The sequence below is a fragment of the Sylvia atricapilla genome, chromosome 3, assembly GCF_009819655.1.
Source record: "Sylvia atricapilla isolate bSylAtr1 chromosome 3, bSylAtr1.pri, whole genome shotgun sequence".
Taxonomy (NCBI): domain Eukaryota; kingdom Metazoa; phylum Chordata; class Aves; order Passeriformes; family Sylviidae; genus Sylvia; species Sylvia atricapilla.
The window spans coordinates 32,689,037-32,760,027 of record NC_089142.1 but is presented as its reverse complement, the minus strand read 5'-3'; the positions used below and the strand labels follow the sequence as shown (position 1 = coordinate 32,760,027).

The 70,991-nt window shown below is 39.6% G+C and overlaps 1 protein-coding gene across 1 annotated transcript; it reads left to right on the top strand.

Moving 5' to 3' along the window:
- Positions 1 to 21,574: 21,574 nt before the first annotated feature.
- Positions 21,575 to 55,075, top strand: ELOVL4 (ELOVL fatty acid elongase 4). The gene is made up of 6 exons (XM_066315063.1): positions 21,575 to 21,878; positions 40,970 to 41,157; positions 44,392 to 44,472; positions 51,163 to 51,334; positions 53,529 to 53,656; positions 54,168 to 55,075. The coding sequence occupies exons 1-6, from the start codon at positions 21,779 to 21,781 to the stop codon at positions 54,447 to 54,449; spliced, it is 951 nt and encodes a 316-aa protein (XP_066171160.1). The 5' UTR covers positions 21,575 to 21,778; the 3' UTR covers positions 54,450 to 55,075.
- Positions 55,076 to 70,991: the final 15,916 nt, after the last annotated feature.

Here is a 70,991-nt window from a genome sequence, read left to right as displayed (position 1 = left end):
ACAGAGAGCAACATAGGTTCCCATGCAGTGCTGAGAACTGTTGAGCTGAGAAGCCATGCACTATTCTGCACAGTTCTCCATGCTGTCACTGTTGCTTCTGGTACACATATAGCATTTTCTTAAGGAATACCTATAATATATAGCACAATAGTGACCACTGCCTGATAGAAAGTGTTGCTTTCTCCATAAGAATATGACTAATTTAAGAGATGGTGATAATTTTGTGCAGAGCCATCTCTCCTATTCTGTCCTGACAGGTTTGCAACAAAGGTAATAATGAAAAATCATGAGATTTCCCTGAGAATAAGATGTTGCAGGTTGACTGCACACTTCCCTTATTGATGGGGTATGAAAGCAGCAAAAAATTAGGAGAGGAACCATAGTTTCAGTAGCAAACTGTGCTTGTGTTAACTCACTGCAGCAACACCTCCTCCCAAGGTTTCTTAAGGAAAGAGGTTACTCAAAAAGTAACCCATAGATAATGGTATGATGGAACCAATCACCAAGAGTGAATGAATTCAAGGTATGAGAGTTGAAATTAGCAATTAGCAAATGTCCAGACACACAATACCAATAAAAGACAAGATTAGAAGTCTTTGTCCACCCTGTTTCTACTACACATGTGAGCAGCATGAGGAGACATGCACAAGCTGGTTAATCCAGTAAGCAGAGGTACACCAGCAGTCAAAATGTGGCAGTACAGTGTAGGTCAGTCAGGAATGTATTCGATATTCACTGGATAGCCCTGGCAACTGCTGATTATCAGCACTGTGGTTATTTGAGCTACCCAGAGCACAGCCCACATAGTGGTTCTTACCAGTGCTGCTGCTGTCCATCCCCTTTGTGGGTGAGCACAGGGAGAGGCCAGTGGAGGCAGTGGGTTATGCTATGCAGAGCATTACTCTTGGTTGCCTGCCAAGGTAACTCCAGGCTCATTGGAAGGGCTGACCTACATGTGGTAGTCTTGCAGCAACACTTGTTTACATTGTGCATGGAATAGATACCCAGAGGTAAGACAAGACAAAACAAAACTTCTTTTTAAAAGTAAGTTAACAGTTTAACAGTTATCCCATAACTAGACTGCATCACAAGAGGATTTATCCCCAGGGAGAAAAATACAAGGGTAATCAAAGGGGGATCCCCATAGCAGTGTACATTTCTGATGCTGTGTAGCAGAGAAATCCCATCAATTGACAAGTTTATTACCTTATGCCCTGGGAAAGTTGAAATTCCAGATTATGACACTATAGAAAACCTTAAAACAATTGTCTTCAGCAAACAAATGTTCTTAACATTGCTGATATTAAATCCTTCAAAACTGGAGTAACAGTCACATGTAGGCAAGATTGCTGACATTTTGACCCTGCCTGGTATGTATTCCATATATACTAGGAAAACTTGATTATTGGCTACAGTAATTACTTGGTAGGACATTGGCACTTAACCTCATTCTCAGTAAGGAGGTTCTGTAGCCATGTGGTGCTCCAGTGTATGAGCATGGAAACTGGTTTGAAAAACCTGTGCCTGTTTGCAGTGGTGAGAAGGGAATTTAATTACGATCAAATTAAATACCTTGATTGTCAAGGAAAATCTGTAACACCAAGATGTGAATGCAAGGGCTGTCTTCCAAATAGAGAAACCTGCCAGGAACCCTTCAAGCATAACACTGTTTGAAGGATTATGTCGGAAACTTTAGGCTATTAGTGTCTTAAATCTCAGTGGATGTTTAGAAAATACTGAGCCCATTGAAGATGGCCTGAGTTTTGAACAAGGTAGCAGCAAAGATCAAGGACTGAGCTAGCATAAAGAAAAAGTGTGCAAAGGAGATGACTGGAATATGTTAGAATTAGCAATTCATATGAACTGTCAATGAGCGATGTAAGGGAAATCTACTGTACAGTTGTTGAAAGTGGTTTCAGCAGATGATCTCTATCATTTCTGTAAGGCCTAGATTCTGAGTGTTTACAGGTACTCCTGCTTGCCCAGCCACTGACCAAGACAGGCATATCCCATGCCTAAGTACCAACTCTTTCGTACAAAAATGTAATCTAACACTTTTAGGATGCCTTAGAACAACAGATTATAAATAAGGGTTGTCTTATTCGCCAGAGTTATTACTTAAAAAAATAAATTAAAAATTAAGATAATAGAAGTTACATTTTAACATCTTATTAGAGCAGTAGTGAATCATTCACTGTAGTGTGGAAATTCAGCATAATCTAAATGGATACGAAGGAAGGGGGTTTTTTTCCATGTTAAACTGAAAGAATCAAGCATTCATGGTTGAACAAATCCAATTCCTTACAGCTTATACTGTTCTGTAAGCACTCTACAAAAAAAATCCATCCCCAAGTCTCATTTTGTCCAAAAGAGTGCTTGCTGTCTCTCTGAAGTCATGATATCTGACCCTGATTTATTTCATTTCTTCACCAAAAAGACCCACAAAGCATCTTAAAAAAAGTCTAGCTGACACTCATCATTAGGAAGACACAGCAAAATTTTCTCACATATGAAACCATTATACTTAATTTTGATTTTTTCATTGGAATCTGAATTCCCAGGTCTAAAAGTACCACAGTGCCTAATACTAGCTGGCCAGAAGGCTGGCAGAGCAGCCAATAAGATCAGAGCTGTTTTTTTCACTAGTCTTTATCTTACATGTCTTCCAATAAGAAACCACATGTGGTCACATATTTATACCATGAAGGTACATTGAAGAGGGGAACATATCAGCCAATTACTGTGGGCTAAGGTAGGGTCTGAATTTAGCCTAATTGCCCATGTTACCATGCACTACTGTCTGGTTTAACCTCCAAAGAATATGGTCAACAGGTCATGTCATCTCTCAGTGAGCTCAATTTTACCACAAGGTGAGAGTAGATGCATAAGGAGATACTGGTGAGTTGTTAATATGTGAGGGCTTCAGATCCCTAGATTACTTCTTGCTCCCTTGCTGTTCTCCTAAGTTTGATTGCTTTTAGATCAGGTCACTGCAATCAAGAAGAATAATTATTTCCGTTCAGGAAACCCTCAGCATCTAGCTTAAAGGCATATTTCAAGATTTCTCCACAAAGCAAAATGCTTCCCTGTTTATTTACAGAGATGACATATTAAACTGTGATTTTGTGAATGCTGCTACATATTAAAGATAACAAGATCTGATTACTTTAAATTAAATATTTTCTAATACTATCATGGAATGATTTCCAGGTTGATTTTTTTTATTTAAAATACACCTTTTCTGAGAAAATATGTTGCAGAAAACTCTGTAAAGGCCAGAAAAGACATTTTCTAGGACTGCTTTGGATGTTTGAAGAGAGAACCATTTTCTCTGAAATTTGATTTCTTACAGTCTTCAGTTATCTACCTCAGTTGCCATGACTTTCCAAAGATAATTGAATGTCTTTTCAATTACATTGGCTAGTACTTGTGGATGTGTCCCATCAGATCTAGTGTGTACGTCCAGTTTATTTAAATAGTTCCTAACATTATCCTCATCCACCAAGAAAAAGCCTTCCTTGCTCCAGAACCTTGATGTATCTTGGGAAACTCTGAGCTTTATATGAGAGGATTTTAAGAACAGAAAACCTAAAACTATGATGGCATTGCAAAAACAAATTATTCAATTCTCATGTATAAAAATCATGTGGTGGTGAGTAGGGGCTCAGATGTGATCTTATTTTTACATGTGGTGCTGAGGAGTCTCAAATTAGTCAACAGCAAATGACTCATTTCCAAAAAACTAAGTCATTGGAATACACAAAAAAGTCACAAAAATACCTCAGACTTGAATAAAATGTCTTATTATTTAAGGAAGAAAAGAAAAAGGTGTTTGAGACATAACCTGATTGCTGTTAATCTTTGCTGGGAGAAAAAAAGGGATATTACAGTGGTCTCTAATTTAGTGGGGAAACATTCCAAGGAAGACAAAGCACAGCACTGAGCATAAGCACTGACATAAAGCTTTCAAGAGGATTTGTGAATAATCATCTTTGAATCAAATTTACTCTGAAAGAATTTTTTTGGTCAAAAGTTTCTTTGTCTCAATACACGTGTAATGCAACGAAATGCAGTGAGTCTGACATAGCAACACATGTTAATTTCATGGTCTTGTCTGACTTAAAACTGTTGCATAATTCATTCCAGAGGTCCTGACAGTGAGTTTGAGGCCAAAACCAATGTCAGACTTCAAAAAGTACTGCCTGAGCTGAAGAGTATGGTTGATGCTGTGCATCTAAAGACTACCAGTCAGGCTGAGGTATCTCTGATCACTGTCAAGGCATGAACACCAAAATTAGATCGGAATTAAAAACACACAGTGCATGGAAGATAGAAAAAACCCTAGTAAAACATGAGATCATTTTATCAGAAGGAGAAGAGATCCCACTAAGCAGTGAACATTTTGAAACTCCTACTCAACAGTGTTTCAATATAATTTTTGTACTAATGAATTTTCCATGGAATTACATCCATATTTTGTCATCATGGACCAATCATTTGAGTGTGTACATTATTCTGCAGTTCTTAACAATGCAGCATTGACTATGGTGTTGATTTTGTTCTAGATAAACATTCCAGAACTATCAAATGCATTGTCATCTTTGTTTTATATTTATTAGTTACTTTTTGCTTCCAAAATGACTTACCATATGCTGAGTGACTGGGTTGTGTAGCTGTATAGGAGGTGTAATTCATATGACATGAATATTTTGTGGAACTCTTTTTTGCATCAGGGTTTCTACCATTATCCATCTTAGTCTTATCTCTCATCTACTCCATCTGTTGAAATGGTGAATTCATTAAAGATGGGTTTAAAATAAGACTTCTGAGAGATGGTTGTCTGAGATGTGACCTTTGTGCTGAACAGGGAATACATAATTGTTGCCAGACTTACACAGCTTTTTGTGGAATTACAAATTTATCAAAAATTTGCATCATAAGAAGCAAAAAGAAAGAAGCAAATAAGCTCCATTAGAGAACTGAAGAACTTGGGAACAGTTCTGAAGGAATAACCTGAGCATTCAGGTACAATCCCTTTTTAATATACGTCTAAGGAAAGTGGTTGTATTATATTCTTAAGAGAAGCCACAGTTAGATTTACATGTGCACTGCCTCTCTGAGGGAATGATTTTGGTTGTTCATGTCTTCTTCAACAATCCCATCCACTTTGTGATAATTCCTCCCCAAGTCTACACTGTAAAAGTATACTTTTATTCTCTCTGTCTTCACATCATTTTTCCCAAGCAGAAAGGCCCATCTGTTTCCTCACCTACATCTGTCTTATTTGCATCCAGATGCTGCTCTACTGCTGCATGTTTCACTCCTGTTCCAGGAGACACCCTACCAGCTGGATTGGTGCTAGAGCCAGGACTGGTCTTTCCTTCCTTCCTTCCTTCCTTCCTTCCTTCCTTCCTTCCTTCCTTCCTTCCTTCCTTCCTTCCTTCCTTCCTTCCTTCCTTCCTTCCTTCCTTCCTTCCTTCCTTCCTTCCTTCCTTCCTTCCTTCCTTCCTTCCTTCCTTCCTTCCTTCCTTCCTTCCTTCCTTCCTTCCTTCCTTCCTTCCTTCCTTCCTTCCTTCCTTCCCTCTCTCCCTCCCTTTAGTCTTCCCTCTCTCTTCTCTTTCACTCTACTCCTTATTCAAATTCCACCAGTGTTTTTTTTATAGTAGAAAATAAAGGACTAACTCATATCAATTTCCAAGTGTATAATTTGCTAATAAAACTCTGTAAGTTTTTGAGGACTCTCTGAATTCTGTTGTTCTTTTCTGACCACAAGCATCTATGACTGTTGGGTGCTCCCCTTCCATAGAAGTGTGTGGGAAATGGATTTGTAGAGAATTCTCAAAGCCTGACAGAAGGCTCACACATTGTATGCATCTGTATGCAAACTGTGAGATAAAATATGCTGACTTAGATAAAATTTGTGGACCAAAAAACACTTATAATGTATTGTAATTAGGAAATGGTTTGGCTTCTGATTGTGATGGCATGAATTGTAACATCTGTACCATCTCACCCTTCTCATGAGACTGAAAATGGAGTAAAAGTCTTTAAAACGCCTCTCAGGAGCCCCATCTCTGGGTCAGAAAAAGGGTTAGCCCAGCAGGAGTGAGACACTACCCATACAAAAGCAGGCCTTGAAATGATTCCTCTAGGTTATCTAGGAAAATTTTGCAAATATCCCTGAAATAACAGCTGTCTGGAATGGGACTTTCCAAGTGTCAGTATCATCAGTGGTACTCAAACTCATGTTATTTATCCATTACATAAACACATGGAAACTGGATTGCTGAGACTGCTATTCCATCATTCTCAAGTGGTACTCAACATGAGGATGTGTTTGTATCACAGAGTCACAGAATCATAGAATCATAAAGTGGTTTGGATTGGAAGGGGACCTTGAAGGTCACTTAGTTCCACCCCCCCTGCCATGGGCAGGGACACATTCCTCTAGACCAGGTTGCTCAGAGCCCCATCTAACCTGGCCTCAAACACCTCCAGAGATATAGCAAAGGTTATGTATTGTGACATTGTTAAAGAGTTAGGATGTTTGCTCTTTGGGGGAAGAGAGATTTTAGTCTCTTACTGATAAGGTCATTATAAAGCACGTGATATCACGGTAGCTTCAAGAAATCCCACTGACCTGCTCCTACTGTGGTGCCAATTGCAGGATGGTGAAAGAATGTGCTGGCTGCAGTGAAAACATCAGTGCATAGGGATACACCTGGATGCAGTCCTGGTCAGGTCTTTGCAGAATGCCAAGCTTACAGAGCGAGCACTTGCACACTAAATGTTACCTTTTCATTACCTGAGTAGATAATGGCAGGCTCTGGTTGTATACATAATGCCCATACACAATCAACTGGTAAATCTGGCACACACAGACAAAAATTCTATCCCCTCCCTCTATGTATAAGGGGAAGCAATCAAGGAAAATGAAGGATGCCTCCTGCTCCCACATCCGTTATTGCAGAGTGACGTATCTTAGGAATGAAGGAATGCCAGACAGCCCTGTGTCATATCGTGTGTTGTGCACTGGTGTGGTATGCACATCCACACTGCTGTTGTGGACTGATTTATATTGTGCATCAGAGACTTCTGGGTTTATATACTCTACTTACATTAAATGTTTTTGGTGAGACAACATGTTTCCCTTTCAGTTTCCAAGTATATAATACCATTTTTAGGGTACCCAGCCATTATATACAAAAGCAAAAGTATGTATAGAACGACAGAAAACATTTTTTAATAGGAGAGGTGGAAAATGTTTTCTTCTTAATCTAAAAAAATAAACCCTTGTTAGGAATTGTTATCAACATGACATGCATCTCGTCCCATTTGAAATAATGTGCATTTGGAAGCCTGTTCTGAAGTGCTCTGGGGCAAAATAAACAGAAGACTCTGTTGAGAATTTATTTTTCTTTGTTAACTAGCAAAAACTTTTAATAACTGGGAAAATGTAAGGAGGATTTGCTAAGGAAAATAATAATATTACATGTATGGCATCATGGCTGTTTTACCAGAAATGGTTTCACTATTGCTTCATACTCAGTAGGTCCTGGAACACATTAGTAACAGAGACTGAAAACAAGCAAACTATGGAAAGCATAATTCCATCTGTTAATGCAAAGGAGATTTCTTCATTACCTGGTGACTCAACAGTGTATTATGGACTGCAACATGTGTTAGTTATGGAAGTTGCCATTGAAAACAAGCACTCACTAGCATCTCATTGACCACTGCAATTCTGGGAGTATGAAGTGGTCTGAGGTGTCCCTTGACAACTGTAGGGAAAATTTAGATAAGCATGAAAAGAGGCTGAACTATGAGAGGAGTTCCAAAAAAGCAAATGTTTCACAAGCCTTTCCATATCCCTCTCAGTCAAAAAAAAATGGCAGGAGCCAAAGACTGTAAGTGTACTGAGTTCCACAGTCCATCCATTTGAGATAATTTTTCAGTGTTAGTTACTTTATCTTAGTCTACTGCTATGTTGGAGCTGCAAAAGTGTTGGAAGAGATAGGTACTCTTCCTTAGTATACCTATATCTCTTATATTCCTGCAAATTGCAAAGACATATTGAAAGAGGCCCTAGATTTAAGCTTAGATTGCTTCCCTTCCTCCTCTTTCCATGTACAGAAAAAAAGAGAAGTGGTGCAAAAGAAATGCTCTTTTCCCGTCTTTACATAAACCATAGCTGTAAACCAGTAATAAACTCAGTGCAAAAACCTGGATACTGTAGAAAAGTTCAGGAATCTCTTCCTGATCTGTTACTACTCACTCATGACAACAGTAAAAAGGATTGAGTGGACCTTTTTCCTGTCATAGATGCTCTAAGACACAGCTTTTACTTAGTTCAATGCCTGTAGCATTCAGCAAAACATCTTCTAGTTCATGCAGTGCCAGAGGCTGACCTTGAGGTCTGTGGTCATCATGGTCTCTTCTCCTACCTCTCTGCCATTATTAGCATTCAGCATCTCAGTTACTTTCACCTATATCCTACAGGGAAAGGTTGAGAGAGCCTCTGAAGTTATGTCAGAGCAGATGATGGTGGCTCAAGGAGTTGGCTGTTGGTTGTTCACACCAGCAGCTAACCCAAACCATACCATGACCCAGATAGCAGCAGGAAGAGTGACTTGCCATTGTGTTGCATGGCATAACTGTGGTGAATTGTGTAGCAAATGGAGAAGGACACATGGAAAGGGAAAGTGAAACACTGTGCAAATGTCAACTCATTAGAAGTTGTCCCAGTACGTGGAAGAGTGAAAAGGGAAAAAGCAGGGAAAATATGAATGTGAAGAGAATTATATGAATAATACTTTGAAACTTGTTTAGCAACATGTGTTTGCTTCTTTCATATAGCAAAACAGGAAGTTAACTGCACAGGATTTCTCCTACAGCTCTGGTGATACTCATTGATGAGTTGAACTGTAACTCAGTACAGCTACGCTCTTTGACTTGTGTCATTTCTCACACTGATGACAAGTTTGAACATGCAAATAAGTGATGGACAAGACTGGCAGTAGAGAATGAAGCCAGGAGGGGAGAGGAATGCTGTGGGGGAAAAATATACAGCAAATCTGTGTTGAAGACAAGCTCATACCTAGGGACATCAAGCCCACTGAAGGTATGAACAAAACCTGGCATCAATAGTTACCTGTGTCCCCAAAAATTAAATGGCAGCAGGGAAATTAGCTGCACTAGCAAATTCATAAAACAATCTCTGTCTTGCTTTCAGCCTAAGCCAGCTGGGCTTCTTCCCAGCTGTTCTGAAGATTTGTCCAGGGTGTAGGACTCAAAAACTGTCAGCTTGTCTTCATAGAAGAGATGCTCCACTCTTCTGGTCACTTCTGTGGCCTTCCTGTGGACCTGCTCCCATGCTAAGGACCCCAGAGCTAGACACAGGGGGGGTCCCATCAGAGCAGAGCAGAGGGGCAGAATCATCTGCCTTGACCATCTTGTCACACTTTTTTTGATGCAGCCAAGGATATGGTTGATTTTTGGGGCTGCCAATGCACATTTCCAGCTCATGTCCAGCCTCTCTTCCACCAGGTCCCCTAGTCCTTTTCGTCAGGGCTATCAAATTGTTTCTTTGCTGAAAGATTGGATTCCACGGAATCAAAATAAATTAATCACACAAACACAAAAATACGTCAAGTATGTAGAACGAGTATTTGACCCTTGCCTCTGTCCTCAGGCTGGCTTTATCTGTACCAAGTTTAGTGTATGACTGATGTGAACTCATCAGGAATTACTTTGTGCACACCACACCTCAACCTATTTACTTTGAATAGGCCGGAAGCAACGACCATATTACACTGTTTGTATTGATTTGGGAACCACACCTTATGATTACCTTATCTTTGGGCTATGATTGTGAGGCATCCTTTTGTATTTACATTTCTGCCACTGGTTTTCTGTGCAACTGGGGACAACTTATTTAAATATGCTATAGCTCCATTTCTTCATCTCTAAATTGGGGGTGATTCTTTCCTCATGAGATTGTTATGAAGACACATTAATTAACATTGATAAACAGAGGATATCCTGGGGTGAATGAGATAGATACATGAAAAGTATTCTTATTATTCATATTATGACAGCACATTCTGCTTGTATGTACACAGGGAATATGCACACAGGCTCAGAATGGGTGGGTCATGCTCCCCACTGGCTATGGAACCTGAAGCAGCTCATAGAAATTTTGCAGGTGCACAAAGAAAAGTGAGACTAAGCACGAACTTGCCATTTTGATCAAACAACTGCTACTGTTTATTACTTATTCACAAGAACGATATGTCACCTATATTGTACCCACCATATCCTTTAAAGTTAAGTTGGACACCTGTATAACAAAAATTATACAAGTGTGTACCCAGCTTTATTATTGCACATGTGGGTTCTCATTACACTGTGTTTCTACGCCTACCCACGCAACACTGGAGAATCACCAGGAAACTATGGAAACTCCAAGTCCTGCAGGCATGACCTAAGGTTTCTCCTCTAAAAGCATGGCAAGCCCTAACCCCAGAAATTGAATATGCAGCAAGAATCCATTTAAATTTAACATCAGAGCTGAGCTCACATTTGGAAGAAGGAAAGGAGGAGGTGGAAGAGGTGAAGGAAGTGAACTCACCTCAGGTACCCATTTAAACATCAGTAAGATCAGTGAGTCATTGTTATAGGTTACTATACCTTTGCAGGAATATTATCTTGGTAGCTTCTAGCCATAACATGGACCTAGCCTTCCCTTCTATGGCCAAAGCATTTTTCATGCAGCCATGTCAGAATGTTTTAAAACTTCCAATATCTGACTTGCCTGCAAGATATTTTTATCTAAGCTTATTTTGCAAGGCCTTTATGGTAAGGGCACTGTTCCTGCTGTAGGTGTGATTTCTAGCATAAAGGTTCCAGTTCTCGTCACTATGGCATTACAAATAAACTCTTACTACTTGCAATTAATAGAATATTTTCTCAACCTCCTAAAATCTGTAATTGTTATACAGTGAATGTATTCCACTCATAGATAAAGTTCCATTTATACATATGTTAGACATACAAAATATTCACACTTTAGGATATAGTGCAAAATAATCTAACATATTTACTACTGTCATGCAAAAAAACCTCTACACATTCATAGGGAATCTGAGCCCAAATGGCAGTAAAAGTTGCTGTAAGTGCTATATATGGTTTAGTGTTTGATTTTTCTAGGTAAAATGGTCTTCCAAAACTCCTGTGATGACCATATTGGATATTCTGGCTGTACTGAACTGCTGTTAGTATTATTAATCACAGTATTACCATTCCTATACAGTAGCATAGTTGAGATTATTACTACACCTGTACATTCACAAATATTCCTTTACATTATGATTTAATCTGTATCATTCCTAAATTTGAGTAAATTAGGCATTATAAACATTACCTGATCATAAAGCCTGTATGATGTACTGTGAGATAGCATATACTGAAAGTACAGCTCAGGACATGTCAAATCAGGAAAAGAAAATCTAGGGATAGATTTCATTTTTATTGGTCATGCAAAAATTTTCTGTTAATTCTAACACAATAAATGCTGTACACATGGAATAGAATACAGTTTGCATCTCACCTAGCCACTTCTCAAGTCACCAAGTAAAGCTATCCCATTTGAAATACTTGAGCTAATATTATAATTTAATGGATGCAGATCTTTGATTATATGCATTATATTTAAAAACCCAAACGGCACAGAAATGGAAAACTCATAGTCCACAAGTATTAAAACATTAAAGTACTTGGCCAAATGACTCCCTTAAATATTAAAGTTGATTTTTCTCTGATCTTGAAACACTCATTAATTTAATGTGCATTAGAGAAAACATGCTTAAATATTAAATTGGTTGATGTTACGAACCTGCAAGTCATTAATGTGACTCAGGTTCAGGACTCAATTAAAAAGGCAGAAATTGGATTTCATTAAAAAAATAAAATGTGTAAGCAATTAATGGCCACCAAGCACCTATTATGAAGTACAGATTTTGTTAAATAGGTTTACTATTTGAAGATCAGGAGTCTGACCAATAAAGATAATGGTACTAGCCTACAAAATAAAGCCTCTGCAAGCATCTGAATTATGTGAGTTAAAGAAATTAGAAGTGCGAAAACTAGTTTATTTAATTTTTATGGATTAACAAGTAGCTAAGTGAAAGTCAGGGTAACAGCAAATGGACCATAAGCTGTATGGAGTACAGTAATTTCTGAGATAACATCGACAGGTCTGGCATTCACATTTCCACAAAAATACTGAAAACTTGCAAAAACTTTGGTGAACAATATAACATCTGGAATGTGCCTAACACTAATCATCAAAATAAGACTAATCCGGTTTGCAATAAAAAATCAAGAAGATACTAAATGAAGAAATATTAATTGAATACCTACATAGAGAAGAGATTACTGACAATAGACTGATCTATACAGTAGGGCTGAATAGGTATAGAATCTGCAACTGGAAATTCTGACAAGTAAAAATAATGATAAGTAACAACTTATAAGTCATTAATTCAGAAAAAAAAAGAGAAATGGAAACACTTGTATGCACAGATATGACTTCTTTGCTGCAGAAAGTTACATGGGGGCTATTTGATAGGCAGCCAGTCTGGGCTGAAAACAGAGCAGAGATGGTGACAGCAACCAAGAAGGATGTTTCATCTGCTTCTTGATACAATAACCAGCAGGTCTGAGGACCATGTCCTCTGCGATGCTCTGAGCTGGCACTGGTTTATGCATGGACCTGCACTTTGGCAAAAGTTTCTGGTGCACTCCCTTACCCCTGTGTCAGCAAAATACAGGGGATGGCTCTTTTATAGTCAGGTGCTGTCTTGCACTGCATTTTTCTTTAGGTACTGATATTGTACTGTGTAAAACTGTAAAAAAATTAAAAGTATTGTTTCCCTTCTGTACTTAAAGAGCCTCTGTGGAGTTTGAATACAGCCCTGGAGCTAGTTCTATACCGACAGATACCCTTCCTAGAGCAAGTTGGTATAATGAATGCTACTATATATCATATATACTGTATAGATACCAGTACTGTTGCATGCTGTTATTCTCTCCAAGACAGAGGCATTTGTTGAATTTCATAAAATGTTTGTCAGCCAATTTCTTCAGCTTGTCAAAGTGACTCTGACGGCAGATTTATCATCCACCACAATGACTGCTCCCGAAATTTGGATATCATCTGTGAACTTGTGGCAGATGTAAGCTGTTCCATTGTCAAAGCCATGAATGAAGATGTTAAATAATATTGCTCCCAATATGAATGCCCAAGAAATACCACTTGTAAACAGACATCACATAATTTCAAAGCTGTTGCTCCAGCCTTTTTTTTTTTACTCACTTTAATTCACCCAGCTAGTGAATTAAACTAATGGGTAAACCCACCTACCCTGTCCATCTAGTTTAGCTCCAAAGATGCTGTAGGAGTAGAGCCAAAAGCTTGCCAAAGTGTAGGGCATCCATTTCTCTGCCTTCATCTTCAAATCCAATCATTACAACGAAGAATGTAATTAGGTTGGTCAAAAACAATTTGCAATTGGTAAATCCATACTTTTTTTTTTCCAATCACTTTCGTATGGCTTAAGAATTTGCTCCTTAACCTCCACAAAGATGAAAGTAAAGCCGGGTGGTCTCTATTTCCCCAGCTCTTTCTCCTGGTCATCCTGGAAGATGAGTGTGACATTTGCTTCTGAAGTCATTGGGAACTTCTGACCACAGTAACCTCTTCAACAGACAGAGAACAGCCTTGCAGTGATATTTAAGGCTTCCTACTTGGCTGTGTGTTCAAACTGCTTGAGTAATCCCTAACTCAGTCTTCCTCTAACATTGGTTATATTTCATCAAACATATGGAAAGACTGAGAACAAATTTTGCCAATAAAAAACTGAGATGTAAAAACCTCACCTTTCTAACTCCTTCATTACTGGGCTATCTGTTCACTTGACCTTATTCTTCCTTTTGCTACTTCCTTCATGTAGTTCATCAATTTTTACTCTGGCTAGTCTTTCGGTTTTTTAAATTCAATTGTTTCAGACTTGGGCATTCCTTCTGTATTTATCCTGAGCAGCCCTTGCCTTCTTCTGTGTCCCATAGGATCCCTTTTTCCTATCTAAGCCCTGTCAGGAGTTCCCAATTGAGATAGTCTGGCTGCCTCACGTCTGCATCATGTCCTGCAGACAGAGGTTGATGCTTCTCATGGTTTGAGACTCACTCTCCTGGGATCCTTTTTCTTTCAAAGGAGCAGCTTCCGGGAACTTGCACAACAATAATCTGCCTGAGGTCCTCTTCTTTTAAGTTCAGTGTTGATATCACTTCTTGCCTCTTTTGCTTCCCATCTTCAAATCTTATAGCTTACTAGGTCTGGATCAAGCAATCCTTGTTTTTTTGTTATTAGAATCAACTAGGTAGAAATAAAACCAAATTTTATTGTTCAACAAGGTTATTTAAAAGACAAATTTTTTTCCATCTTGACATGTATCAATAAATTGATCCTCAGAATATACTACTGTAAATATTTTGTTGTTATTTTATTGTATTCTTATAATCCAGCATCCTTGGCCACTTTCCCAATGAAAAGGTAGGTAGTACACTTCTCTTGCTTTTTCTGCTGGAAACAGTATAAAATAGGTGTCTGCAAAGACTCTACTGAATTCAGCGGAGTCCTGTTCATTTACACAAGATCTGTTCCAGGTGTTGATTAATGAACTCTTGAAATAATTCAGATACAGAGCTATCCTTTTATGTCCGTGAGCCTCTCATTATCTCTGATTTTCTTGTAGGTATTACAGTATCTGATTAACCTGCATCATTTGGACATACTTTAATATTGCCTCTAACAGATAGGTTCTCTTCCAATGTCAGGCTTCCCAGGTTTTGGTTTTAAGCATCTTACTACATTACATAGATAAGGCCTAATATTTTGAGACAAGACCTGAGGCAAAATAAAGATTTGTGGATAAATGCACAGTTCATAAAATGTGCATGCTGATAAAATGTGCATGCAGATAAAATATGCTTATTTTGTGCGCCTACTCATAGGCAATAATGTCCTTTAAAAAAATACAACAGTTTAAGGTGTCAGCTTCCCTTCTGTGAGTCCATTTATCTGCCACGTAGAGCTGTGACTCTTACCTTGGGGACAGGTGACTTCATTCCCACCAGAGCTTTGTAATCCTGGTAAAATCTTCCTGAGTATTAATTGCCTCTTGCGCTAAGAATGGATGGCTCAGAGGCTAACACCAAGCCCAGTGCCACAACACCCTGTAATGGGCAGTGCAAATCCCAGCAGGAAGCACAGTATGCCTGCAGAGCAGCCCTCCCTGGGGATTTCCCTGCCTATTGCCAGGCAGGAGAGATGGATGCATGACAACTTGGGCTGAGTGTGAACAGGATGTGGTAGAAGATGATTTCAAGGTTCTTTACAAAGTAATGACTGTATTTCTGATTTCAACAACTAAATATTCATATGTTCTATTACATTTTTCTGCTCTTGCTTTTTTCTCTGGAAACACTATTGTGTTATGCACACACATACATACAACTACTACAAAATTTTCTACTGCAAATCCTGACAACTAAAAGATTTACAGTAGTCACTGCACAAAAACTTAGAGCAAAAACTCATACGTTTTGTAAGAAATTTGGAATTTCACTATACATGCATAGGAAGTGTTATGTTTTATATATGTGTATCTATGTGTGTGTGTGTGTGTGTGTGTGCATGTGTATGTCTGTCTTGCCTTCAACTACCTGGTGGATCTTCAGGTTCTTTCCAAGTAGTGTCATGCCCATGCCTGCATATGGCATTGGAAAGACCAGTGAACCTTGGCTTTATATCAGGGAGTGGCCAAGACACAGGTAGTTTAAGGGACATGCCAAAAATTTCTGCTCTATTCCATTCCAAATGTCTGGAACTGGCACAACTTTTCTCTAGGTTTAGTTTCCTCATACATAAAAGGAAATTGATAATGCCAGATTACCTCAGTAGGGCTATATGGCTAACCTACTGATTATACAATGTGTAAGCCTGTGGCATATACTTTCACACGATTTTCTGAGGATGAGACAACACGCCTATAATGAGGACTGGCACTCACTCTTGTCCATCCAAAGCGTGCAGATCCACGGCATATCCCCCTGGCAGAGTGTGAAAGGCAGAGCGTGGGCCAGGTCACACCAGTTCAGGGGCTGACACAGCCTTTGTGTAACTCCTTTATCACGGTTCTGTCCTCCACACACACCACACAGGTAAAGGGCATGGGCAGCACCACCGTTACCACCCATTCTCACACAGCTCCAGCCAGAGACAGCACAATGGCACCCAGCTTGCATAACCAACGCCCTTCCACCTGACTGCACTGCTATAAGCAGCTTCTGCAGGGGACTATGCCCTACATTTCAGGCCATTACTAGCGCAGAAGCAAAGGTGCAAGATCATCCCTACAAACAGCTACACGCCTTCAGGAGGCTGACACACCCAGTGAAGTGGGTGCAGTAGCAGTGACACACACCTATGGAAAAGGCTGGATTTGGTAGTTAGCGACTTGCTGCAGATCTGACTATACATGTTGCTGTCATTTCAACACAGTGCCCTCAAAACATCAGCCCATAGTTTAGCATCGTCCTTCTCCAGCATGTACACATATGAAGCCCTCATTGCAAAAGCCTGCTTGCCACACCTCACAAATGATAGATGCTGTGACAGATATCACTGCAGATAAAAATCTTAGCTGTGTAAAAGTATGAGAAACCATAAAGAAAAGTATCATTAAGGCAGAGTGAAATAGTATATACACAGGTTTTTATCATCCTTGTGTCTGTTGATCACTCATTTTTAAAAGGAAGTTGAAATGCAGGTAAAGCTATGAATGTATGTGTCCCTTCTGGGTACACAACACATCTCATATACTGGATATACACATTAGCTTCATGGTTAGTGATGCCTCCCACACGGGAATCAATTATAAGTTAATCTCTCAGAATGGCACTGGGAAACACTGGACTAATGGCTCCTCTTCTGAACCAGAACTAAAGAGCAGCAGTTTAAGCTGAATGCAGCCCAGCACTGCAGGCCAACACTTCCAGTCTCTGCCCAGACTGCAGTAAATGGGGTTAGTTCTACAGTTTAGGAAAAAGCTCTAAATGTAATGATCCTGAGTTGAACTAAAGTTATATTTACTTGAGAGTAAAGCCTGATGTGGCCTGGGAGAAAGCTGCCCACCATTTCCCTCACCTTCTTGGCACCAAACTTTTATGCAGAGAGATGAAGAAGAAATGTCAATACGTATAGAGAGCCCTTTGGAAACTACTTGAATTTACTTCACTGGGAGTGTTCAAGCTGGCCCTTGACCATTTAAATCAGGATGTTAAACATACTTTAGTTCTCATATTTCTGTTGGAGCCACAGTAAAATGGCTGATGTTCAAAACATGAAGTTGACACATAGGAAGAATCCAATTCAGTGCTGATGACAACAGCAAGGTGGAACCTTGTGGGAACTTACATCAAAGGTAATAAGTTTTGGCCAAAGCCTGCACAGAGCATTAGCATCTCTGGACACTTTCTGAATGCATCACTCCGATATATTTGGTTTGGAAAAAAATTCTTTTGATGCAGTTAAATGTATGAAAAGACAGATGGCATCTAGCAGATGGCTTAGAAAACAAAAAACAGAATCTGTCTCAGATTCCATAGAAGATTCTCTGTGCTGTGGAATACCTGGGTGCAGAGTTACCCCACCTCAAATTATGGAATTAACAGCATGTTATGTAATAAACAAACAAAAAAATTATCAGTGCTGAAAGACACATTGTTGGTTTTAATGTTATTATTTTTAAAAATTATGGTTGCTTGAAAGCAGCTTCTTTTAAGCTTTTATAGTATACAGGTGCCTTAAATCAGCCTTTCTATTAAAGCAGATAGCAGGTGTATTATTGCATAGGAATACACTGGAGCCTGTATGTGTTGATTCAAAGATCAAATGAGGTTTTTTTTGGCTCAGTGAGCAGTCTTTATAAGGGATATCAGCTTGAAAGTTTTAACACAAAGAGTGTATCAGCTGGGCAGGCTGTGCAAGAAAATCCCATGCACTGCAAATGAATGTGCTAATTTATTTAATCATTTTCCCTCCTAAGACATTGATGGAATCAAATGAAAAAAAGCATGAGAAGTTGATCATTAAAGTAATTAAAACACATTTCTAAAGTTAAATGTGTTTTCAACATTTAAATTTAGTCATGCTCAACACATACAATACTTTATGTGCCTTCTTTACTGATAAGTGAATAGGTTGTCCCTTACCACCTCATGGAACTTTTAGATCTGTCAAATGTGTTGATTCAAGCAATTTTATGCTTTCCCACCAGGAAAGTTTCTGGTTGTGGGTGATTCTCTTTGTAGCAAGGCAGAGTTCTTTTACTGCTGTTTTTGTCTTTTATTGAACTGCCTGGAGGAATCGCTGTCGGCAACACGCAAAGCTCTGACTGCTTTCTTCCTACTACACTTCATAAATATTACCAAATATACCTGCATTACATCTTCTCCTTACAGCAATTTCATTGCTAACCTGAAGCAAAATCTGAGTGGGGATACTTTCAACTAGTGCAGAAGCATCTGCTGATTCATCAGTCATTATGATAGCATATGCTTCATGGAAATTAATGAATAAATGCATTTTTACAAGCACGACTAAAGGCACTGATCATTGGGAACTTGTAACATTTCTATCGCTACTTTTTCATGAACAAGCAGAAGATGGTTTGAAACAGTTCTGAAATGAGACATAATTGGGGTTTTTTTACAAAAATATCTGGAAGAAATATAAACAGTTTGTATCTGGAATGGAAACTGGGAGGAGACCTTCCTATATCCACCTGTCCCACGACTTCCTGTTCCCTTCTGCACCCTTCCCAAAGCACACAGTTGCCTACTCCCAGCAAAAGTACCCTGGAGCACTGGGCAAATGGCTGGAGCACAGCTGGGAATTCATGTGTGTTCCTCTGGGATCAGCTGCCACAGACCTCCCTTTTCCTGGGAGAAATTTGCTCATCTGAGATGTCAGGTTTTAGGAACATGTAGATTACCAAGTAGAAGATGACAACACTGGCTAACTAATGATATTGAAAAATCATTATTTTCTGACTACCATGCTGGAGATTTCCTTGGAGGATATTTTGATACTATGCCTTTGGGTGCCCTCCTACTTCTGCTCTCTTTAAGTAGAAGACATGGTCTCAGCATTCTTAAAGCAGCATATCCTGCTGGGTGCACAAATGTAGAAAACTAACTGGGATGTGTTTGGAAGCCCCAGACACAGACCTAATCTTAAAAGCACGTTGACATATTTGCAGGATGAAACTAATGAAAATAGTCATAAATTTCAGCATGTTTTTTAAAGGCAATCTCAAAGCACAGAAGATATTGTTCTGGTTATATGTGTCGTTTTCTCCTTGTCATCCAAACTCTGCAGCTCAGTTGTGGCTCCTCTCAAGCCTTAATGGCTCTGTAAAATTATCTATGTACAATCGGATTGCTAATATAAAGGATTTAATTGCCATCAAGAAAAGTTATCAAATCGGAAATAGATGAAACAGTAAATTGGATGATACGAACATTTTATAAACAAAAATAATTAGTGTCAGTTGCGCAAAAAAAACTTCCACAGAATAAATAGGCATTTTAATAAAGAAGTAAGCATGTGTAGGCTATAATTAATTATTAACAGAAATATGTATTTATATTGCTAATGAGTCTTGTTCCCTTTTTGTTCTTTGGTAGACTGTGGATCTCCACTCCTTTTGTTGGTGGCACTCTCCTAAGTCCAAATCTTGCCCAACAGGGCAGGGGAGTACAAACCTTTGTCATGTTGATTCACACAGTAGCCCGTGTGGCCAACGCAAATGGCCACATACCAATTTGGGGATTATGACTCAGTCTCCTGGTTTCCCTTTGATTTAAACGATAATGTTACAAAAAGTTCTGGAGCTGTGCTTTAGACAATGCTAACCACATATCAAGATACTAAATGTCCAACAATACACTCCAGTGGTTTCTCCTGCTGGAGGCATAGGAAACACAGCTAACTCTACACTGTCTGCCTGAAACTAGAGAAGGGGGTTGGTGTTCACCTTGCCCTACCCAGTGACAGATCCATTTCAGAGCCCTCACCAGACCTTTTGCCATGAACAGCGCCATCAAAATAAGGCACAATTCAAGTCACTGTAATTCATGAAGAATTTTGATTGACTCTCCTCACGTGAGAGAAGTAGCAGCTGTCCATACAATATCCACATGCAATAACCTTGCTTCGCTCCAGCTTTCAGCCAGCATTGGGTAAGTTGGACTTTCCTGTCCATCGAGGCCTCCAGGTGTTGACACAGCTTCTCTTCCTTTTCCCGGCGTAGGTGATCCCTACTGCCAACCACCTCGTTTTGGTGCAGTGACTCTGCTTCCAGTGGAGTAACTGGTGATAGCCAGTGTTCCTCTCCTGCTCTCCTGTTCATAGGGCTGGGATCGCAGCAGCCAGAGCAGTGAGGGAGCTAAGCCGGGAGTGACTCACCCAGGAGGAGGAGTGTGAGCTGTGCTCACTAGGACCAAGTGACAAAAGTGACAGAAGTGCTGCTGCACTGGAGGAGGGAGAGGCAGACACCATCTGATCTGCTGCCTGCTAGGAGGAAAGCTTGCAACTTGGGTGGAGCAGGTCCCCTCCTGCCCCTCGCTCCCGAGGGTGTCATGCAGCCATCTGCACTATGCAAGATCATAGGACAGACAAGCTGGCAAGGAGGAGATAAGGAGCAAAGGGTGTGAGGAGCAGCTGGTGCCCTCACACCAGAGGTTTTGCTGGGACTGAAACACAGGGTGCAGAATGGATGCTTCTCCTGCAGTACCCAGCAACATTTCAGGCAGCTGAATCTCTCTGCTCCGTGAAGCGACCATAAAGGCCCTGTCCGGGAGATAAGGGAGGTGTGCGAAGGGCAGCTGGGTGGCGTCTGGGGAAGGCTGGTCAGGCAAGTGCCACCAGGTGGTGGGGCAGGGAAGTAGGGAGGTCCCGTTGCTGTTGGTGGTGTCACCCGGAGGAGAAGGGCCCTTAGCGGAGACTCCTGGAAGCAGCAGAAGAGCCTCGATACGCACAGAAGGAGGTAACGCCAGCACCGCTCACGTCGGACCCTAGGCGTGTCTGTCAAGGGGTAGCGTGAGGGGAAGGGAGAGGAAAAATCCAAACTGCTACAAAGAGAAAAAATTAAATAGGAGTTGGCTGAAATATTCATTCCTCCCCCACTTTCTGGTAAAAAAAATAAACAAATATAAAAATAAATAAATCCTATTCGAACACATGAAGCCAGACGGAGGTAAGAGGCGCCTCCTCGGGGCGGAGGAGCGGGCTCCGCACCTGTCCCCCCGGGGCGGCGGGCGCCTGCGCGGCCGGGCGCTGGGCTCCGCCGGCGGGCAGCGGGACGGCGGCCACGTGACCCGCCCCGCGCCGGGCGCTGCGCACCGAGCCGGGAGCACCGAGCCGCGGCCGCCGCCGCGCCGCCCCCCGCCTCCGCGCCCTCCGCCCTGCCCGCGGGGCACGGGAGCCGGTGACGGGAGCGAGGCGGAGTCTGGAGGGAAGATACGGAGAGATAGAGATTTAAATCACATCCCCGGCTGTAGAAGGGGCAGCAGCAGCAGCAGCCCCGGCGCAGAGGCACGGACGCACGCGCCGAGACAAGGTCTGCCGGCTCCGCCGCTGCTGCTGCTGCTCACCATGGGTGCCGCCGCCGCCGAGCTCCCCAGCGCCATGGGCCTGGTGTCCAGCGTGGTCAACGATACCCTCGAGTTCTACCGCTGGACCTGGAGCATCCGAGGTAACGCGCCCGGGCGGCCGCGGCCCCGCCATCGCCGTGCCCGGCGCCCCCCGCCCGCGGCCGCTGATGCGCAGCGGCTCAAAATGGCTCCGTCTCCCGGGAGACGCGGAGCGCGCTCCGGCTGCCCGCGATGGGCCCGCGGCGGGGCCGGACCCCCCCGCTCCCGCCTGCCCTTCTCGCCCCTCCGGGTGCGCTCGGCGCCGGGTTGGTTTATCTGCCGTAATCCCGTGTAGCGGCCCGGGATGTGCGGGGCATCGATCCGCGGCAAGGTGAGCGCGTCCCCCGGGCGCCCGCGGATGGATGTAGCGAAATCCGCTTCCCGGGGCCGTGGTTCCTCCGGTTCTCTGCCGCCGCGGCGTGCCTTGGGGTGGCCCTATGGGGATCCGATGTCGGAGGTAAGCGAGGCCCTCCGGTAAGTCGTGCCGGAGCTCAGGCGGTCCTTGGCTTCTGCGGCAGGTGGGAGCCCCGAGTCGGCACCGCGTGGAGCTCAGCAAAAGAAATGAGGAAATGAAATGGTTGTTACCGGCAGTGCAGCAGCTTTTAATTTTAGATTAAATGTGTTTGGGTCAGTTCTGCTGTTTGCCGTTTCCAATATGCTCCACTCCTGTACTGGCACTCCACGACCGCAATGTGGCAGATGCTGAAGGAAGAGTAAATGTCTTGGAATATGGAGAAATGTGCGAAAGCTGCTTTCAGTGCTGGGACAGCAAATGAGGTGGTATCTTGCTGCAGTGACCCGTAGCTCTGGAAGTGTTATTGGTCAGCGTGAATGGTTCTGTCTCGTGTGTCAAATGAAAGGAGTCGAAGCTTTCACAGTTGCTATTGTGAGTAGCCACGGACAGCTGACAGAAGGATCGTTTACTCCTCTGGATGTTTTCTTCATTTTTTCGTTGTCTGCACAGTGATAAGGTTTAGCTGTTTGGAAACACGTAGAGCAAAACTGGAGTGCATGCAACTGTGGATGTATTTCACGGCAGTGTGATAGCTGGGAATGTGGGGCCTTCATTACAGACGGGAAGCTCACTGCATCAGCAGTCTCTGCTTTTCCGCCCCCCTCCCTTCTGCCATCTGTCAGATAATAAATTAATCTTATGTTATAGATGAAAAGAGCTCAGTTTTTTTCACAATTTGCCTTTCCATAACTTCTGTGTTTTGCAATATTTTAAAAATTGAGCCTGCATGTATATTTTTCTCCTCTGTTTTTAAAAACTGCTAGAATATGAGAGCAAATAAAAATGCTTGCAGCAGCACTGCATTGTAATCTACCAGTGTTTGCTCCCTTTCTCTGACTCTTGCAATATACAATTGTTCATAGACTGCCAGGTAATACATGAAAGAGATGCTATTCCAGTCAATCAATAGCATTTTTAGATGGATATAAAAATAGATGTGGGAACAAAGTTGATAACCTCATAGATTACTTGATTTATTTAAAAAAAAAAAACCCTTCAAGTTATGATATATTTCCTGAACTTCAAAAATGTTTGTGTAAGTCTGTCAATAGACCATGTCTATTGTAAGCAAAAATTATCAGAGGGGGGAAAAAAAAGAAGAAAAAGCAAGTAAATGTAAAGAATGTAACAATAAGTTACTGACAGTGATACTACACATAGAGCAAACTTTTTTCTTCTGCTTCTTTGAAGGATGTTAAGCGATAGTATGATGACATTGTTATTGCCTCTCAAATTTGTGTAAGTCTTACTGATTTACTGATGGAGAATTTTTAATTTTTGCTTTAAATTCAGTAGCACTGTTGTTAAAGCAGGATTCCATTGTAATGAAGTAATCAGTCCTATTTTGTGGAAAGTTTCTTGTTCAGGTTCTGGATTTCAGAAGACTCCTGCAAGGTTAGTTTTGGGTAGAACCTAAGTCACATGAAAAACACATAAGAGTTCTTATTTATACCCAGTAGTATGTGAAGCAAGATCCTCCTGTAGTTTCTACAGTCAGGCAGGGATAGGTGAAACATGTAATATGTCACATTGTAGTTACAAGATAGCTCAGGATAAGAAAGTGTTGTTCATGAAGCAATGCTGTGTGGCTGTTCAGTGAAATCATTTTTAATGCCCCAAGTTCTGCAAAAATATCTGCTCAGTTTGCTGCTTTTCTGCATGTTTCTTTCTTCAGACAAAGATAATGGTCTCCATTTGCCATCTCTGAGTGAACATACAGCCTCCTTCCAGTAGCTAAGGGGGTATGATGAGAGCAGGAGAGGGGCCTTTTACAGGGGCATGTAGTGATAGGACAAGGTAATGGCTTCAGACTGAAAGAGAGTAGGTTTAGATTAGATACTAGGAAAAAAATTCTCTCCTGCAAGGGTGATGAGGCATCATCAGATTGCCCAGAGAACTTGTGGATACTGCATCCCTGGGATTGTTCAAGGCCAGGTTGGATGGGGCTCTGAAGTTCTAGTGGAAGGTGGAAGAGGAAATGGTCTCTGCCCATGGCAAGGTAGTTGGAAGTAGATGATCTTTAAGGTTCCTTCGAACCCAAACCATTCTATCGTATGTAAAAGTTGTGAATTCAGCACTGTTATGAATTCATGCAATTCACCTTTGTGTTAAGAGCTATGACGGTGATGTTGCTCAACAGAAAACACAAATTATGGCATGCAAGACCATTGCCTAATGTTCAATATCATTAAATAAAAAAATATACCACGCAGCAAAGTTGCTCAACAAATGATGCTATGCAATAGCATTACACAATAAATCATACTGAAACACTACTACACAGCAAAATTACACAACAAAATGTGAAGAAATTTGATTCCCACTACTACTCCTACACTTATTCTCTCAATTTCCCACTTCCATTTTTTATTGAACACCTGTGAGTCTTTAGCCCTGTTCTCTGTATTCAGCAAGATTGTCTTGCCAGCAGGTGTTTTCTCCTGCTGCCTCGGACTCCTGTGATGAGACTTGTATAGAACTGTGCCAGAACATCCCACTGAGTCTTGTGCTGTTTTATTTTTGCGCATTAAAGATTTGATCATTTTCCTCCCCTGCTTTGTGCTATATAAAAAGCAACTGACCTTTTCTGAGACCAAAAATCCCCAAAAGACCAAGTATATGATGAGTCTAAATGGATTTTGAGTTGATATTACAATTTCTTTTCGCATTAGCATGCTCTCTAAAGCTGATTTTTTTGTGGTTTTTGTTTCTTAAGTATTGAATTTGGGAATAAGAGCAGGGTTCTGTGACTTTTTCCCCATATATATTATCAAATACATTTCAGCGTTAGCTTAATGCTTTTGCTTGTTCATTTGTTGAGAAACTACTTTTTTCCTCTCCTCCCTTGTCTACTTTTCATGAAAACTACCCCTTTCTTGAAAGCTCAAACCCCATTGTAACCATATATTCATGTAGAAGGCTAAAGGACATAATTTAAGAAGCCAGAAACTTCAAGAAGAGATAGGTCAAAAACATCTTCTTAGCGGTCATCAAGAGAAAAAAAAATAGGTGGTCGGAGGGACAGTTACTATCAGGAAATATGATCTAGGAATTCCATGCCCTTATTTCTGTAAGGGCATGGGACCAGTTCCATGTAATTGCTAGGGCAGGGCTTCCTTCTTTCTCTCAGCTCGAGTAGCTGGTTGGGGTTGGATTTGCCAGGAAGGATTAAGGGTATGATTAGATGACTGAGCAAGTGACTTAAAGGGAGGTTCCAGGCTGAGTCCAGGGGAACTATTAAGATGAATAACACAGGACACGATCCAGGAAAGAAGAGTGGGGAAATCTCAAAATGTGGGTGAAGAGACCGTTGTCAGTTGTGGAGGGGGAATAGGAGACTGTGGCTTGAAAAGATTTGTGAAACACTGTACAGAAAGATTTATTTAGAGGACCTAGGTAATTTGAATGTACTGGGCTAAGGAACAGAAGGCTTTACTGACTTTGGGGAGAATGATTGTTCTTGGAGCTCAAGAGTTTAAAGGAGGCAGGGCCATCCCAGGCCATGTGGAACAGCAACTATTTACAGTTGTTGCAGTTAATAAGATTACAGACTTTTTCCATCAGTAGGAAAGGAGAGAGATGCAAACTTTCACTTTAGGGTAGGGTAGTGTTCTACGTAGCACCTTGTTGAGGGACAACATCAACTGTAGCTTTTACCAGTTGGGTGAGAAGTATAAGGCAGTGAGGATGGAGAAGATGAGAAACTTACAACTGCTTGCCTAAAAAGTGAACCAGTGGAGCAGCTTCCTTGAGAAAACTGTTTGCCATAAATGCTTTTGCCAAATCTTGGGATTTATTTAAAAATACCCAGGAAGTTCAGGTTAATTTTCTTTTTCAGTCCAGGGAACAGAACCAGAACAAAACACGTTTCTTCTTCCCTTGTACATTCCTCCATGGAGAAGCCAAATATGACCAAAAGATCCTGAGTGTTTACGCTCAAGAAAAGTTTGCTAGGGTGCTTAGCAGAACACTCTGAGTGCAAGTAGTCCCTTGTAGCTGAGGATTTGTGCCAAAGCTGGAGGCAAGTAGAATCCCAGGGAAAGTGCTTCAGAGGGTGATGATGGGGAAAGAGAACAAAGGGTGAGATTAAGGTTCATGAAGTCTGTTTCACAGAAACAAAGCAGAACGTGTTCCTAAACATTCAGAGGGCTGGCTGAGCATCAGATTTGGTGATCTGGCACAGTACTTATCTTGCTGATACAATTTTCTTCTCAAGGAAACAGTTTTTTTCAGTCTGTGGCCATGAATGGGTAAAAGACAAGGATTAGACAGGGAGAAACACACTGGAAATGGAGAAGGTGTCTAACTGGGCTGGCTGTCTTGTGGCAAAAGCAAAAAGAAAAAAACTGTGGCTGAAGCAGCACTTGGAGAAATTGATTATGAAAGTAAAGAATAATAATGCCTAAATCATATTAGAGTCCTGTCAACTAAACTGAGCAATAGGAACATCCCAGTTTACTTGATTCATTTGACATTTAATTGCCAGTTAATGAAGGGAGGGAATTTATTAGTGAAGAAAAAAACATAATGCTTGGTATTGAAGGCAATTAGCTGGGTGTTTGAGTGAAATTCTACCCCCATTTCATCATCATGAGATTTTATCAGATTGTACAACTCAAAAGACATAATCAGAACTAAACAGATACCAAGCATTTTTGGAAATGGAAACATCATTCAGAGAAGTACATTAGTGAGGGGGAGATGTCTACTTAGAGATCTTGGGTGACCGAGCTTCAAGACTCCATGAGGAGTAGCATCAAGCCAGATGAACCCTATTGATAAGAAGCTGAGTTACGAGTGGAAGACTTCTCTTTCCTAAAATGAAGAAGGAGAAGTTGTAGGGATGATATGCAAATCTCAGCTCCTGCAAAGAAATGAAACAGAAAAAAACCTTCAAAGAGCACCAGCGAGAATGTGATACAAACTTCTGTTTGAACACTCATCAGCATATTCTAGAAGGAAAAGGAAATGTGTAGACAAAATGACAAGAACATAACTGAATGTTTGAAAATTAATTCTAAAACTGTGTAGGTAGCATGTCTTGAAATCTTTGAAGGAAATAAATTGTTATGAATACTCTTAAAGGAGAATCCATGGGAAAAAGATCAGGAAGCAGCTGTTTACAGAATTTAACCAAGCTGATTGCTAGTACCTACTGCAGAAGGCCAGATGACTAGATGTTTAAAATTCGGCACATGGTAAATTGCTGTTGTGGAGTTCTCAGCAAATCCTGTTCCTCAGCTGAGGCATCATGAGGTGTAAATCAGTATATGGTCCTGGAGCCCCATACTGCAATCAGAGGTGAAGAATTCTTGAGAAGTTGAAATATCCTTTTTATGAAGCAGATAAGCTTAGGGAACATAGGATGTAGTTCCTTTTAAGGTCTTGTACATCAGGAGTCATGAGGAGTGGGTGAGGCAAGACTCCACTTTTTCCTCTGCCAGTCTAGACAGGTTTTTGGAGTTACTTGATTTAGATGGCTTAGGAGCATTTAGATAAAAGGTGAATGAATGAAAAGACTCCAACCAGATATGGAGAGGACTTTGAGAGGAAGAATTTGCTAGGATGCAAGGCTAGGGGAGGAGAAGAGGCTGTTGTGTGTACTGAAGAGTTTTTTGAGGTAAAGCAAGTGGGGTTGAATAAATGCCTGAATGGCCTAAAAAAATGCAACTAAATGAGAGTTCATTTATCTAAAAAAAAATTGACTATTAACAGAATGACAGCTTTGGCTTTTAAAGAGTGTTGATATGAGTGGAGTGTTCCCAGAGCGCAGAATTTGTGACAGAGTGGTTTTAAGGACAGATCTGATCCATAAGATAGGACTTCTCTGACTAGTGAATGACAAGACTTTGCTTTCTCAAGCTGTATTTGGAAACCAAGTTGGAGCTACCACTGCACTTCATAAGGAACTCTTTGAGTGGGATTTTCTGACTGACACCTCATTTAGGAGGATGTAGATGCTGAATGCAGTTACTGGATCTTGTGTGGTGACAAGTGGGTACAACTATGCTCAGTGTTGTCAAACTCAAGTGCTTCTGAGTGTATGAACTTGGAAGTCTTTTGGAATTTTACGCATATAAATGAAGGCAGCACTGAAATTCAGGCTTGGCAATACTGAGGTGTTAGCCCTGCTGGGGTTTTGTGTACTGCACCCTAGCTTGTAGGCAAAGCAATAGGTAGCTGCAAGGCAAGCCTAGAGATGAACAGAGTACAACCGTGGTTTGTATTAACTCCCTTTGTGTGTGCTTGGATCTCAAGATAAGCATGAGCTAGATTACATTTCTCTCATGGAAGGTGAGGGAGAATAAGCTACCTTGGTTTGGTTTGCATTTGATGCAAGATAGTGACACACCAAGCATCAGTTGCTCTTGGTTTTGTTTTGCTTATGTGCCTGCAACTCAGTTTCTTTCTTTTACTTGAATAATTTCATTGGTTTGATCCTTGACTCCTGTCCTGCAGTGTTTTCACTCTCTCTCTGGCATTGTGTCAGCTTGTACCATGGGATTCTTCCCATATGTTGTGTTTCCATGGCAGGGTTTTGGTATTAGAGTTGCTATGCTGGAAGCTTTCCCTGTGTGCAACAGAGCCAATGCCAGCCCATTCTAAGATGGGCCCACTGCTGGCCAAGGATGAGACCATCAGTGGTGGTAGTAAAATCTCCGTGACAGCAATCACACCATCAAAAGCAGCATGGCCAGCAGACTGAGGCAGGTGAGTCTGTCCCTCTACTCCAGTCTTGTGAGACCTGAATTTGAGTACAGCTTCCACTTCTGAGGTCCCCAGCACAAAAAGGACAATGACCTGTTGGAGCAAATCTAGAGCAGGGCCACCAAGCTGATTAGAGGGATGGAGGACCTCTCCTATGATGGAAGGCTAGAAGAATTGGAATTGTTCACCCTGGAAAAGGCTTTGGGGTGCCTAATTCTGTCCTTCCAGTATCTAAAAGGAGCCTACAAGAAAAATGGAAAGAAACTTTTTACAAGGGCATGTAGTGAGAGGATAGCACAGAATGGCTTCAAACTGACAGAGTGGAGGTTTAGATTAGAAATGTTAGGAAAAAATTGTTTACTCTGAGGGTAGTGAGATGCTGGAACAGTTTGCCCAGAAAAGCTGTGGATGCCCCATCCCTGAGAATGTTTAAAGCCAGGTTGGATGGGGCGCTAAACAACCCAGTCTGGTGGAAAATGTCCCTGTTCATGACTGAGTCCTGTGAAGTGGATGATCTTTAATGTCCCTTTCCAAACCAGGCCATTCTATGATTCTACAATAATATTTTTAAGAAGAGAAAAAAAAATGGCACAGAATTAATTGCAGCCAGAGAAGAGAGGATTGATAATACGTGAGACAAACCACTCTGCAGATGTGGAGGTCAGGGAAGGAAGGTGAGGACGTGCTCCAAGTCCTGGAGCAGAGATTTCCCTGCAGCCCATGGGAAAGACCATGGTGAGGTACCTATGCCCCTGATGCCCGTGGAGGTCCATAGGGCTGCAGAGATCCATCTGCAGCCTGTGGAGGAACCTCACACCAGAGCAGGCTGATGCTGTAAGAAAGCTGTGGGAAGCCTGGGCTGGGGCAGGCTCCTGGCAGGAAGGTCCCACCCTGGATCAGTTTGTAAAGAACTGCAGTTTGTGAGAAGGACTCAGGCTGGAGAATTCCATGGAGGACTGTCTTCTGTGGGAGCAGCCTGATGCTGGAGCAGGGGAAAGTTCCTCCTCAGGAAGAGGGAGCATCAGAAACAACATGTGACAAATTGACTGTAATCCCTATTCCCTGTCTCTCATTGCCACTGGCAGGGAGAAGGTAGAGAATCAGGAGTGAACTTAAACCTGGGAAGGAGGGAGGTTTTTTGAGAATGATGCTTTTCAGGTTTGTTCTACTTCTCATTATACAACTCAGATTTTGATTGGTAAATAAATTCAAGTAATTTCTCCAGGTCTCATCTGTTCTGACAGTAATCAGTTTGTGACTTCTCCCTGTCTTTATCACTCTCTACAACCTCATGAAAGGTGTTTGTAGTCAGGTGAGCTTAGTCCCTTTCTCCAGGCAGCAATGGACAGAACGAGAGGACAGAGTCTTAAGCTGTGCCAAGGGGAATAGAGGCTGGATATTAGGAAAAAGTTGTTTACAGAAAGAGTGATAAGGTGCTGGAATGGTCTGCATGGGGAGGTGGTGGAGTCATCATCCCTGCATGTGTTTTGGATGTGACACTCAGTGCCATGGTGTTAGGGCTGGGTTGGACTCAATGATCTTGAAGGTCTCTTCCAGCCTAGTGATTCTGTGTTTCTGATTAGCTCTGATTTTCTTCTATTTTCTCTACCCTGTCCAGCTGAGAGGGGAGTGATAGAGCAGCTCTGGTGCGTACCGGGCCTTCAGACAGGGTCAAACCACCACATCCTAGTTTCACTTTCTGTTTCAGTATAATAATGAACTCTTGACTGTTTTTTCCCCATCATATTTTTCTATTCCTCTTATCTATTTCTGCTATATCCAAGAAGTATCTTCTTCCAGCTCTTGCACACGCTGTGCTCAGTTTACATGCTTGGTTGTGGCGTTCTTCTATTTTCTTCTTTTATCTGCTTATAGATATTATCTCCTGGATTCCTTCTCCCAGTTATGACCAATAAGAAAAATTGTTTTATTGCTTTCTAAATGTTCCTAGAATATTGCTGGAAGAAGTGAATTTATAACCCATGTCTTTGACTTTTTCTGTTGAGCCAGCAAATCTCTCTGACATAATTTTATGTCCTTCTATTCTTAGAATATCATTGGTAACACCTTGTTTTTAAATTATTTGAGGTAGAATAAAGAAGAAAAGAAAGTAGTTGGTAGTTAAATTGGCTAGCTGGGCTGTAAATAGGAGACTTCATAATCATATTTTCTACATTTTAATATTTAGTGGTTTACCAGGAACAGATGTGCCCAATAGAAATACTCACAGAGTACTCCAAAATGCTTTGATAATTAGGTCGGGGTTTTTTTCTGCTCTGTCCCATCTCTATTTCAGTGATCCCTGAATCTGTTCACAAAGACTGAGAAACTTCATTGCAGAAATCATTAGGGAAGCTTGGGGGGCATGTGTTACCATGGAAGGTAACACAACTGTAGAAGTAAAAAGACTTAGTTGTAGCAGTGTTTGGACATGGATATTATGTAGCTTCCAAACTGATGATTTTGCTACTGTGTATTTAGTGAATGAAACATTCGGACACTGCCCATTCTTTTCATCATCTTTTAAGATTAAGAACATTCTGTCATTCAGTATATATTTTGAAAACCCATGTTTCAAAATTAGCATTTTTTTCTGTATGCTTGGTTCCTCTCCCCTGATTTGACTTTTTTTCTGATTGTTAAAGGGATGTTGAGGAATTAAGTTCTAAATGTTTTAGTGTTTTGTTTTTCCTTGGAGGTTTTGACTGATGTATTTGTGTTAAGCTAACAGAAAACCTAATGTATCTCACAACTGTAAATTTACTTCTGCCTCTGAACTTTGAAGAGCTAATGCATTTCAGTAACTCCTTTTGTAGTTCTTAATCAAAACAAAATTCTCATCTCATTCATCCTTCTGTAAAACAGAAGTGATGAGGAGGATCCTTGTGATAGTGCAAACAGGAAAAACAGGTAATTTATCACAGAGCTTTCTGTGCAGCTTCTTGCAAATTTTCTCCAGTAGCTTTCTGGTGTTACTCTTAGGTAGATTTCACTTACCATTGCTGGTTTTCATACATGCTCAAGCACTGCATTTAGAACTCTCTAAATGTTCATCTACCACCACAAATAACTATGTTACAGGAGCAGCAGTGTAAGTTGCTTACATGTGCTATTAGTTAAGCATCACTGTCCTTCTGGTGTGTTAGCACATTGGACATGTATCAGTGCTGAATTTACTGCCCCTTGTATGCTGAGTAAGTAACACTTGACTCTACAGTGGATAAGACCTTGCAGAGTTATTATTGAACTGATGATAATAATCTTTCAGATTTTTCAATGAACTTATGTTTAAACTGAGGGAATCCAGCAACAATATCTGTCTATGGAGAAGGTCATCATACCCTATGATCATCCCCTTCAGCATTATGGAACTCTGGGTGGGCCAATAGATGAATCTGATATTGCAACACTGAATGTGCATAAATCCTGTGTTTGTATTACTGCTTAGTGATACCCCTACAACTATTTCTGTAGTGCCAAACTCCAGCGCTTTTGTGTGAAGTTATGTCCAGTCTGAGCTCTGAGGAACAGTTTTGACAAAAACCACAAAAGTTTGAATAAAAGCAGAAGAAAAGCTTTGTGAAGTGTGTTTTGTGCAGTAGTGTTATTGCTTTAGAAATACAGAGACATAGACTGGATCATAAGGTTTGCAGCTAGTTTATAAAATTACATCTTGTGGTAGGGTTGGGGGTTTTGTTTGCTTTCATCTGTTAACTCTGTAACTTATAATATTTAAGAAAAAGCGTGCAGGTATCACTGCACTGGGAATGCATCTTGCATTTCTGGTGTTTGGAAAAGAAGATTTAGCAACCAGAAGAATGCTTCATGCCTCAAGGGCTTGTATCTTGCAAATCACGTGTAAGCTTCAGCAAGGATTATATTTTTATTACTCCTTGAAGCAGAACATTTGTACTGTCCCCACAAGTAATCATAATCAATGGAGAAGATAAATCAAATATAATTTGAGCAAGGTAATATCTTTGGACTTGGAAATCCTGGGACATGATGGTAAATTGTCATGTATCCTGAACTTCATAGTAATTCCATTATTATCCTTGTCTTGAAACACGTGTATCATGTAATTGCTGTGCATAGGCACAAAGACAATATGAATTAATGACTGAGTGGTAGGAGTCCTGAGAAGACTAGAATGCTGGTCAGAATAACGGGAAGGCTAGTTAAATTACATCTGGCCTTTTAACATCAAATTGGGATTAGGCCTTCCTGTTACTTTAATGGGAGTTTATGAAACACCTGCACATTACACAAGTGTTCATTAGCTGCAGGAGATGTTGCTCTTTGCTGTGTGGCATTTTGATTTTATGTTGCTGTATACAGCTTTTGAGAACACTAAGCAGTCAATTGCAAAGCCCTGAAATTCAAAACGAAGCCGCAACTGGTTATGGGTGGTCTCTCTTTGTCTTGTAGTCCTCTTGGTTTTGGGGCAGGCATCTCTCACTTCTGACCACAACAGGATTTTGTACAGCAAATTTAGAATATGTGGGTTTCATTGTTTTGATTCTTGGGGTATGTGTTCTCATGTGTTCTCTCATTCATTGTACTTGAGGCTGAATGCTCTTATTCTTGCACCTTAGTTTTATGGCTTATTAAAATGATAGTGCTTTGTCATAAAATTTTGATGTCTCTTGTTCTTGACTCAAACAAATTAGTTTTTCCCTGACTAGTTAGGTAGACAAAATACGAAACTCAGATGGTAAAATGGATTATCAAAGATTAAAAAAAAAAAAGAAAAAAAAAAGTTGTTTTCTCTCTACTGTTCTACTTAATTTAAAAAGAAATATTACTTAAACCAGATCAGCTGTTGTGCTTTTCTTGCTGGGTTTGGGGAGCCTTTGTCCATATAGCATCCTGTGCATGTCATCCTTAGGTTTACCAATATCATTCATGGGAAGAAATTCTTTACTAAGAGGGTTGTGAGGCACTGGAACAGGATGCCCAGAGAAGCTGTGGATGTCCCATCCCTGGGAGTGTTCAAGACCAGGTTGGATGGGGCTCTGAGCAACCTCTAGTGGGAGGTGTCCCTGCTCATGACAAGGTGGTTTGAAGTGGATGATCTTTAAGGTCCCTTTCAACCCAGGCCATTCTGTGATTCTCACATCCTTGTTTTCTTGCCATTCACTATCACCACAGATACTGTGACATTATGATAATACAGAATTTTTTGTGTGATAAAGCAGCAGGGGCTTGACTGGTTCCTGAGAAACCAATGCTAGGCTGATTTAAATGTTTGTAGAGTATCCAGAGATGAGCCATGAAGATGATTCTATGATTGGAAAACATGCCTTCAGGTGAATGAGATTAAGTGTTCCTTTAAGGAAGATTTTAAAAGCATTAAAAAAAAAATCAACTAGTGAGAGGCCTGATAACCGTTCAAAAGTATCCAAATGAGCAAGGAAAAAATGATGAGTCTAGGAAAGAAAATTATAATGAACTAGTTAAAGTTTAATCTTAATTTCTTTGACTGTAGAGAACAACTTTATGCAGTGGGTCTAGTTAACATCTTACAGCAAGCTGCTATGTGTTCTACCAGGCTTGCTGCCTCTAAAAAGACATATCCTGAACTAAAATGGGAAATTCTTCTAAGATCTCTTAGCTTATACATATGTTAATGAAAGCATTATGATCTTTGCTTTGTAGATGATACTAGATAATTTCTGAGCTAGGTACAGGTATCTTTGACCCTGTCCTTAGAAATACCCATAGTGCCAGAAGACTGGAGACATTGCCAAGTATGATAGATGAGAGAAGCATAAGCTGGCCATTCTTTTTGTCCCAATCATTTTGCTTTCATGCTGCAATCTGTCTGCACAATCCCTCCTAAGGGGACATGGACTTTTCTTTTGCCTGAAACATGGATAAGACTATAGAGATATCATTTTAATTCATGCAATAGCTTCAACCTGCTATTACTGGATTTCTCATTAAAAAAAGAAAAAAAAAAAAAAAAAAAAAAAAAAAAAAAAAAAAAAAAAAAAACACAAAACTTTATAAACTGAGATTATTAGCCACAGGACAAGAGGAAATAGCCTCAACCTGTATGGGAGGAAGTTTAGTTTGGACATCAGGAATAATTTCTTCACTGGAAGTGTGGTTAGACAATGAAATGGGCTGCCCCATAGAGTGGTGCAGTCACCATCCCTGGAGGTGTTTAATAAATGACTGGACATGACATTTAAGTGCTATGGTTTAATTGATGTGGTGGTGTGTTCAGTCATAGGATGGACTCAATGATCCTGAAGGTCTTTTCCAACTTTAATGATTCTGTAAGTCCACAAATTGAGGATTAGAGTGCAACTTGTGCAATGAATAATCAATAGCAAAGCAGGTAAGTTAATTCAAGCAATGATGACCTAAAAGAAAAAAATCATTTGGGGCCATATGAATAGCTCTATTAAAATAATAGTAAATTAATAAAAAAAATTTAATTCTATAGGTTTTCAGTCCAAAGATAAATGGCCTCTCAATTTTCGCTCTGCAATGCTGCTTCATTATCAGTCTTCAAACTCTGCAACCCATTTAGTCATGTACTGTTTTAAAGGCTTTATTTATAGCTTCAGCTGTTTTTTCCGAGGTATTAGTTAGTTAAAGACTGAGCTTTTTTCTTGAAATTTATGCAAACTGCAAACACTAAATCTACTTTTAAATTATTCTGATGCATTACTCAGTTTAGTTTAAAAGCATAGGGTCTAATCAGGTAGATACTTATTCAAGTTTACTTGCAACGGATACAGTCTGCAGTGGTTGTGTAGCCAGAGTGAATCTTATATTCACTTTATAATAAAAAAGTTGGAGAGAAGTATACTGTATATTTATCTGTAGCCAGAAAGAAAAGGAGGAGGGAGGGGAGCACTAAAGCACTAAAATCACAGAAGGGGTCTAGTGTGAAAACTTTGTAAACATTTTAAGATGGCTGAAGTTATGTTTCTCACCTGGTTTTTTATGTTGTATGTGCTTTCATTTTGTAATTATTTCAATTATCGTGGTAATGGAAGTAACACCATGTGGGAAATTCTTAGATAATTAAAACACAGTGGTTCATGGAACAGTACTCCAATTAGGTAATACTGCTTTGCCTTCCTTATATTGCGGAGTTAAAATTTGACTTAAGGAAATCTTTCTTAAACTTGAGGTTGGCTTTGAGAGTACTTTTGTTAAAATGAAGGTGATCTGCAGAGAGCTCTCACAGAACCACTTTTAAATGCTCACTGTCATTTCTGCAGTGTCTTTAGAAATGTAATGAGACAGATGGATGTGCTGGATTGGCACTGTAAGTGTCTTTGCGCTGAGAATAGTATCAATAGCTATTAATAACTTTGAAAGTCTCTTCAGATAAATTAGTTAGTACTGACCTTATAGCTAAGGAATACATATGTTGTTAAACAAAACAAAAAAAAAAGATATTTTTTTAAGTATTTATTTTGAACCTAGCGTGAACAGACGGAATTAAAATAATCATGTATTTTAGTAATGTAATATTTTCTCTAAAACTGATTTTAAAAGCAGAGATAATCACTATTGTACTGTTTCAGGATTTCTCTAGGTGAATATAAAAGTGACTGCTATGCAGTTTTTTGCTTATTTTTAAGGTTTGTACTTCTTGGGGAAAGAAAAATTGATCATAGGCTAAGTAAACTGCAGCAAATTGAACCATCTAAAATTTTCTCTATCAGAAAGGAAATGCTGAACCATGTTTAACAGAAATGCTTGCATACTAAAACAATTACAGTATGCTTGTCAAAAGTTTCTTGTGATTTTTAATGCTAGAACACCATCCCTGCAGCCTTACTTATTGAAATTCATCTTCACTTCCCATTCATATTTCAGTATAGGTTAATTATGTCCTCTTTGGACGTTGCCAAAGGCAGGATATTCAGTCTTTTTCACTGGTCTTGCTCTTCTTCTTGCTTTGAAGGAAGAAGTCAAAGGGGTTTATGTGTGTATTTCTTGTTAATTTCCCCATAAAAAGAATTTCTTGCAGAGGTAGGTACCTCAGGGCAATTTCAATTATTTATATATATATATAAATAATATGTATACTTGCATATAATATATATATATATACATATAAATATATAGATGTAAGTTCTTCGGGGTTTTGTCTTTGCAAAGTGAAACATTAGAATGTATATACACAAAATGACAGGAAAGCCTTGTGTGTATGCATATTTCCTACTATTTCCTTACATAACCGTAGTTTTCTGTCAGGAACATGTTAGCAGATGCCTTAGTCTAGGCTGGTTTCATTTTTGCTGTGAAGTGTTTGTTCTAAATCTTTTCCAACCTTACCAGAAGAGCACTGTACTACAGGCTGTGCCACCACAGCAGACATTTTATTTGTGATCGAATTAGAATCTGGGTCTTGGGATTTGAAAGACAAACGCATTAATCCCCTGAAAGATTCAGTCAATCTCTGTCAATTCTAATCAGGTAAAGGCATTGGTCTTTTTGCTTCACAGCAGTTGGAGGGATTTTTTTTTTTTTTTTTTAATTCAGGGAGCTGGCCTTTTTATTTCAAGCTTATTTCATCTTTGAGGTAAAAATGTTCCTATTCCGTGTGAAGTACTGCAGGATTTAATGCACTCATATATCCCCTTAAGTAATCACAGTTCTCTGTAATTTGCAGAAATCTTTTGTGCTCATCAGCACCTGCTAGTAAGTAGGACACAAAATTATGCTGGTTTTGCTGAAACAGGTTGGGGAATGGGAGGGAGGAAGGTGTTGGAGTAGCTTGGAATGTTTGACACTTGAGCAGATGACTTAAGATAGTGAATTTATCTTGGTTTGAAAGAGAGCTTCTCTTGAAAAGAAGTTTGAAGCGAGGGTCTGCATTTTACTGGGTTTTCTGTATAGAATATGGACAAGCAGGCTTGTCAGGTAAACAAAAATGAAATTGGTTTTGTAATACCTTCTGTGCAATAAGAAAGATACACAGAGTTGACTGAGGAACGCAACAAGTTACTTTGCATTATCCAGGAGAGTTCCTGTGATGAAAATGTTTTGTTATTAATAGTATCATGTTTTCTGATGCCACAGTACTAGTTAAAAATAATCATGTGCAGAGGCTCCTAGACGCCCTCAAAATAAACATAAGGTGATGTTTGTAAGTTAGCACAGTAGAATAGACTCTTCTACTGTTTTGGCCAGGATGTACTCCAGAACTGAGCTGTCTGCTGTGTTCTCTCTCATAGAGCATTTTGTGTTTGAAGTGTAATTACTTGTTCTAGGAGAGGTCAGGCCCCCAAAATGGCAGTGGTAGATTCCCTGAGCAGTGTTACTGATACAAGGTTTGTATCAGTAATACATGTTTTTCCTGTAAATACTTCAAGACTTCTCTGAGATGTGGTGAATCACTGACCTAAAACCCTTTGGAAAGGGATAGTAACAGGCTGAAACCATGGTATGGAAGAGTAATGGCAGCTTCTCAGGTGCTCTTATGTAGTTGTCAGAGTTAATGAAATATATCTCTTGGTTTTCTCCAGTGAAGTTCTTCAATTTGTAGTATTTCTGGAAAGTAGGTGGAAGAATTGTTTACGGTGCTGATGAGATGTGAGGCAAAGCCTACTTGCAGCTGGGTTTTAACATTAGTTGTCCCTTTGTCTTTTCTTTCACCCTGTAGAGAATCCTCATTCTTCCATCTAGGAGTGTAGAAATCTTTGTCTCCTGGCACAAAAAGAAATCTGGAATAGGTCATGATTTCCTATTTTCAGCAATGTCTGGTAACATTCACCTCCTGGCTAAAAATCAAACATTGCTCTTTCACATTTCTTTGTATTGCCACTTTAGTGTGTAAGATACCATGAAACACTGTGTTAGAAAATAGAAGACAGATTCTGTAATATGTCTTTTCCTCTTTATCCTCTTTATATTGCTTATGGCAAGAAAACTGGGAAAGTGACTGTGTCTCATGCCTCTTTGTACACTACAGTGTAGGGAGATCTGGATTTGATAAAAACATGTCACTCACTCACTATTCCCAGAGCTGTCACTTAACTGACACCTTTCTTCTTGTTTCATGATGAGTCCATGCCTATTACTTGTTACCCAGTAGATGGTGAGGTTCTCTTTTTGTGTTTTTAAATTCAGATTGGCAAAGATCTTGGGTTTTTCAATTCAGATTGGCAAAGCAATCACTAAAGGCAAGAATGAACTAAAGGGTAAAGGATATCAGAGTGTAACAATTGCAATGCAGTAATGATTTCAACTTCAATAGGTGGTTTTCTGTGTGGTTTCAGGAGCTTGCTGAAAAGTTAAGTGGTAACCATCTTCTCTCACTCTGTTTAGGTCCTTTTTTATTGCCTGTGTTTCTACAGCTGATCTATCTGATTTTTTGACACTCCTTCCTGTAGTCCTTGCCCTGTCTTGCCCTTGGCTTATTTTGGTGTCTCTGGCCACAGTGCTGAATCCCATCATTCTGGCAGCATCGGTGTCCTTTCCTGAAGTTGCCGTGCATTAGGATGAATTTTCTCCTCTGGTATTAACAACCCTAATGAAAGCGGTTAGGTTTCTCTTTCTTCTTTTCCATTTTTATTTAGGCCTCCTAGCATCTTGGAAATGTGCAGTTCAATTATTGTTAAATCATCTGGAAGTAAGAAGAAACTGTGTTCTGCATGCTCTCTTTCCCTAGATCACAGTACTTGTTGTTTGTTAGATATAGAAGACCTCATGAAATTTGTTCCTAAAATTAGGTTCTAATTTATGGCCTGAAGTACAACAAAGGAAACAAGAAAGAAGTGTAGCACTGTTCTGTACTTTCCTCATTTTCTTGATTGCTGTCATGGGGTGTGACTTACAGTTCTCGGAAAGAAACTAGTCCTCTAGTTAAGCCTCTGGGCAGCTGCATTTGTGAGTTTGCCCAAACTTGACTGAAGGCAGGTGTTTCAGATGTTTGAGCTTCCCAAGGAGCCTTGTGATGTGATTTCCATGTGAGCTGTAACTGGCCTAAGTATCTGGAAAATAATCCAGTTGGTATCATAGAGCTGTTCAGTATCTGAACTTCTGATAGTTATGAAGTAGTTACCTTTTATCTCTTGCTGCAACTTGCTGTTAGCCTTCAGGGGAGGGGGGGACACATGACACATGGGACAACACAGGCACTCAGTAAGGAGGTGTCACTGCAGTCTTGCTTCCCTCCTCTAGCAGGGCTGTCTTCTAATCCTAGATGTCACTGGTTCATCAGGCTAAGACTGCTTTTTTCATACTGATCCAGAACTTAATATAGCATATTCTCAGCTCTGAAATACGTCTAATGTAACTGGATGCTGTGAGTCACTGAAGGAGACTGTAAATAAAACCATTGTTTTTCATGTGGCAGCACAGATTGCCTAGAACTATCCCTTTAGAACTTTTATTGGTTGTTTTCTGGTAACACTGTTAGTATTCTCTCTGAAACATGAGACTGACCTACATCAAATAGCAGAGGTTATCATCATACAACCTATATAAAATGGATAGGAGACTTTCTAGTGCCTGATTTGAAACAAATAAAAGCTACAGGTTTTATCAATATTTTGCTAAATTTGTGTATCTTTAATTTGCAGTGGTGTTGAATATTTGGTTATACTGCCACTGCAGTCACTATTCATCATAGGCAAAATTTGTTTGGGGTGATTAGTGGATTGATCTGTGTTTGGGCTCATGTGACTGTTTGCTTTATTGTTTTGGATTGTAGAACTGGGCAATAGAGCTTGAATGACATAATGAATCTCTCTGTGAGATAATGTGATATAGTGGGGTTTTTTTAAAAACTGTTTTCTTTAACCTTCCTAGAAAGAATAAGTGCATTGTGTTTCTACTATCTGATGCAGCTATTCCAGGAGAAAATAATACTTAACAAATTCAATGCTCAAAGTAGTGATGGAATATATTTTATTCAGACCTTGCTGATGACTTCTGTTTGCTTCATTCCCCCAGACAAACGTGTTGATGATTGGCCCTTGATGCAGTCTCCATTTCCAACACTGACCATAAGCACTATTTATCTCCTCACTGTCTGGCTGGGCCCCAAGTGGATGAAGACGAGAGAGCCCTTCCAGTTACGCTTCCTGTTGGTTGTTTACAACTTTGGAATGGTTCTGCTCAACTTCTTCATTTTCAAAGAGGTATGTATGCCCTTTTGCAAAAGGGAATTCTTACTGAAGTTTGTCAAAATGAAAATGATGTTGCATATTCTTGATGTCTATTGAGAGTGTGTTTTGCACAAGCTTTTAAAGATAAGTTTGCCTTGGAGGTGAGTATTTCTATAAATAGGTTTCTGTTTGAGAATAATTGCACTAAATGAGTCTATAGAGAGAATATGTATTTGAGGTATTCCAAATTTTTCTTAGATTTATGTTAATCTAAAATACTGGAGAGAGTAAAATCTGTAGATCTACCTCCAGTAACTGTTACTTTTTTTTCATCTTAATAATCCTAAGGGGTATCAGAATATATCTTGTTAGAAATTCAGCTGTTTGTTTATGCTTTTGTGTGTTTATAATATTTAGAAATTCCGATGTCTGTTTCTATAGTGAGGAAAAGTATCTTGTCAGTTAGTTATCTTTAAGAATAAAAATGAAGTGAACTATATCTTTAAATAAAAATAAATGGATACAGACTTCTAATATTTGATTTGCAATGTTCTGAGTATGCTACTTGTAATAAATTGCAGTGTTGCTGCGTTTTTCCTTTGCTGGATTTTCTGGACTGTAGAAATGAATAGTGACACTGCAGTGGATCAGCTGTGTAGCAGTAGCTAAGTGGGATTACTTAACAGTTTGGTAATTATTATTCAAGGATAGCTGTACAGAATATGACTGAGTTTATGCTGCTGTGACTGCTCGTGTGGATCAGGAGCTGTCTTCCTGGAAGACCTCTGATCATAGATTTGCAAAATCTGTTTCTAGAAGTAAGCAAATGAACAGAGCAGTTAAAATTACAGCATTGCAGAACTGTCTGGTCTTTTCTGTACTTTTGCCAAGAAAAAATGGCTTATCTGATGATGATCTGCATTTTGATCTTTTCCCAGAGCTCCTAGTATAAAATCATTAATCATAAAATTATTTCAGCCTCTCTTTAAGACATGATTTAGTAAAATTTTAGCCATCACACCTTAGTCATCATTTTGTCTAAATCATTTCTTGGACTATTCCACTACTAGGTAATAAAGTGCAACAAGTACATACAAAAGAATTTAATGCTGACATGAAAGCATAGTTGAAGGAAGAGATTAAATCCAGTCATCTTGGCAGGCTAAAACTGAAACTCCTGAAATTAATCCTGCAGTGTTACTGCCATGCTTGTCTTTTTCACATATTCTTTTAAGCTTGTTTGTTTTAGCCATAAGCTGAATTTTACCAAACTTGCGGTCAAATAATTTTCAGACCTATGTTCCTTATAGGCTGTGTGTTTGTAGCATTTCCAAGTCATTGAATTAACATAAAAATGAGTGGGACTGCAAACACATATTTGTTATTGATATGCTGAGAGCTTATAACTTTATACACAGAGGTTCTAGTTTCCTGCTCTCTCCTAATGGTAGGTTGTTATTCAGGGGATGTTAAGGCAATGGATACAGCACTTCCAGTGTCTTTTCTTGATCGTAGGGACTGGTAGGAAGAAGGTGTTCAAGTTTCAGTTGTTCCCTGTAACAAGGCAATTTCTACTTCCAAAGTTTACAGTGCCACTGTGCCACTTTTGTAATTCACATGAATTTTAATGAAGTCATTATGAGGAAAATGGTAGTGTTTGTATTTTGTGAGCAATTGTAAAGTTTCCAGACACTGCTGAGAACAGAATTTGAACCTGAAATGCCTTTAAAAGTTGTTCAAATTACCATCCTGATGGCAAACTCTTTTGTTCATCTGTGGTAGCATATATTTAATAGTAAGTCATAAAGCACTGCAAGTCTAGTGCAGGACTCATACGCTGAATTCAAATTGAGGTCCAAATTTGGAGCAAATTTTGCTTAGAACATGCAGAAGTCATAATGAAATAGACCCTATTTTGCCACAAAATCATTAATTTCTTATTCTACTTCAGGGCAATTTGGTAAAGTCAATTTACTGCCTTTTTTACCAAGAGAGCCTTGATTGAGTTATCCAGTAGGTCACAGTAGAGATTGCTTGGTTTCTGTAACAGTGCAAAGTAAACTTTCCCTGTTCTTCTCTATTAGTACTGGATGTGCTTGTGCCTCTGTGGGACCACACTGGAGTTCCAGTTAGTTGCAGTAGTTTGCAAATGGACTTAGAGGATGCAGTAGTTATTTTCTAGGATCATTTCTGTGGATAGTTCTTTCATTTATCTCCTTTAACACATGGGCAGCAAATAAGTCCAGAGGTTCACAAGGTTTGGTATGTTGGTTTTTTCCTGCATAACACTTGTTTTTGCATTTGACTGCTGTGTGCGGGATGAGACACCAAAGTACACTCAAGTTCAGTCTAAATGAGATGGAAATCAGGTTAGTGTTAAGAGTAGTCAGTGCCTATCCATAACAGGATTTTTTGAGATCTTTTTCTATCACCCCAGTTTGTGTCTGCTCCACTGCTGTCTCTCTTTGATCCTTAATAGAGTGGGATTACTTAGCTTTAACCATTCTTGGATCATAAGATTTATGAATGTCAAGATTAGAAATATTACTTGAACCTAGTACAGCTCTGGACTAGTGTATTTCTTTCCAATGGGAACTTGCTCAAATGTCAATTTTATCTTCTCCTGTCCAGGTTTTTGCAACACGCTGAGTTTGGAGAGGCCGTACAGAAGCATTTCAATTGCTTTAGGCCATTTTTGTTGGCAAAAAACGGGGATCTTTTCTCCATCCTTTTTCCCTTATTGTGTTTAGTGGGTATTCAGCTTTGGCTGTTCTAGTTGGGGCGGGGGGATGGTCTGGATTTAGATTGTTATACTGTGTTAAGAGTTGTAGATCCAAATTATCTAATCTCTGTCTCTTGAATAGTGTTCTCTTGAATCCATACTGGGAATAGCATTTCTGTCAGTTGTAGTGAATGCAATTAGGTATTTTCTGTTTCTGAAGCTAAAGCCATCAGAAAGAATATTCATCTCCAAATAGCTTAAGATCATACTGGAATTTGTCATACAAGGCTCTAATTATCTGGGCAGATACATGCAAGAAAAATGAGTACTTTCTTTTTAATTTATAAGAAAAAAATTAATAGTCTGTATCAGTAGGTTATTAGTACTAAATATTGGCTTTCTTCAAAAGTATTCTCAGGGCTAATAAGCATATTTTAAATATTTCTGTTCAAGTAAGTTTGATGTAGCAAGAAATTTGCTGATAATTGTTATAAATGTGCTTTCTGTATTATATTTCTCCTCATATATGGCTTTAATATTTTCAGTTGTTCTTGTCATCAAGAGCTCGAGGGTACAGCTATGTCTGCCAGACTGTGGATTATTCAGATAATGTTTATGAAGTTAGGGTGAGTATTTCTTTTTTTGTATTTGTATATGAATGTATGTCATATATTGTACTACATGATGGTTTAAGCCTTTTCTGAAAACAGTTTCCCCAGCTGCTGTCAGCCCTGACTGTATCCCGTTACATCTTCACTTCAGGTTTGACTACATCATATGTAGCAGGTTTAATCAAAGTGCATCAGCATATTTGTGCTAACTTTCATCTGGCTGCTACAAGTAAGGGGAGTCTTAAAGATAACATCCTTGGCTTCACCCACACTTGTACAATCCAGAGTAAACTTTGTGTACACACTTTGGTTCCTAGATTTGCTGAAGTTTGGGATACCAGGGTTACTGCAGGAAAGGTGGTGTGTTCCAGCTAGATCAAAGTGAGTGAGATTTGTCATCTCATCTTGTGATTCCACTTCACCCATACTGGTGAGGTAGCTCATTGTCTCCTTTACCCATGTTTGGCTTTATGAGGTCTTGCTGGCATTTGGCAAATGTATTATCAGTACATTTCATTGTATAATCTTAGATTTCAAATATCTAGGTTTTGGAAAACATCCAAATTAAAAGCCAAGTGCAGATCCTTGTTCATTTTCATAATGCTCTTGATTAGCTCATGTACTAAACCTTATCTTCCAGCAGAGCTGACACTTGAGAATCTCTCAGCTGTTCTTGCAAGTTTCATGTACAGATTAGGACATGTTCCTGAAAATGCAGTGAAAGTATGTGTTATGTTTGTAGTAGTTGGAAAAATGTTTGCCTGGGAGGTGGCTGTTCACGGATAGTGTTAGTCAAAACCTTGTGCATTTGGCAGGGGTGGTAGTGAGAACAAAAGGTTTGAGTCTTACACCTTATTTATAATGGCTGATATTGTAGAACAGCCCTGTGTGTGGATTTTTACTGGCCTTACTGTAGCTGCCAATCTTTCACCTTTGCCAATACAGTGCTCCCACTATGTCAGTCACTAGAATGATTCTGTTAAAAATTTTGTTGAAAAACAAGATCTAGCAAAGTATAGCAAGTGCTTGACAGGTTTGGGGTTTTTAATAGATTAGCAAAATAGAATGCCCTTTTAGTTAGCTGAATGACATTGAGGAGTGGTGTGGTATAGATTGAAAGAATTTTTTTATTAGCTAAATACAAGAAGTACTCTGCTTCACAGCCTCACTTTCAGATGCACTTTTGCGGGAGGCAGTGGAGAGGTCAGACCTGCCCAAAAGAATTCTCATCCATTTTGTTTGTTAAGACAAGAACAGTGTTATTATATGATGAAATAAAGGCAAAATGACCTGAAGAATGTGTTTATGCTATATCATATGTCCAGAAAGGAAGGGTTGCTCCAGCAATATATATTCTTTTGACTTCCTGACTTTTTATTATTTTTTTCAAACTTTCAAAATTATTTCCCAGATCTGTGGATTTCATAAAACTTATCCCTGAAGTTTAAAGTCATAGCATGTTCAGTTTGCAACTGAGGGGAGTTGAGGAAAGAGGGAAAATGGAGTCCTCTCAAGTTGCTGCAGCAACTGTATAGTATGCTATCAGTCAAAATTCTTATCTTGGTCATTTTCTGGTAGTTCTTTTGAATGAATTCTCAGTTTAGGTAAATAAGTTGCAAGTAGAAAATTATACTTTCTACAAATGTGCTTTGTCTAACTGAGGATTCTGGGATACATTTCTGTCCTGTTTTACAGTATATCTTGCTCTGGATTTGGAAGGTATGCTGGTTATTGACACTGTCAGACCAAAACAAAAAACCCCCACAGACCCAAAAAACCTCAAACCAAACCAAACCAACAAACAAAAACACACACACACAAACCCCACAACAACAACAAAAAATCCTATCCAAACTTCCTCAAGATTTCTTTCACCATCATTTTTCATTATATAAACCTGGCAAAGCAATTTTAAAATGTTTTTGCAGTTTTGAGTATAGAATTGATAAGCGTTTTAGCACATCTCACACACTCTTTTAATAGATCTAGATACTAAATGTCTAGCATTTACTGGCACCAAGTTTGCTCTGCAGAGAAATGCTGCACTGCAACAGTAGAATCAATTACAAATGCAATGACCACTTTTGCAAGGGAATGAGTAAATAAATCCTGTGCTGCTCAGATAAAGAAGACTGGCACTAACTCACATGTAAACAGCACTGAGCCCAGAAGGCATTATGGAACATGCTCTGAAAAGCAGAGCTTCTTATATGACTTTAATTAGGGGCTTAGAAATTTGACACAAATACTGAGAGATGTGAAACTAATTGTATATAGTGGTCTAAATGGCAACATAGGAGCCTTGGCAGGGCCTCTGTTTCTGACTTTTTGGAATGTGCCACTGTGATATTGCCATCACACAGAGTGGCCTCTTCTGTGTAAAGCTGTTGATCGAAATAAGGGGTCAGGAAACCATTCTTTGTCCTTCAAGACAGTACAGAGAGCTCCCAGAAAACAGTTCCCCCCAAAATATGTGGTTATCCTGGATACCAGAGAATGCCTTTCTCTGCCTCTCCAACCCACATCATGTATCAAGACCGTAAGCCAGTGATTTTAAGGGAACAGTCTAAGGGCATGTGGTGGCACTTCCCCTGAAGAGTTTAGCAACACAGCAACCTGTAGCTCAGAGGCTTTCTCAGACACGGCCTCTTTGGTTTTGCCAGTCTTTAGGGGGATCATTTTCCATGTATTTGTATATTTTCTTCGACTTTATCGATCTTCTGGTTTTCATTGATGGTTAATTGTGTAGGTAGTTTACACAAAATTTGAAGAAGCTGGTACTCCTGCTTACTGTTTTGAACCTACCTACACATGTTATTCTCATTCAGTCTCCCCCGGCTGTTCTACTAGACAACTAGAGCAAGCAGGAATGAAAATTAAATTCCCCAGTGGCAGAAACATTTGCTGAAATAAACTCCTTCATGAAAGGCTTATCTGATGAATGTAGTAGGTAGCCACTGTACTGACTGCTGGCAGGAAGCTGAGTGGTTTTGTTATGAAAAAAAACTAAAATGCTGCTAGTAGACAAGAAAGAAAAGGAGGAACAAACCTCTATGTAAAAGTATTTAGAGGGATCTACAGCTATACCTTGCAAAAACTTTTTTGGTTGAGTCAAAATAATAAATGCAAAGGGCCAAGATGTTAAATCCATGCTTTGTAGTACTCCTTTGTACTTCAGTATTTGAGGTGAACAATTTTGTAACAATGTCAAACTTAATGTATGCTGGTGTCTGTAAGCAGTCATTTCCCCCCTCTGCTTACATTTGTGTGTCCTTGTTTCCTAGGTCAAAGTTCATCTATTTTATTAGCATTTCTGAAGAATTGGGAATATGGAGCTGTGTGAACGAGATCTTATTTTAAGTGTGCTGATTGTAATCATGATGCCTAGCAATGATTGTTTACTGTATTGTAACTGGAATTGGCCTTGTTAATATTTATGTCTAGAGCTTGAGATTGTTTTCTGTATTGTAACTGGAATTGGCCTTGTTAATATTTATGTCTAGAGCTTGAGATTGTTTTCTGTATTGTAACTGGAATTGGCCTTGTTAATATTTATGTCTAGAGCTTGACTAGTTTCCTCTTATGAAAAAGACATACTTTAAACTTCAGTAAATTTGACTTCACAACTTCTGTAAACAAAATTCTATAACTGAAAGAGGGAAAAGAGTTCACTATAAAAGCTATTTTAGTTTTTCACATTGCATTCACGTCACCTTCCAAGTACTGTCCCTTAATGCCCCTTAATGAATAAATGTCTCCAACCCAAAATGAGGAAGAATGGTGCAGGAACAGAGTCCTGTAATAAAACAGCCCTCCAGTCAAAAACCCTGCAGCAGGCAGAGAACATGGGATTGGACCTCTTGTTGACCCCCTTAATCCTAGGCTGTAATGTAATCTTTCAGTGCCATCTGGTGTTTTCACTGATTTAGATTGGTACGTATGAAAATTACCAGAAAATATGTAGTTGTGACTAGTACTGTTCCTTACAAGAATGTGCCTTTTTGATGCATGTTTCATTTTCTTTTCAACTAAGTCTTTCCTGCATGCAGTGCCCAGAGGCTACAGGTTAGGTCATGACTTCTGATGCTTTGCAAAAGAAGTTTAAGAGAATCCACCTGCTCCTGTCATAGCTTACATATCAGTGTATTGTTCTCCTCTATTTCTGCCCCTTTTCACTGATTTTATGCATGGCCTCAGGCAAATGACTTGACGTCTGTTTATTTTTTTTTTCTATAAGCTAATGATGAAAACATCTGCAGAAGTCACTCTGGAAATACTGAAATAAATCAAAAGTACACAAAACAAATCAGGTTTGAGAGTAAATGGTAGAAAATATGATGGTAGTAAGAGAGCAAAGAAGCTGACAGGCAAAAAAAATCTACAGGAACACAAAATCAGCTGGTATAATCCTTCAAAAAATCCTGGTTTTTTTTTTAAATAATGGGAAACATTTTTATCAAAATTTCAGATTATTTTTAGTTGCTTTCTCTGCTAGGTGTAATTCAAAAGAAGTACCATGAGATGTGTTAATGACTTGTCCAAGAATATATACTGAATTTCTAGCACTTTGTGTATAAGACAGAAGTATTTTTGTAGGATTTTTATATTTTGCTCTGTGTCACAGTAAATAGTCTATTTTCTTATTGGCTATTTGATTTATTGTTCCCCTATTTCATTAACAAAAATGTGCATTTACTTTATAAAAGAATTTTATGGCAGTTTGCTTGTAACTGACCTACTGGTTCTCTAAAAGTTTCTTTGAAGGGAGGACCTCCAAAAAGCTAAAGTATTGCAGTGCCGGATTGTCATTTTATGGATATACAGTCCAAAGTATTTATTAACTTATGAAATGAAAAGATGCTTATCTTAATTTATTTAAGAGGTGCAACTTTAGCAAAGACCTGTAAAAGATGCTGGACTGTTATGCTTACCCATTGGGTGTGAGACCAACCCCAATGTGGGTGTTATTAAATACCTGACTACCTGTCCCAGAAAGTAGATATTGGATATTGCTCCCTGGATATTGAGAAATCTATGCATATATATATACATATATATATATATGTATGATTCTTGCAGCTTGCCTGTGTGCCTGGGAACTCCAAGATCTGTGGGAGTCACTTTTCTATCATTAAGCCTCTCTCCAGCTTTAGATATTAATATCTCTTTGTATAAAAGTGAAAAAATCTGCCTCTTCTTCCCAAGACCTGAAGTGGGATAAATCACATCCAGAGAGTGAGAGGGTGTTCATTAATGGAAGGCTGCATTTTGGCGTCAGTAAGATGTGCAGTCCCTCTGGGAAATTGCAGAGCCTGCAATGCAGATATGCAGCACTCTTCTCCTACTCTGCATTTTTGCTTCTGCTGTAAAATTTCTCTTAAACTGTTCACCAGACCAATTATGGCTATGACAAACTTAGTCTATGGAGAGATGTTGTCCTTTCCCACTGATTTAGAGAGGTGGAGGTAAACACCATGTAGGGCTATAGCACTGCTCTCTACAGCTCTTTATGATTCTCCTTTATCTCACCTGAAAGTATGTGTGGAGTTGGGATGGGAAGCTGCCCTGTGTTACCTCCATTTTCTTCTGTCTTCCCTGGGGATTGAGGGGGTGGTGGGGTTATTTCACACCATGTTAAGTTAAGAAAGTCTGGTTTGCCATCTACTGAGTCCTGAAAGACAAGGCCAACTTCTTACAAATAGGTGTGTTGTGACATGGCCTGCTCTCCTTGCTGGTGGTACCAATTCCAACTTTTTTTTCACTCTCTGTGTGAGTCATCTGGTCCCACCCTTGCATAACAAGCTGGATGACTTACAATGCCAAAACTAGACTTGTTGCTATGTTTTGGGATCTGGGAGGGAGTCCCTACCACCACCATACTCCCATATCATAGCATTAGCATATTGCTACACAGAGCTTCTGGGCTTTACTTGCTTTGACAATATTCTAATTTCAGCAGGAAGCCCTGTTTATGTTGCATCCTGGGCAAGATGCACTGTGATGGGTGGATTAGAAAAAGAATTTCGGGTGTGTAGCAGTTCCCTGTTGAGTAGATGGATTATATTTGTTCAGTTTTTATGGCTTCTGTGGTCTCTTTTTCTAGTCCCTGAGAGCCACTGGGGGGATGCTGCTTTACAGAGGGAGTTACTGAGCAGGCCAGAGGAAGCTGAAGGAATATTGCTATCAGGAATGTGAAATCTGTACTGCATCTAACTTTTCTGGATATCTTTTCACCCGTATGCTTGTGGTACTGGAGGTTTCACCTTTGCAACTTCATTTTATCATAATGTTTCTGTCTCATTGTTCTGACCACATCAAAGTGTTGCCTCATTAGAAGGGGAAGCCCTGTAGGAGACTTCTTCTGCAAAGCTTAGGAGAGAATGAGGACACAAACTTCCCATGTTTACCTGGTGAACTCTTCAGATATGGCAAAGCTTTTAACTGCATCAGCTCTTTTGTACAGGTGTGATTCGTGAGCAATAGACTCAGAATAATCTTCCGTAATCATCTTCCATGTTGAGAATAGATGAAAGGAGTATTTTTTCATGGTTCTCATACTGTCAGTAGTTTGACTGCACTTCAACATTTAATCAGGATTTAGGGAAGGAAGAGGTATCCTTCTCTTACAGCAGATAGATGGTGAGAACTTTATTCCATTCAGCTTGGAATCACTACAACTGACATCTTCTCTGTTTATCATTGCAGATAGCTGCTGCTTTATGGTGGTATTATGTCTCTAAAGGAATTGAATATTTGGATACAGTGTTCTTCATCCTGAGGAAGAAATTTAACCAAATTAGTTTCCTTCATGTCTATCACCATTTCACCATGTTCACCTTGTGGTGGATTGGTATTAAGTGGGTTGCAGGTGGACAAGGTGAGTTCCCTTCCTCTTATATGCTTTTGACCAGGCAAAAAGGAGAATTATTATTGTTCGGGAGCAATAGAAGAAAATTTTATAGACTTCACTTTTTAATATACAAAACTATGTATATTAATGCATGTAGTCTCCCTCTGTGGGAAACATGGGGGAGGAAAAGATAGCAGAGCAATAATCTAATGAATTGCAAAACTTCTTTTCTTTTCCTCATGCAAGCTTGAAGTTCTGCCTTCGAAAGTATCTATATCTGTGTGAAGCAGAAAGATGTATGTCTTGCTTAACTTTAATTTTTGCAGATACAGAGAGCTGCAAAATCCAATTGTGGGCCACATTCTGTGTGCAAATCTAATGAAGTCAATGGGGATGTTATTTTGGCATTGTATATGAGTATGAGGTTTGCTTTTATTTTTATAAAGCGGCATGTATAAAATTCTGAAACCTTCTATTGGAGGTGAGCTAATAAATCTGTCAATTCACTTTCAAAACCTATTCATAATGGCACAAGTCTAAATTCATTATCAGCCTTTTTTTCCCCCTTGCTTCCTTTCTAAAGCCTCCATCAAATAATTTTATTATCGTTTATTGCACTTGCCAAACCCTTTATTGCCTACACTGTACTCTTGTTCCTGTTGTTAGCCTTGTCTCTCAAATTGAAAGCTCTCTGCAGAGCTGAGGGCACAGGAAAAATGCCCTGTTTCAGTTGATATGTGCTTTGTAGGCTTGCAACACTGAAAATACCATATAGTAAGCAAAAAATATGATATTATAAACACCAAACTAATATTTTGGGTTTGGTGTTTTGTTTTTTATTTTTTTGAACCACTGCTTAATGCATGGGGGGTTTATGCTCACATTTACTCCAGGTATTTTGTACTGAGTGGCCACTTACATTGCAAAGAAGAAATACTTAAATTTAGTGTCTGTGACTACCTTTTAGTTTCTCTCAGGTAATTCGCAGGAAGCAGGTACTTAACCAGATATTTCATTATCTTTATTTGCAACTGCACCTAAAAAATAAGATTATTGGAGACTGGATGGTTACTTGCAGTCTTGCTTAGAAATTCCCTGGATATCTCAAAAGGCCCACTCCCTTGTTGCCTTTTTAGAATTTTTGTGCTAAATATCAGCAGGTTTTAATACAACAGTTGCAACTGTTTTCAAATTTCTTTCAAGTTTTGGTGTTCTAGCACTACCTATTAGTTCCTATAGCCTGCAAAAGCAAAAACAGCAGCTGCTTTTCTGCATTTATGTAGCAGCACTGCATAAATGTGGATAGATCTGTGTTCTTCTATTTTCTAGTTGATAGCACATTGCTTACATAGACAGGTCTATTATAAACTACACCCTATTTGAACAACTGAGTCCAGACCACACGGGCATCTGAGCTGTTTGATGTCAGCAGCTATTGTCTGCATTGCCCTAATCTTAGACATTAGAGCATTTTTGAGCCTCTCTGTCAGTGTAAGAATACCTTAACAAGATATAACGTGTTTCTGTTAAATGGCTGCTAATCTTGACAAAGCAGAGATCTTAATGCAAATGAAACTGTCAACATGGATCATGCTAGAAAATGTTGTATTATACACTGACATATTTAAGAATGCTGGATATTTTAAAACATAAATAAAGTAACTGAAGATTATTAATTTAGACAAACTCACCTGGCAATGCCTTAAGTTCTTACAAACATGAATCAAGGTTTGCTTTGTACAGGCTTTTTTTTGCCTATTTACTCGGACTTCCATGTAAGTTTCTTGATTTCTTGATGAGAAGTGAACCTTTTGCTTTTAAATACAGTTTGAAAGATTTAACTTCAGAGCCCGGTACTTCATACCATATTGCCAAATAAAGCTTTTAATATTCCTTTAGAAAAATAGTTGCAGTAACACCACAACAACTCATGTGGAATAGATGTCATTTATGTCTTTTCAACAAAAATCTTATAAAAAGCTTCGGCATAAGTAGTTACCTGGGAGATATGATGTACTACTTGCATTAACATCTGTTTGTGTCAGCACATGTTGACAGCCTGGTCTGTATTATACTATTCAATATTTTGGAGATGGAATGCTGACATGTCCTGTGCTTTGTAATTTTTACTATTAAAAATCATGATACAAATAATATTAGAAAAAAAAAATCCTCTTTTTCCAAAAATTACATGATGCTCTTCCCTTCTGTTCCTGGACAGCTTTTTTCGGAGCTCAGATGAATGCATTTATTCATGTCATTATGTACATGTATTATGGATTAGCAGCTTGTGGCCCTAAATTTCAGAAATACCTGTGGTGGAAACGATATTTGACCATATTGCAATTGGTAAGTAAAATTCCTCTTTTTGGGATAAAAGGTGTTGCCTCTGCGTGGATTTGCATTTGCAGAGCTTTGGATTAGATGCTGCTTCTTCCAAAAGTTCTTCTCTGCCTCACACTCCTCAATTAGAATACTTCCTGGAGGTGGAAGCATTTATGCAACTTTGAAAAAAAAAAAAAATGCAGCATAGATAATAGTTGTGTGAGTTAAACTCTAATGCTTCCTTGCTGATTGTTTGAACTGAATAACTACAATATGTTCAAAATATAGAGAAAATCCAGATTGCTGGTTATTGTCTCATTTTCCTGTTTCTGAAAACTGATGCCAGATACAACAATAAATTTGATGTTCCTGATCAAGCATAGATGTGCCTGTATGAATGTGACAGCCAAATACAGCTTCCCTAGCACCTCCCAATTCAGCAGTTTTCATTACTTAATGAATTGGTATAAATTGATGCGCTCAGATCTACAGAATATATCCAGATGTTTTTGATTCTACATTTTCTGTCTTTCAGGTGCAGTTCCATGTGACTATTGGCCACACAGCCTTGTCTATTTATATTGATTGTCCTTTCCCTAAATGGATGCACTGGGGTGTCATTTTCTATGCTGTCACCTTCATTTTCCTGTTTGGTAATTTCTACTATCGGACATATAAGCTGCCCAAGGAACCTGTAAAGAATGGCAAAATAGCAAACGGTGCTGTTGCAAATGGAGTAAGCAAACCAGAAAACAATGCGGTGGTGGAAAATGGAAAAAAAGCAGAAAAAGGGAAAAGCAAAAGGAGAGTAACTTGATCCAGGCCTTAACCATTGTTGGCAGTGAGGAACCTCCAGTTTGGTTTATAAAAGGAAGAAAAAAACACTATCTGTACCAATTAACCTTAGGTTACTGAAGAGCTAGAACACAGATATTTTCATTATTTATGAAGATTGTTTTAAGAACAACACTAAAGTTGAATTTCTATTGTAATTATGTAATTATCATGCATATGGTCTCTGTGTAAACTTGTAGACTGCTGGTGTTGGTGAATGTAAGGAAGAATTGCAGTTGATTCCATGTTTAGCAGTCCAGAAGTTAATACTACCATTGATACAGGCACCCACATTTCTCACCAGGGGTGGGAGGGAGGGGAAGGAAGTAGCATTTGAATACTTGTGCTTTCTTTCCAGAAAATTATTAAATTTCAAATTATGATGTATTATCTAATCAGAATGTGCAACTTTTCTTGTCCTCCTTGGAGAATACCTTCAGACAAAATACGTGCTGTCAGAACAGTGTTTGACTTTTCAGACATTACTTGATTTAATTGAGTATCTGTTACAGTTTGGTTTTTGTTTTATTATTTTTTCTTGTGTGGAAATATACCTACCTCTTCATCTGCTGGAAAGAATATTGAGCATTAAATTACTGGTTTCTGAAATATGGAGTCCTCTAATCTAAATATCTGTTAATACTAATTCAGGAGAATGTGTGTTTCCCTATGGGAGTAAAAGGGATTTTTGGTGGTATCCTTTGATCAAGTAATCATTTTAATGTAAACAGAAATTTTTGAATGGTACTTTTAGTAGAGCCAAGTCAAGAATACATTTTAAGAGTGTATAAATACGAACGAATATATTGGTTGAAGCAAGCAGTAAAAATAGGCTTTTTGTCCATGACCTGCATTAAATCTGTGGTGCTGACTGATACTCAAAATGGTAAGATAATGCTATGGTAGAGAGAAAACAGCATGCAATTCCATTTAGGAATGTTGTGTGCATGGGTAGTCATGATAACTACAAGACCAACCATCACTTTTTTGGGAGAGAAAATTTGGTTTAAAAGTACTAAATACAGCAAACATGAAATGTTTGGAAATTATGCTATTGCTTGATACCTGTTAAAAATCTATTTGTTAGACACTTGCAGACAAAGTATTGCTGATAGACAGGCCACCATTATAACTCAAAACTGCTAAAATAAGTAGAAACTTTTAGATGAATTTTCATTTACATGTTACATAAAGTACTTTCTACCATTCCTTTTGTGAAGAAAATATGGAAATATTTATACTCCTTCTGAATAATGTGATTACTAAGAGATATATTTTGAGCTGCTTAGCATGCAGTGAGTAGAGGATGGGTGGAATTAGAAACTATATCCTTCATTACTGTGTTCCTTGGCCATCACTGCCAGAGCTGCATTGTTACTGTCCAAATGCATTCCCCCCCAGCTCTGGTCAAAAACATATCCAGAGGTAGCAACAAACATATATCTGGCAAGTGACACCATTGGTGCAGAAAGAGTACACGGAACTGTGAGTGTAAAGTGAGTGACACATTTAATAGATTTTTTGCATCTCAATCATCCATTGACTGTTTATAATATTCAAGCAGGTCACATATTCTGTGTCTCAGGTTTGTCTTTTCTCTATTAAAAAAAAATCTAAACCCAGAAAACAGGTCCTAGGAAAAAAAGTTTTGGATATAGTCTGTTGTATTAAAAAATAATTCCTAAGGCTGGAGTTGGTTCAGCTGGAAGGTGGTTCATCCCTAATCACCACCACTGTGGATTTTTGGGCAGAATATAGAATTGTGAAAAACTGTCTCTGCTGAACTCAAATGCATGTGACCATTAAGTTTCTTACCTGCTGTGTCTTCTGATTCTTCCAGCCTTTGTAATGATACTTTTTGCATTTGCATAACTGCGTATTTATGTGGTGTGGCATGGAGAAGAGGGATGGTGATCTACCCTTCCTTCTTGGACAAATGCCACTACCCTTAACCAAGCCAAAATGCTGGCTGACTCAGTAAATTTGGAATGGCTAAAGGAATAAATAACTACAAAGCAGATTTACAGCACACTTGCTACTCCAAAGTAGTGACTGGTGTAAATACAGTTACCCTGCTGTAATTTCAAGGTCATTTACCCCACTTTGATTAAAGGGTAGCTTCTTTCTATTTTCCATGGGATATGGGCAGTTAACTTCTAAATCTGTATAATTCCTTGAATTGTGTTAAACTGATCATTTGCTCTGTCATTAATTCAATATGCCAGATCAGCTAAACTGATACTCTTAATGTGATCTAGCTCTGAAGCAGCATACTTCCAGTACAGGTTCAGTCAGGTCTTTGCTCCACTTTCTGATTTAAGAATTATGTCTTTCATGATGGTAAATATTTGAATAACTGAAAGTCAAAATATTTTTCCCCTCATCATGCGTGGAAGTGGATTAAAGTTGATTGCAACTTGAACCGTATTGACGGAACTTGAGTAGAAGCCTACTGTCAAATTCTGGGGTAGTTGTTAAATTCTAAAAAACCATGAAAAACTCATTGTGAGAATGCATGTGTGTATACACATCATGCTGACTGGCCCTGTGCATAAAACCAGTTTGAGAGATTGCCATTTCATGGAAAAAAAACCCCAGTTATTAAATTACTGGAGCACTGCTGTTTTGAGTACATCTTTTGCAGTATGACTTTCCTAGGTCTATTTATGATATATTTGACTGTTCATGTAATTGAAGTCCCATTACAATCTTGAATATAATGGCCTTATTAAATGTGCATTTTTGTAGGCATGGTCTTGAGTGCAATATTTCTGTTTCTGACTATGCAGCCAGACTCATAGAATACAGGGCTGAACTTCTACAGCTTTTTTTTTTTTTTTTTCAAAATATGAGGCAATAATGCACATGTGAAATATTGACAGATTCATTAGAGTCATCTTTGAGTCTAAGGAACCTTAAAAATTTGCCATGAAAGTATGTATAAATATGTGTATTTTCTATACACAGTACTGAAATTCGAATTATACGATCTTTTGCAGTACAATTATTCTTTACAGGGTTATTGGGGTTTAGTTCTTCTTAATCCTTTCAATTTGTTGAAAAATTAAATTCAAACCATTTGAAACTTCCTTTTTTTTTTTTTTTTTTTTTTTTTTTTTTTTTTTTTGCCAATGGATGGTAATTTTTTTGCTAAGAGTTCTGAAGCTCTTGGACTATAGTCTTTAAATATTTGATGCCATATAAGTAATACCATTTCATTTAGCCTCATCTCTAGCAATGACAGTTGTTGGATTATTTTAGCACTTTTTCAGTGTAAAATTAAATACAAATTATCTATACATGTGTATATATATATGTGTACACATACATAGTGTATGTGTGTGTGTATATATGTATGAGTTCTTAGCAGATTCTTTCAATATATATGAAGTAAATTATGTTTCCTGAATGTGAATTTGGCAGGAGCTAATAGAATGATTCCTACAGCTCCAGCAGTAAAATGAAGCAATTTTCATTCCACAGATCCAATATCAGTCTTGCAAAAAATAAATAGTATTTTTCAGTCATTTTAGACATAGGATGGCAAATAAGACAGGGCCATTTCTACCAGCATAATAAATATTTTGAGGCATCAGTTGTAGATTCTGAGGGGAGGGATCTCAACTCAGGGTAGCTGGGGAATTATGCTGTATTATATTAGGGATCATTTTAGTGTGAGTAACATGCTCCAGGTGAGTCTTTGAAATCATTGCAATCATATTCTCTGTTTAACAGAAAACTTTTAAAGAGAAGTCATAGAGTGATGAAACCATTTAGGTTGGAGAAGACCATTAACATGGCTGAGTCCAACTATTAAATGTTTCTCTATAAGTTCAAAAGTATGGCCTATTTGATTACAGGACCATCCATTACTTCCAGCTCCAGATCAGGAGAAAAAGTCGAAGGCAAAATGAAAATGCTGCACATTTTTTTCAGGTTAACCTAAGGGCACGTTTCTTCAGAGTAAACACTTGAACTGCATGTGCTGGGAAGGGAGGTAAGAAAGGACAAATACCTTTTGTGATGCGAGACCTCAGTCCTAAAACAGCTTACAAGCACTAGCAATTTCTTGAAAACTTGAATAAAACTGTTCATGGTGCATAAAGTTAAACCTTGCATGAAGCTGGTATGGGCTGAGAGTCATATTTAAAATGAGATCTATTTCAATTAAAATTGAAGAGAATGGGGAGCTAATTAACTATCTGGCTAGTGTATTTATCTTGGTTAGAAACACAGACTTATCTAATTTGACACCTAAAGCAAGACACCCATATGACATCTCATTGCACTGCAGTCTGATGCACCAGCCCCTTTGCTAATGTAAGCAGAGGGAACTCCATGGAAATGAGTGGGTTGGTTCCCATTTACCTCAGCAGAGTATGTTGAGCACTAAAGAGCAGAGAAAATACTTGCTTTCTGCCAATACCCCAGGAGGATTGAGGGAAATGTATGGTTCAGGGTGCTGCTTTTGCATAAGGTGTTCATGCTTTTGTAAACATTAAAAATAAACATTACTTTTTTCATGGTGTTTTGAGTTTGGTTTTATACATTCTGTGTTCTTCTGTGTCCCATCTTGACTCAAGATGCCTGCTAATTTTAGTGTTTTGCAGATCATGTGATGTAATCTGTTTTGTTGCACAAAGTTTGAGAAATTTTTGTGACACATCCCTCCCATTTTAAGGTAACAGGAACTTCCTAATTTGGAATATTGTCCCCAGATAATAGCAAAGTAGGCTTTGAAATCATGCTTAGGGAACTGACTAATAGAATGCCCACTTAAAAAAAAAAAATCCCCTAAGTTTCCTTATTTGGTCTTGGAAGTGCTAACAATTAGGAGTACAATTAGCCATGAAGTTTAGCTTTCTGGATGCTGTGTGGTGTTAATGAAGTCTCTCATCCCAGAGAATCTGGAGCACTTTTGCCATAAGATGCAATTCGTGGTTACATGTGCTGGGTACAGTAAGTTCCTCCATCGTCTGCCAAGTATGATCTCTGTATTCAACCTTATAATATCAAGTTCCACCCATGTTGCATTCCTAGAACCTCAGTGCACATAGCTACTCCAGATGTCAAGTAGTAGAGAATCAAGGCTGCCATCATAACAAAATATGGCGTGGTTAATTATGGCTTGCGCAATTCCCAGCTATTGCTTCAATCCACTGCTTACGTCCTCCCTGGAATCAGAAAATACAGCAATTGTTCAGAACAAGATTTGTCCCTTGGATGATTAACATGTGCTGGGGTAGACTCTCTCTGCAGACATCTTTCTCATAACTGTTCTCCACCAGTAATTAAAAATAAGAACATGATCAAATCAGACTCATCGGATGGTTGGGTAGAATAGACTGGGTCCTCTGATGTTCAAATTTTTTTTCTATCATTTGCTTCTTAACGTGGGAAATTGGGGTTCAGCGAGGGAAGGGTTTTATTACTTGTTTTCTTGCTCAGTTCAGAGCACTGGGTGAATGTGGACTACTCTCAGACACACACATGAAGCATGTACTCAAAGACAGCTGTGAAGGCAGTGCCTTCTGTGGACTAGTAGCTTTCAGTGGCTTTTTATGTTTGGGACCTCTAGGTCACCTCATGAATGCAGGCACACTTTTCTGTTGACCGCCTGACACGTCAGTGACGTTGCATTTGACTTAATTACAGAGATACTTATTGATGGGTAAGTTTGTGTCTCTTGATCATCCAGGCCCTGATTAGTTCACACTGTAAAACAATGCTGGCAGTTCCTGCCAGAACACCGCACAGTCAGTGCTGCTTTGAGAGGAAAAGCTGTTTGCATTTTGATTCAGGAGGTGGGAATTGATACAAGCTCTTATGGTATCACTGCTATCTGTCAAATCAATATCAGGTAAGTTTTAGTCTGCTAAGCAAAAAGAAATCTTCGATTTTTGAATTATTCAAAGTGTTTTCCGTCCTTATCTTTAGTTAGATAGCTATTGTTCTTGCAGTGGTATAACCTTAATTTTTTTGATGAGGAAGCTACTATTATGCTAGGTTTTTTGGGAATGTGTTTATGAGAGAAAACTAGAGAAATACAAGAAACAACTTGGGCCAAAAGCTAGACAATGTGAGGTAATTGCTCCTCTAGTTTTTGCTGTTGCCCCTAGATGTTGCAGGAGTTAAATGACTATTCTGTAACTGTTATTGCTGTGTATTCATTACAGATGCTGTAATGGTATCCATGTAGTGCATAACTACATTCTGAAGTACATAAAAGTTTGCTTTGTCTTAAATGACAATGAAGAGAGTGATTTATCTAACTACAAATGCATGGAGTCAAAGTAGTGACAAACATCATACTCCTGCATTGGCAGGACTCACTCTGTATTTTCTCATTAATAATCTTCAGAGCTTCTGAGTAGCTTCTTGCAGTAGCACAAAGCCCTCCAAAGCTGAAAATTGCTGTATAACTGCTAAAATCCTATTTTTGTGGAGCATCTCTTACTGCTTTGTTTCTTTTTGTACATGTATCGTCAGGTCAAGTGCTTGTTTACTAAATTATTCCAGAATAGGTTGTATGTAATGGAAAGATCTTATAGTAGCTGCAAGTGAGTAAAACGTTAAAATAAACTTTGGAGTGTTTTACAGTAAAGGATTTCAAGTCCATGGCATCATTTGGTACACTGGCTTCATCTCAAATGCTGCTCTTGGGCACAGGGTACAGGAGTCTGGTCTACCCAGCCTGATAGGAATTTTTCCTACTGAACAACATTCTCACCTGGAAATTGGTGTCTGACCTGGTTTCAACACATTTGGCAGATGGCACAGAAGTCATCCCTGGGCCAAGGAGTAATGGGGTTTTTTTGTAGTTCTAACTATTCTCAAAACATCAGACTTGGCAAGGAGTGTTGGAACATTTTCTGCTGACAGCATGAGGTACAGAGTTTGAAGAAAATGTGTCGTTGGATTCAATATTTGTAGAGAACCTAGCATGCTTTTCAGTTCTTAGTTGCTTGACATAAACCAAATGTGCTGGAAATGCTCCAATTAAGTAGAAAAAACCCACCACATTGTTAAGATTTACTCAGAAAATGACATTTTAGGTAACAGCTAGTTCTTTACTGAAAAATGCCCCTTTTTTCCTCTTTGCCCTCTTCAATTATGTGCATGCCTTTCTGCTCTGCTAGAGAGTCTCTTTGGATGAAGGCTGTGATGAATGTTCAGGGAATAGTTTACTGCTGTGATTTGTCACTGGGGCATGTGAAGTGACTTTGCTTCAGTCTGAAATGCCCAATAGCGGCCGCACAGTCTGAGCAGGTTGAGTTGTAACAGTATTTTTCATTTAATGATCTCAAAATGGCGTGTTCTGGATACAATAAACTAATAGAAGGAATAGGATTTACTAAATTTTGTCTTCCTGCTTAACAATTACGGGGCTACAAGGACAAACTGCAGTTTTGTATTCTATGATATGAAGGCACACTGTACATTCATAACCAGAGTTTTGGCTGTGAGAAACAGAGTTGACTGCACTATAAAATCACCTTGTTAGAGATTTTATACTGAGCTCTTCTGTGATGACAATTTAATAAATACCAGATATTTATATAAATCTGACTTTCGGGTATTTTTATTTTAAAGTCAGGTAAGTTTTTTTGTACTGGTAAAATCTTTCATTGTGACTTTTGATGCTTTTTGGTATTCTCTAGGTAAAGTTTCACTTTTTCAGTGAGGATTTTCACTAAGGACAGTCCATGATACTAACAGAATTTATAAAAGTTTACTTACCATCTAGACCTCCCATTGCACACTAGGAAATTTGGAGTATAATAGAAAAATAAGGACCAAAGCCTTTAATTTTTTTTCCACTTCGGTTTTTTTGGTATTTGTGCTCATTGGGTTTGGGGGTTTTGTGTGTGTGTGATTTTGTCATTTGTTTGTTTGTTTTGAAGACTTCACAATGAAGGTATAATTAATTATTTTAGTAAAATACCAGAAGTGGCAATCTATTTTGAACTTACAATGTGTCAGCTGTGGTAGAATTCTTACTGAGAAAACTCTGCTTTGTGCTGCAAACCAGGGTGTGGATGACTTTTTTTCTTGCTTTATGGCACTTTATTAAATCTGCTTTTGATAAGGGACCAGATATGAGACTTTCATGTGCAATACTTATAACTCAAGATCTCCTTAATGCCTCTAGTTGCACCAGCACTATGGAATACACCTGTAATACCATCTTGATAATCAGTTGGCATAAGCTTCCTGTCTCACAGGTCTATAAAGTCTCTTGGATACAGAAAATGTTGTCTGAAACCTGTTGAAAGCTACAAAGGGATTGATTTACTAAAATCCTTGAGCTGAACCATCAGAACAAGAATTTCAATTCCAAATTAATCAAGCCTGTAATTTCTTTTTTTGTACTCAGACTCACAGGCTGCCTTTCAAAATATATTTCAGGATATTTTTGGCAGTGAGGCAATTTTTCATTCTTTCAACACCTTGAGTCTGACTTTGCCAGCCTCTGGTCCAGGCACTGGCTATCAGGGAGCAGCACTCTGCTATTCAGGGCAAGTGTTAGAAGATGGCTGCTCAGCTCAGTAGGAGATGCACTGAGTAGAAGAAATCCATTTACTTTGTAATGTGTTTTGTTAGGAATTTTAACTGACTGGGTAATAAGTGAGTATTTTAATCTGACCAAAATATTCTTGATATTTTCTTCACATTATCTCTTGATGCATGTTTTCATGGGGAGTAGGAACATGTGCTGTAGGAACAAAGAGATGCACAAAGCATTAGTGGTTTGCTTGCTTTTGCATTGCAAAGATGCTGAAAATAACATGGTTTTTTTAGCCAGACAAAGAATTGGAAACTCTGTTCTCAATTTTTGGTGTAGCAATTTTGGCAGCATGACATCTTTGAGGCAATGTAATTCTTTGTTAAAACAGCAACAGAATGCTGTGCAGTGCCCCCTTCGCTGAGCAAATTTCCCATTATAAGCATACACCAGACACCAAGATTAGTTCTCAACATCACTGTGACCTGGTGAGCAATGCATTCTGGATCTAAATTACAAATTTAAAAGGATTTCATAATCTGCCACAAAATTAATATAGTAAACAGCTTTTTTCCAGCACTGTGACTAGGCCGGGATATAAAGATTATTAGCTGCAAAAGCTATGTTTAGGAACTAGGAATTTAGAAAAAGAAATTACAAACTCAACAGATTGTTTGTGTTCTATTTCCTTGATTTAAATAAGTTTTAGAAGTCATTGCATGCAATGCAAATGTGTCATGTCTTTCTTCAGCTTTAAGGAATAAGGTAAAGAAAAGAAAAATCCCTGAACTGTGCTCATGGAGGTTATTATTTATTGTTCTTTTTGTGCCCTCTTCAATTTCAGTAGCTAAAGCAATCAAATCAAGAGATGCCCTCGGTTTGGCTTATTAATGCTATTTATTTTAAGAAAATCAGTATCAGGTTTCAAAATCCCCAGCTGAAGCCTGTTTCTCTTTGATGCTTAGATAAAATTGCCATTACAGTTAAGTAGAATGCTTTAGAGAAGAGGTTGATGATACATTCAATCAGAGGTGGGGGTGTGCTAATTAACTATATTTCTTAATTTCTTTTTTCAGCTATTACAATGCAATCTGAATGTTTGTGCTAGAATTTCAGGTCTTGAAACTGGAATTTCCAGAGCAAAAGGAGCATTTTATGTTAGCAAAGAGGAATTCATCCACGCCCAGTGGGATGGCCCTGCTGCCCTATGAAAGTTGAAAGAATAAGAAAGTATAGCAATATTCAGCCCAGACCCACTTTTAAAATGACAACATTCTCATGTTGTCATGACTGGTCAATCCTATTTCTTGGGACTTGTTTACCTTTGAAAACTTATGGGATTGACTGAGCAGCTATTTAAATACGTAAATAAATAAAAATAACAGATGCAGAACATCTGTTCCAGGTGATTTAGTGGAGAAAGTGAAAATTCCCACAGCTGGAAACTGCATCCACTTGCAAAACATTTTTTGGGTGGCACCTGAATTTAGCAGGTTTGCACAACCTGTGAGCTGTCACCAGATTGCAGGATGAAGGGACTGATACAGGTGAGTGGTGGTGAAGGCACAGACAGCTGGATGATGCATTTCATTACAGTGTTTCCTTGGGAAAACTTGGAACCCTTCCTAACTGCTGATGTTTCTTAAGGAAGAGCTAAATAACGTTCTGGCATAGATAGGAAGGGCGTTTCTGCAGCTCCACCTCCACGGCTTTAGAGCTTTAACTGATGGGCAATCTTTAAATGGCTTTTCTGGCTTGTACCTACCACAAAAGCTGCTCTTTCCAGAGCTCCTCAACATTTGGGAAAGACCATTCTCAGTTGTTTAGCTTTGGGGTGTTACTTACCTTAACAGGGGAAGGAGACCAAAAAGAAGACCTACAGTTTACCTTGAAAGGCTATTGTGTAAACTGTGAGAGGTTTGTACATTTTCCAGTGGTTTACAGGCAAGGACGAGAGGACTAAACAAGTTTTGAGCAGACACCCTTTTCTGCAGTGTGGTGTCATGCCTTAACAATAGTGTTATCCCTCCTGGCAGGGCTATAAAGTAAGGAGATTTTAATTTAACAGTAGAAAGCAGAGTAGGTAATTTGTGCTAGTCCTAGGTCTTTGTTATTTTTTTTTTCCAAGGGAAAAAAAAAAAAAAGAGAGAGACATTTACAAAGTGGTTGGAATACCTGGTAAACAACCAGAAACAAGACCTGCAAGGACTTGGGAAAGAATGAGTCTCTCCTTTGATCCTGTTCCTTCTGCAGCGTGGCAGGCTAATACAGGGCTGGTGCTGCGTCTGCAAGCTCAGTGCAGGACCTGTCACTCTGTGGGGCTGTAAATGAGTTCCTGCAGCCACTGCTGCCTCCTGGGACATGGTGGTGTGGAGAAACATCGAGAACTGGCAGAGCTTTTGCTCTCCTGCCCATCCCCAGAGCACCCCGAATCTTCTCGTGCAACGAATGTGCCGCAGTGCGTGATTTGTACCGTCACAGCTTTTGTAGTTTCTGGTCTGGGATAAGAGACTGAATTAGTTTGCACAGCATTAAACAGGAATTGTGCTGAATGCTGAAATCAAATGCCAAATCCCAGTATCTTATTCATTAATAAGGTCTTTTTTAATTTTGGATGTAATTAGCTTACATCATTAAAAAACTCTAGATAAGAATTTTCTAACAGCTGAAAAGCAGTTACATGGAAATATTCATAATTGCTGGAAATAGAACTAAAACCATTTGGCTTATAAAGCTTCTAGTATGACAGCAGTTGTGTTAGCCAGAAAATCAAAAAGTGTTCATTTTTGCTACGTATGTCTAGATACACACACATGGACACCCATCTTCCTGATCATGGTGCTGCACTTTTTACTTTTTCTACAGCTCTTGCAAAGTAAATTGCAAAATGCCCAGCACCTTTCTGGTGTCATTCATGAGCATTCCCAGATACACCAGTTTGCCTGCCTGTGTGCAAGCCCTAAAGCCTTTGTCAGCTGCACAACAGCTCTTTGACTTAACTTTGTCTCTGAGCCATGGGAGGGAGATTTTTATTACATCACAGAACTCCTGTGTCCTGAAACTCCAGAGCACTTGGAGTGGTACAGTGCCAATGATCATCTGGTTTTATGAGGTGTTTTTATATAAGTATTTTATCACCCTCTAATGAAGATTAATGATGTGACAGTACCACAGCCAGAAACAAAAAATACTACATATGGAAGTGTTTAAAAAGCCAGCAACAGCTCAGGAATGAGACTGGTGGCTTCCCCAAAAAGGCTCATCAGCACGGGGGGTCCGACCTCTTCACCTTGTCCAGGGGATGAGTGTCCCCATAGGGCAAGTAGTCACCTCTTCACCATTCTCTGTTTCCTTATTCCAAACTTAATCCTCAGCTCATGCCCATTGCTTACAGAAAGGATCAACCAGTCTGGCTCCTGCTGCAGCAGCGCTGGCTCAGGCAGGAAGACATGCCAAAACCTCACCAAGCAACAGGGAAACATGAGCAGGTTTGGTCTTGGTGTCGCCCAGGCTGCCTCTGAAGAGCACTGGCTGTGCAAGGCAGGTCTGCCCCTCTCCTGCTGACAGCCCTGCATTATCTCCCCTGCCATCCTTCCCATCAGCTCATCCTGCTTGCCTCTACCAGTGACTCAGTCTATTAAATGGGCGTCATATTTTATTACAAACCTGAGCTGATTAATTACATGCTGTTAGGCAAAAAAAATGCAGGGCAACTGTAGAGGGGAGCGGTGATGCAATGGAGGTGCAAACAGAAAAGTTGTCACTTCTGGAAAGGGAGAGAAAAGGATTAAAGAGCTAAACATAATGAGAAGAGCTGCTTTCCTAAGTGGATCAGTCATGGGAGGCATTGGGAAAGCATGACATCACAGGGCTGCCGCCATGGGAAGCACTGCCACCCACCATGCCAGTGCCTTGCAGCTTCACTTGCAGGCCTGGAAAGATGGGGAGCTCCTTGCCCCTTTTCAAAAGTAGTCATTGCCATCGGTGCTAATTGAAACAAAAAATGGTGATGTCTTTTAAAAGAGATTTTGCTTTAAATGGAGAGCATCTGAGCTAGTATGGAGGGATCCAGAAGGACAGTTTGGAAACATGGTGCTTCCCCCCTCTGGCCCATTAATAAAGCAGAAGGAAGTGCCCGCTCATCCTGGCTTTCTGTTTGGGTCAGCAGCCTAAGTGTGCAGTCTAATTAGGAAAGGGCAAGGCACCTCCTCCCAGGAAGAGATGGAGTGATCCTGGCAGCTCTGTGTCTCAGCTGGTGCCTGTGGGTAGGGAGGACAGACTCCATCCCTTTAAGAGGAAAAGCAAGCATGAGGAAGATGAGTTAGGCCAGGGAGGATGGTGACTTTCCACTGCCAGATCTGTCTCTTGGGGCACAGGCGGAGATTGCCTGTCTTTAAAAAGAAGGGTCACACACACACACACACACACACAAATGCACACACACACATACACATACAAGCACCCTTTAAAAACAATTTGGAAATTTTGGGTCCAAGGCAAAGGGTTAGTGGTGTGATTTAAGAAGCCAGGAACATCAGTAGATGGGACCATGAATCATTCAAGAGACCTTTTGCAAAGGGGAAGTCGGCAGGTATCACACTGAAATTACCATGGGTGGCAGCTCACACCCTTTGAAGCGCTGGCTAAGCCAATTTGTTTTTTGCTATACATGTTTGTTGTTCATGCTTGAAATCACACAGAAAAAACCCACTTCTGCTTCCTCTGTAAAACAGCCTGTCTGCTTAGTGCTTGAGCTGGCACATCCCTGGGTGGTGGGCTCACCCTGGCTGGATGCATGGTGCTCACCAAAGTCACTCTATCACTCTCCCCCTTCACTGGGGCAGGAGAGAGAAAATACAACAGCTCATGGGTAAGGGCAGGGAGAGATCACTCATTAATTGCTGTTATGGGCAAAACAGACTCAGATTGGGGAAATTAGTTTAGTTTATTGCCAATTAAATACTCTACACCAGAGTAGAGTAATGCTAAATAAAACCACATTTGAAAATACCTCTCCCCACCCCTCCCTTCCTCCCAGGCTAAATTTCATTCCTGATTTCTCTACCTCCTCCCTCTCAGGGGCACAGGGAGTGAGGGCTGCAGTCAATTTATCACATGGTTTTTGCCTCTCCTTCCTCCTCAAAAGGGGGCTCCTCACGCTCTTCCCCTGCTCCAGTGTGGGATCTTCCAGGGGCTGCAAGTGGATCTTTGCTCCAGCCATGGACCTCCATGAGCAGCAGGGACACAGCCACCTCACCAACCTCACCAGTCTGCACTGTAGGCTGCAGGGGAATCTCTGCTCTGGCACCTGGAGTACCTCCTCCCCCACTTCTTCCCTGACCTTGGTGTCTGCAGGAATGTTCCTCTCCCACATTCTCACTCCTCTCTGGCCAAAACTTGCTCCTGGGCAGTAAATTTTCTGCCTCTTTAAATGTGTTATCTCAGCAGAGCTACCACCCTTACCAGTGGTCTCAGTTTGGCCAGCAGCAGATCCATCTTGGAGCTGGCTGCCATTGGCTCTGTTGGACATGGGGAAAGTTTCTAGCAACTTCTCACAGAAGCCACCCCTGTAGACCCCTGACACCAAAACCTTGCTGTACAAACACAATACATCCTGTTTTCCAATGCCACAGGAAAGCACAGTAAGTGAAAAGGAAAAAAAATCCTCTCTCATTCACCACTGCAGTCTCAGAGCCAAACCCATGGACTCACTGACTCTGGAGAGGCAGCACAAGCCTCCTGTGTGGTGGATGTGCACTTCAGAGCTCTCTGACAAGCCAGGGCTATGTGCACCTTGGGGCCAGTTCTTTAGATAACCACCTTTATCATTTGCTGGTGCTGGATAACTTCCTCCTGTGGCCCCCCACTGTTTGGTAGGTGTTTCAGAGCCCAGCTAAAACACAGCCAGAAGTGACAAAGATTTTGAATGTATTATTAGCAATGCAAGTGACTCACTGCTCTCCAAACAGCAGTGTTATCACTGTCTCTCTTAGCAGAGAGGACAGGTTCTGTGTAACACAGGAGCCCACAAAGAAATGTACATCATCATGTGCCGGGTGCACCCATGGGCACTAGTGCTGCAGACTGTCACCAATTGAAAACTGTCAAAGAAATTGAAAATATCATTGGATTAGGGAATATTAAATTTTTAAAGAATGGTTACACACTTCCTGTGGACTTTTTACTTCAGGAAATAAAATTTTAAATAATAAAATTTTTTCAACAATGTAATTTATGTCATGTGTCTCATCCTGTACACTATCTTTGTTTCTTTTAATACTTTCAGCCAGTTTACTAAGTGATATACCATATTTTTGCATAGAATTATAGAATAATCTAGCCAAGGAGGTCTCTCTGGTGACCTGACCCAATTTTCTCTGGTCAGGACCAATTTCTAATGACCAGGAAGCTCCTCAGAGAACCCCTTCCCATTACTGGAAATCAGTCAGAGCGTCCAAACATTCACTTTTTGGACACCCTGACTAAACCCGGGGACTGGGCAGAAGGGTGTCAGAGGTGTCTCAGCTGTTAGTGGAGAGAGTGAACCATGGAGGACCTGAAATAAGAGGTTAGGGAGAGGGCTTGAGGCTCAACAGCCCCATCTGTTATCTACTTGCACATAGAGACAGTCTGGTTTCCTTTTAAAGCATGACAAACTGAGCCAGCTACTTTCCGGAAATAATGCGATTCCCCGTGGAAAAAAAAAAAAAAAAAAAAAAAAGGAAAAAAAAAAGAAAAAAAAGAAGCAAAACCTCACCCACCAGGATGGTTCAGAAATGGAAAATTCAGAATTTGGCCTAAGAACAGGACATATGAGGCCCAACTCCAGGAGCCATGGCCAAAAGCTCCACAAGAAAAGATGGTAAAAAGGAGGTGAACTTGCAACATAACACCAGGAGAGGCCTCAAAGCCTTTTAAGCTGCGTATACTGAGGTCTGTATTTTTTATAAAATACCAACAGACCAGCACAGAACTTGTGCTCCAGAAAGGAAATGGGACATACAAAGGGGAAAATCTGATAGAAACATGGAAAACAGCAGGCAGCAGCGACATCCTACTAAGGAGAAGGGTAAGAAAATGTAGACAGATAAACAGAGATATCTCTTACACAGTTAGAAAGAAGTAGGATGGTATCTTCAAGCATAATGAAAGAAGTGACATTTTTTTAGCTGCTAAATTATAAGTGAGGACATTAAGAATCTGTGTTAGACATTAACAGGTTTAAGTCTTGCTACATACTCAGAAGGCCTTGAAAATCTGCCAACAATATAATTGACCTACTCATCTTCATTTTGAAGGCATCCTGGTGTACTAGGGACATTCCTGAAGTCTTTCAGAGCATTAACATTAAGCCACTGATAAAAGGCATAAAGATGTGCATGCTAATGGCACAACATTGAGTCTGACATTAACTCAAGGCAAACTGACAAGACTGCTGACTGACAAGATTGGACTGACACATGACAGGAACAGAAAATGATGCTGCCCAACACTTCAGCGAAAATCGTATTGGTAAGTTGTATCAGAAAGCAGATAACCCTGGAAGGGCAGGGGAGGAGGGGAAAAGTGAGAAACAGCAGAGGGGACACCAACGGAAGAGGAGGAGAAGGAAGGGGCTGAGGGAAAAGTACTCCAGGAGCTGAAGCATGTATCTACTGCACTGTGAGAATCCACACCAGAGAAGGTTTATCCTGAAGGACTGCAGCCCAGGGAGAACCTCATGCTGGAGCAGGGGAAAAGCACAAGAAGGAAAGAACAGCAGTTATGGACTGACCTTAGCTTCCGTTCCCACGTCTCCTCGTGCAACCTGGGAGTAAAAGAAAGCAGAAGAGCTGGGGATGAAGCTGAGCCTGTGAGAAATGTGAGAAGAAAGGTATTATTTTAAAGTTTATTTTTGTTTCTCAGTACCTGAATCTATTTTAATTTGCAACAACTTAAAACATTTCCTCCCACCTCCATCGAGTCTAGTCTGCCTGCGATGCTGACTGGCAAGTTTCCAAGCTCCCTGTCCCTCCTGTG

Excerpts from the sequence above, each read along its gene's own strand:
- ELOVL4 (XM_066315063.1), top strand. The coding sequence starts at position 21,779 with ATGGGTGCCGCCGCCGCCGAGCTCCCCAGCGCCATGGGCCTGGTGTCC. Across the intron at positions 21,879-40,969 it reads CTGGACCTGGAGCATCCGAG|ACAAACGTGTTGATGATTGG; the intron begins GTAACGCGCCCG and ends TCATTCCCCCAG. Across the intron at positions 44,473-51,162 it reads ATAATGTTTATGAAGTTAGG|ATAGCTGCTGCTTTATGGTG; the intron begins GTGAGTATTTCT and ends TTATCATTGCAG.